Consider the following 72,089-nt stretch of genomic DNA (forward strand, 5'->3'; position numbering starts at 1 on the left):
TGTAGAGGGAACTTTACATCCAAACCATGTGTAAATGACCTGGGAACATTTGAAATAATATTTCATGTGAACAGTGACATTCTACATCACATGAAAATCAACAACTTACATTTGTATAATGATCAAAACAAACCAAAAAGCTTTACAAATAGGAAGAACGGACACCAAGATATGAGACAGATGTTAAGAGAGATGAATGCTAGGTTGAAAAAATAGGTTTTGAGAGGTATTTAAAAGGAAGACAGAAAACCAGAGAGGCAGAATGATTTAGGAAGGGAGTTCCAGACAGTAGGACTGAGGTGACCGATGACTCTGTCAACAATGGGTTTTGAAGAGGAGGAGGGATACACAGGTCAGAATCAGAGGAACGAAGAATGTGTAAAGGATAGAAGGTTGGAGGAGATTACAGAGATAGGAACAGTGTAATACAAATGTTTAAAGATGAGGACAAAGATCTTAAATTGGGACAGGGAGCCAGGGCAAGTCAACAATGACAGGGGTGAAGGGCACGTGTCACCTAGTGCAGAACAGGATGCAAGCAGCTGCATTTTGGATAAGTTGTATTATATCGAGGGTGGACAATGGAAGGCCAGCAAGAGCATTAGAGTAAATGAGTCTGGAGTCTGTGACAAAAGTATGGATAAGGGTTTCAATGGCAGAAGGGTGAGGCATTCAATATTGTGGAAATGGAAATAAGCAGTCTTGCTGATGGAGGGGTTGTGAAATTGGAAGCTCAATTCAGAGCTGACCATGTGCTAAGTTTGCCCATTGTTTTGTTCAATCTAAACGAGTGGCCAGGGTTGTCCTTGAAGTTGTAGACGTTTTGTCTGGAGAAACTCTGAAGAAACAGCATAAAGCCTGGAAAACAGCGGTAAGGTGAAGAGGCTGAGGAGACTGAGGCATTGTAAATTTGACATGGTCAAGCCAAATCTGACAATTGGCGACTTGACCAGTTGTGCCCCAGCTCCACTAGTGTTTGCACTTCTCTGACCTAAGGGAGCGAAGATAACAGCTTTACCAGGTGGAGTTAAAGAAGTGGGAGACGGTAATCAATTTACTGGGAACAAGGGTATTGGAGGTGGAAACGAGGGACCGGTTTAGTAGCTTAACAGTAGCAAAGGTGCCGTAATGGAGGGCCAGAGCAGAGAGTGTTGAAAATTAGAGGAAAATCGAAGGAGCTAAGGGAGATTTTTTTCCACAAATGATGAGGGTGGTGGAATTATGGGAGGGGAGGGAATATGGATGGTATGGGAGATGAGGAAGTGGTTAGAGGCGGCCTTATCAGCGATCGAGACTTTGGATGCAGAGACTCCACATGAGATAGCAAGGTCAAGGGGGTAGCCATGGATATGGGTGGGGGAGTTTATGTTAAGAGTGAGATAGAATGGCAGAGAAATTCTTTGGCTGGTGCTCAATAACTGATTCAGTTATCAGTCCCATCATGGTATCCCCCTGACCAGTTGTGTCAATCTTTCCTCTGCTCTAGAATGGCTGTGATTTAGCTTGGAGTGGCAGAGAAAACAAAGATTCATGAAGGAAATTATAGAAGAGAAAAAATTGTTCAGATATGACAAAACCCTAATAATTACATAATTTTATTTATAATCAATTACAGAAAAAAATCATTGTATAATAAGTCAGAAACTACCGTATCGGGAAGATTACATTTTTGTTTTAAAAACAGTAAAATACCCACTTTGTACTTTTACAAAGTATTTTTAAATCAACAGCATCAGGCTATATAATTACAGAATCTTTGTACATCAGTATTAATGGGTGCCCGCAGCAGATGCCAGCACTGACAAGGCAGCCCCGTCGCATTTACCGTGAAATTCCGTTACAGCAAGACAAACTCTTCATTACTCAACCTTTCTGCTTTCCTCCTTTGAGTCTCTGAGATCTGTACAGCTGATTCGGTTTTTGGCATGCAAAGTTTATCAATATCATAATCCCTAGCATGTCCCCTTGAAAAAGTAAAGAGTGGATATTTCTCCTTGGAAGACGGTGAATTCAGAACCTAAAGTTTAAATAGAAATAATAGTTTATGTTAAAAACATCTTTCAGAATTTGTTTTTACATTTGCAAATCGCTTCATTTTTTAAAAAAAACACTATATTTCACTTTTGACTTCGACATTCAGTTCCACCCCCCTCCCACCCCAGGTGGGCTGTGCTCTGCTACCTCTACCAAGAATGTCGTCATTCATGCATGACCCTAGCTAGGGAGTATCAGCAGGTTACAGCACAGCCAAACCTGAACCTTTTCACACCCAATGTCTACATACATGCACTTTTCCACAAAATTCACAGATTATAATTGAGAGCAGGAACCTTGGCTAATATTTCCTTTTCTGCATGAGGTCAATTGGAACACCCTACCACTGGCCCAGCTGAAATTAGTCAATTTAGCATAGACCAACGACCAAACCTGGGATCTTCCTGGTTTGTATAGCTCAGTATCATACCAGGCAGTATTATTACCAACTGGGCCTCTAGGGGAGCCAGTGATTACATTTTACCAATGTTGCAAGCAGACAGTTGGGTTGCACCCACTCACCTCACTGTTGAATGGCGGAAGATAGAACTTCATAAATGTGGACTCATATATACAGTGTTGCTCACTGACCTCTGACAAAACTTCAAATGATTGAAGAGAGCTGATGGCAGGCTCACTCCTTTCTGACATTATATATTTAAAGGCTGCCTGAGTTGTTTTTAAATTTCAATATCAACAATTGGTCTGTGCACAGTGATGCACTGCACTAACTGTGTAAGAGCGCCCTTTTCAGGCTATCTCCCTATTGACAGCAAACTGTAAATTTTAGTGAAATTTTCAGTGTTATATTGCACATTTGGTATTGGTGCATTGCAAAATATCACGATGCGTGACACCAAATCCGGAGCAAAAAACTGTGGACCATGAAAATTTAGCAAATCGGTGCTAAATTATGAAAAGGAACTCCAAATCCTGCCAAGTACTAGCAGTATCTGACACTAAAAAAAATTGTGTTCTCAAGTTAACCCTCTGAGCACCACAGACATGTTTACTGACTGGCGGCAGCACTTCCTGGTTTTGGCACGATTTCCATTTTAAAAATTGACGTTGCCACCATGTTAATCTCTGCAATCTAGGCTTTTCATTGGCAGGAAAACCACGTCAAATGCTGCAGAAAGGTCAAGGAGTACAAGGAGGGATAATGTATTACAGTTACATAGGATGTCATTTATGACTTTGGCCAGGGCATCTCAGTGCTGAGAAGCACAGGAGCTAGACTGAAGGAATTAGAACAAGGGGTTTTGTGAGAGAGGGACAGAAATTAGGAAGACAATGTCGCATTCAAGGACCTTAGAGACAAAAGGGAAGTTAAAGATGATGGAGTGGATGAATGAGCCAAGGTTTGCTTTTTAAGGATGGCGTGATGACCAGTTTTGAAAGAGAGAGACCATGGCCTGGATATTAACTCGGAGCCGGGGGGAGGGAGGATTTTCTGATGGGAAACCCGGAAGTCGGGGTTTCCAGCACGTTGTGACAATTTTGACTGTAGGTCGTCTTTCAAATTTGTTCAACAGGTTTCGCGCCCGACAGGCAACCAACCCTGTCAACCTGGCTGGCTGTCGGGCGCAAAACTTATTGAAAAAATTTGAAGAAGAGATCGAGACCAGGTTCTTCTGGGTATGGATGGGGGGATGGGGTTGGGGAGAGATCGGGTCTTTGGGGTTTGGGGGGGGGGGGGGGGGGGGAAAAGAGATTGGAGTCTTCGAGGTTTGGATGGGAGGAGGTGATTGCAGGGGCAGGTGGGGGAAGTCGGACATCGTGGCGGAGAGGGGGGCGATCGCAGGGTGTTTAATAGGTAAGCTTGGTGAGCCGTGGGGAAGCACTCCTGCTACTCCTGGCCACAAGCAGTGCAATAAAGGCACTTACCTCATGGAACCGGCCCTTCTCGCCTCCTTTTACCTGCTGGGATACCCACGGCCCAGGAAACCCAGGTTTAATTAGACATTAAATTCTAATACCTGTTGAATTAAATTTAAAATCGGTTATTTACATCTACTAATCACCTAAATTGGTCTGATAATTATCGACCCCCCCTGTACTAAGATCAGCCCACCTCCGGCGAATAGGTTACTCGCACGCAGCTAAACATGCCTCCTTTAAATCCGGAAGTGGGCGCGTTGGAGCCGGGTTGCGGACATGCTCCAAATTTTTATTATTTTAACTTGCCACCCGCCCTCCTCCAACCCACCCGTTCTTGGTGGTTAAAATTCCCCCCATTGTGTCTGAGGAAAGGGAGCCATTAACAATGTCATCGAGGTGGGGGCTAAGAAGGGAAGTTGAGTGGTCAGAAGGTGAATGGGAAAGGGATCAAGGAAAAGGAGGTGGATCTCATGGAGGAGATAGGATGGAAGAGCATGGGGGTGAAATGCTGTGCGCTTATACCTATTGGTAACTGAGTTGAGAAATGCTCCAAATTCATTTCACACAGAACCATTACAACCAAAAGAGAGGAGATATTTATCCCTTCAATCTGGGCTGCATTTGAACTCAAGTAACAGAGGTGAAAGTACAGCATCTAGCTTACTGCATCACCCACTCCCCAACAATGATTACTTAAGGTACATGAAGCTATTTTTCATATTAAAAGTTTGTGACTGATTCTTACAATATGATCATTTAGAAAAAAACAAAGGCAGAAAAGGAATTAAAAGAATTACGTACAGTACATTACAAAAAGCAACAGTTTGCTAATTATCTGACTAGATTTGAACCAAGGATAGGTTTACATCTGTTAAATCAATAGTTTTTACATTTAAAATTGCTAATTCTAATTTTTATGCAGAATAGAATCTTCAAGACAAATTAAATTTCCATACAGTAAAGCACATTTTCACACCCATTAATAGAATCATTTTTTCCAATTCAAACTTACTTTAATTGGTGGCACAAATGAAATAATCTATCAGAACTTCACAGTGTAAAGCTTCATTTAAGTCACAGCACTAATGTAGGTGATTTGCTAAGCTTCAATTTATTTTACTTTCAATATTGCCACCTGCTGGTGACAATATCAGACAGCTATTTGGAAAATGCTGCAAGGCCAAATGAACAAATTGGCTAAAAAAGAATTGGTTATTTCAACCCTGGATCACTCATTTGACAGGGCTGCGTTTTGGAATATTGCATGTAGTTTTTAACACACTGCCTCGAAAAGAGCATTGATGTGTTGGAGAGAAGAGCAACAATAATGACCACAGGACCCAAAAATAATTGAACTCGAGAGGAGGTGAGCTAACTGAAGTTTAAGATTATGAAGGGAATTGGCAAAGTTGACCCAGGCAAATTGTTCATTGTGCTTAAGGATTCAAATACCAGGGGACACAAGTTAAGAACAGATAGGTTATGAAAAAAGGAAATGAGGCAGAACTTTTTCACCGAAAAGGCAATAGAGATGTAGAATAAATCATCAGAGAAGTCTCTTGAAGCGAATAATATAAATGCCTTCAAGAAGCAATTATATGAGTTTCTGGAGAGGGAAGGATTAAGGGGCACGGTGAAAAGGTGGAGAGGTCAATCAAAAAGGGACAGGCTTGATGGCCTCTTGGTTTCTTCTATTCCTAAGAATTTCTATGTTCTTATGAAATTGAAACATGATCATGAGGTTATCTCAACTCATCATTTTTTGCCTCCAGCTTCTGACTGAGAGGGTAACTTGTCAATGTCTTCTCAATACACTGTTAGTGCTACTCTGCAAGTAACAAATGAGATGCACTTGACGACTATATTCCTATGAATTGCCCAGCTCCCCCCCACCACCCTATAAAGTGTGAACAGCAGTTGTCCAACCAACCATATTTTAGTTTGTGTGTATAGTTAGCTCGACTTTGGTTTCTGGAATTTGTTAATTTTGATTAAAGCATACGAACACTATGACACAAATGTGTTAACAATGAAGTAGTGGGTAGCACAATGGCTGTTCACCTGTAGGACCTAAGTTTGAATCTACACTAGACGGATGGGATGAAGCTTTCCTCGGCCTGGTGGCGATAAAAATCCTAAGTAAAATGTGTTTGAGCAATTTTAAGCTGATGGGTGCAGGCCCACAAAACAAAACTGGCACTCAATTGGCAGCATCACTCAGAGAGGCCAAAGATTGGTTAGTGAAAGAAACAAACAGTCACCCTGCTGCAGTAGTGGCTTATGGTAAATGTAAGATTCATAATATAGTAGAGAACCAAGTTGAATACAGCAAGTACAAAGGATATTTAAAAAAGGAAATAAGAGGGACAAAGAGAGGTATGAGAATAGATTAGCAGCTAACATAAAAGGGAACCCAAAAGTCTTGTATAAATATATAAATAGTAAAAAGGTAGTCAAAGGAAGGGTGGGGCCGATTAGGGACAAAAAAGGAGATCTTCTTGTGGAGTTAGAGGGTATGGCTGAGGTACTAAATTAATACTTTGCATCTGTCTTCACTAGAGAAGAGGATGCTGCCAATGTAACAATTGAGGAGGTAGTAGAGATATTGGAGAGGAGAAAAATAGATAAAGAGGAGGTACTTAAAAGACTGGCAGTACTCAAAGTAGAAAAGTCACCCGGTCCAGATGAAATGCATCTTAGGTTACTGAAGGAAGTAAGAGTAGAAATTGCGGATGCTCTGGCCACAATCTTCCAATCCTCCTTAGATATGGGCGTGGTGCCAGAGGACTGGAGGATTGCAAATGTTACACCCCTGTTCAAAAAAGGGGAGGGGGATAAATCTGGCAATTACAGGCCAGTCAGCCTAACATCAGTGGTGGGGAAACTTTTAGAAACAATAATCCAGGACAAAATTAATTAGCACTTGGAAAAGTAAGGGCTAATAAATGAAAGTCAACACAGATTTTTAAAAGGAAATCGTGTTTGACTAACTTGATTGAGTTCTTTGATGAAATAACAGAGAGGGTTGATGAGGGTAGTGCGGTTGATATTGTGTATATGGACTTTCAAAAGACATTTGATTAATAATAGACTTGTTAGCAAAATTAAAGCCATGGGATTAAAGGGACAGTAGCAGCATGGATACAAAATTGGCTAAGGGACAGAAAGCAGAGAGTAGTGGTGAAGGGTTGTTTTTCAGACTGAAGGGAAGTATATGGTGGTGTTCCCCAGGGATCAATATTAGGACCATTGCTCTTTTTGATATATATTAATGACCTGGACTTGGGTATAATTTCAAAGTTTGCAGATGACACAAAACTTGGAAATGTAGTAAACAATGTTGAGAATAGTAAAAGACTTCAGGAGGACATAGACAGACTGGTGAAATGGGCAGACGCAGAAAAGTGTGAAGTGATACATTTTGGTAGGAAGAATGAGGAGAGGCAATATAAACTAAATCTGATCCTTTCTCCACAGATACTTCCTGATTTGCTGAGTATTTCCAGCATTTCTGTTTTTATTTCAGGTTTCTAGCATCCGCAGTATTTTGCATTTGATAAACAAAATGGTACAATTTTAATGGGAGCGCAGGAACATAGAGACCTGGGGGTGTATGTACACAAATCTTTGAAGGTGGCAGGACAAGTTGAGAAGGCTGTTAAAAAAGCAGATGGGATCCTGGGCTTTATTAATAGAGGAAAAGAGTACAAAAGCAAGGAAGTTATGCTGAACCTTTATAAAACACTGGTTAGGCCTCAGCTGGAGTATTGTGTTCAATTCTGGGCACCACACTTTAGGAAGGATGTCAAGGCCTTAGAGAGGGTGCAGAAGAGATTTACTAGAATGGTACCAGAAATGAAGGACTTCAGCTATGTGGAGTGACTGGAGCAGCTGGGGTTGTCCTCCTTAGAGCAGAGACTGTCTCGAGGCGATTTGATAGAGGTATTCAAAATCATGAACAATTTTGATAGAGTAAATAAGGAGAAACTGTTTCCAGTGGCAGAAGGGTCGGTAACCAGAGGACACAGATTTAAGGTAATTGGCAAAAACACCAGCGGCGACATGAGAAAACATTTTTTTACGCAGCAAGTTGTTATGATCTGGAATGCATGCAAGGGTGGCGGAAACAGATTCAATTGTAACTTTCAAAAGGGAATTGGATAAATACTTGAAGGGAAAAAATTTACAGGGCTATGGGGAAAGAGCAGGGGAGTGGGCTAATTGGATAGCTCTTTCAAAGACCTGGCACAGGCACGATTGGTCAATTGGGTTCCTTCTGTGCTGTACCTACTACGATAGTCTATATTCTTCAAGATTGGGGCTGCAGTACATTGTTGGGGCAGAGTACAGCAAGCTTTAGTCTGCATCTAACCATGTTATACTTGACCTAGAGCTGCTTGATGTTGGCACTAAATGCCTGAAATGGAAAATGTACTATTCTCCAGCATCAGGACATGGGAATCTTGGATGATTTTTCTACTCCCTAGCACAAATACTCCAAAGTTCACTGTAAATGACCCTCACTACTGTCCCCGGCTGACAGCAACTAAGTCCCATTGAATCTGGGACCTTGCTGGTCTGTATGGCTCAATACCACACCAAGTTTGCATTTTCCCATTGACCGAGGGTAATGACAGTTTTTATATATTTCCAGAGAAGTAGTGGAGGAACACTTAGCTCAGCAGTCTTTCCCAACTTATTCCATCACCAATTCTTACCACTCACCTTTGTTACCTCCTCAATTATTTTTTCAAAATCATATTCGCTGCGTGAGTAAAACCCTATTGTGCAGCTGGGATCCATTTTACCAAATGACATTTTTTTCGGAGAAGGACAGTGATATGACTGAAAGTACAAAGTAGCAGAATTAGTCCATCAGCAAAAGCTCTGCCAGCTCCATATGATTCACTGACATATATTAGTCCAATACAGTTGTATGTAACATCAGCTTTCTTTCCTTAACATGCATTTTTCTAGGGGGTTTTAATCTGCATCTAACTTCTGCTATACCACACTTGAAAGTGCCTGAAATTGAAATATATTCCATTCCTCCATCATGAGCATCCCTCACCAAGTTTACAAAAAAATAAATTAATGGAAAAAGCAAAAGCTCAAAAATTACTCCAACTTCCTACATTACTGACAAGTAATTTTGACTAAGATGGAATTGTGTTTATATTAGGAATAAAGCATTCTTTAGCACAAAACTAAGCCATTTTAATTCACAAAGAGGAAAATAAATTCAGCATTTTACACCAAATACAAAACTTCACCTCAAGTGGGAAATCCTTTATGCTGACATCCACGGATGATTGGCAGTAATGAGGGTCCATGTAAATCAAACTGTCATCTTGAAGAACAAAACAGAAGATAAGAAATTCAAAAACACCTAATCAGACATCTTCTTCCAATCTCATCTTTACAGTATGTATAATGAGTAAAATAATGCCCAACACATCAGCTTGCCAACACACTGTTTGTTGTTTGAAGCCTCTGTTTTCAGACCAGATTGCATTCTGAACTGTCAAACTGCGCTGTCCAAGCAAAATTTTTACATAGCAATTTCAATCTTATTTAAAATTTTGCAAAAATTGCTTTAAAAAAATCGGTAAAGGAACCGTGTCTAGCTGAGCCCATGTTTGACCTCCAGTCTGTGCTACAATTGGCCTTAATGCTCTCTATGCTACAGAAAAGAAAAAAAAATCAGCCACTATCCAATGACTTATGGTGAAACGATCGCATGCAGGGATGTCAAGAGAGAACTGGATCTGCCATAGCTGGCTAATGTGTAGCATGGCTACCTGCACAAGGCACTGGAGGCAAGAGTCAGCACGTTACAAGTTTAGGATCTTGCTTTACAGTGGTGCTAGTCACTCTTGTAAGCAGTCCAAGTGTCTTAGTTTAGGGGTGCGCCTGTACTAGTGTCCAACTTTGCAGGTGATACTAAAATAGAAGGCACAGTAAATAATTCTGAGAATGAAAGAAAGCTCCAAGTATAAGATGGTTGAATGGGCAAAAAAGTGGCATATGGAACTCAATGCCAGTAAATGTAAATTGGTACATTTTGGTTAAAGAAATGAAATAATTATACTTTGAATGGGAAAGAGAAAAGGATTTCGAGGGTGGGGGGTGGGTGTCAGGCTCACAAGACATTGAAAGCAGCACCTTAAGTGGAGCAGGTTATAAAAAAGCTAATGGAATACTGGATTTTATAGTAAGAGGTATAGAATATAAAAGTTGAGACGTAATGGTGAATCTATATAAAACCTTAAGACCACAGATGCAGTTGCGCAGTTGTAGTTTTAGGCTCCATGCTATAGGAAGGATGCTGAGGCAATAGAGAGGGTACAATGCAGATTCATTAGGTTGCTTGCTGCCTGATATAAGAAAACAAAAATACAAAGAAACACACTGAAAAATTGGGACTGTTTTCATTAGAACAGAGGAGGTTACAGGGTGATTTGATAGAGGTATTTAAAATTATGAAAGGATGGGATAGAATAGATAGAAACAGATTGTTTCTAGTGATTGAGGGGTCTAGACTGAGGGGACATAGATATAAGATTAAATGCAAGAGATTTAGGATGAAGAGCAGAAGAAACTTCTTTTTACACAGAGCAAAGTAAGGCTGTGGAACGCACTACCAGAGTAAGTGATTGAAGCAGAGACCATGTCAACAGTTAAGAATAGATTAGATAGGTGGTTGAATGAAAGGGGGATGAATGGATATTGGAACAGGACAGGCATATGGGATTCATGTGAAGGATAAATACCAACACAGGCTGATTGGGCCAAATGGCCTGTTTGCGTGTTGTAATTTTAATATAATTCAATGTCCAATATCTAACTATTCGATAGTGTAACCCAAGGGTGTAACAACAGTATTCCTTTGTAAACGGAGCTGGATATTCATATCTTTCAAATTACAATCTCGTTTAATATATTGATAGATCATATTACAACATTACTTAAATATCAAATATATTACTATGCAAGGCTGCATTTTTTGGCCCATCTCTGACTGTCCTGAAAAGGTGGTGATGGGTCTTCTCCTTCAACCACCAAAGTCCTTGTGCTGATGGTGTTAAGCAAGAAATTCCAGGATTTTGACTCAGCAACAATGAAGGAACAGCGATATCTGTCCAAGTCAGGGTGCTATTTGACTTTGAGTGGAACGCAGAGAGGATGGCGTTCGCATGATATTCATGTTCTTGTCCTTCTTGGTGATACAGGTCGCAGGACTGGGAGGTACATTTGGAATCCACAAACTGATACAGCCCCTGATACACCCTTCCACAGTCCTGACTGAACCAGGGTTGGTCGCCCGGCTTGATGATGAAGGAGTGAGGGATGTGTTGGGCCATGAGGTTACAGATTGTGGTGTTATACAATTCTGCTGCTGCTCATTGATCACCTTGCCTCATGGATGTCTAGTTTTGGACTGCTAAACATGTCCTTAGTCTGCCCCACTTAGCACAGCAGAAATGTCTCACTACAGAATGGATAGTGTCTTCACTGAAGATGAGACTTTGTCTTAACAAGAATTGTGTGGTGGTCAGCCTGACAATGTTATTGTGGACAGATTGGTGAGGATGAGGTGAAGTAGGTTATTCCCTTGAGTTTCTTCACCACCTGGTCATTGAATTATATTAAAATTACAACATGCAAAACATGCCATTTGGCCCAATCAGTCTGTGTTGGTGTTTATCCTCCACATGAGCAGTGGTCTTAATCCCATGTGCCTATCCTGTTCCAATATCCATTTATCCCCCTTTCCTTCAACCATCTATCTAACCTATTCTTAGATCAGTACTCGACATGTAGAAGCACTGAATTGTCAGTTTTTTTTTGGGGGGGGGGAAGGCAATCGGCAGTAATTATCTGATGTGTTTGATGGCTATGTTTGACCAGAATCAATGTTGAGGGCTCTTAGGAACAAGCCTACCCAACTGTATACCATTGTGCCCCCATCTCTGGTGGATGTATCCTGCTTGATGGAATAGGACATACCCGGGGATGGTGATGGTGGAGTCAGGGATGTTGGCTGCTAGATAGGACCCTGAGTATGATTAGTCAGTCAATTTCCTGACTAGACAGCTCTCCCAACTTGTGCACCATGTGTTAATGAAGAGGGCTTTATAAAGTTGACTGAGCTGGGATTGCTGGAGTCTTGTCCTGATCTGATGCCTAGGTCATTGCCAATAGGTGGTTTCAGTATTTCTCTTACGATTGTGTTCTGTCGTGATTGTTTAAGACTGAGTGTCTTGCTAGGCAACTTCAGAAGGCATTAAGAATCAACCACACATTGTGAGCCTGGAATCAATTGTAGGACAGACCGGATCGGACCAGCAGGTTTCCTTCCCTGAAAGACATTAGTGAACCAGTTGGGTTTTTACAATCAGCAGTTTTGATGGCCATTTTTCCTGGTGCAAGCCCACAAATCACCACATTTGTTAAATTCAATTTCACAATTTGCCATGCTGGGTTTGAACTCACAACCTCTGGGTTGCTAGTTCAGTGTCATAACGGCTACACTTTTTCTTTTAGATTGCTGGCAAGAAATCTATATCTCCCTAAGCCATTTGGTTCCTTAAATTTTCAGCTCCTGCGTTACAACACTGAATCAAACACTAATATTACAGTAATAAAGCTTCTTAAATGCCAAAAGTAGCTTTATTGCTGTTATTTTTAATCTTTATTCTACAATTTTCTCTTATTCTCTCCTGAAGTCCTTGACTCCTTGCTGGTGCCCTCTAGTGCCTCACCCAAATAGGCATTATTCATGTATAAGCCCTGACAATGACAGGGTATTTGATCACAGGCAAGCTCGATCCTCCCCTCAGACAATGTCTAGATACTCTTATTTCCAGCAGGGGTTCCCGCTTTGTGATCAGTGGCTTGGATGACTTTCTCTCCCTTAATCCAGGAGCAGCGAGGTCAATTTTAGTATCACTGCTCTAGCTAATATCAGGTAATTTAATACAGCCCAGGGATCAGACCAGGAATCTTCCTGGTCTGTATGGCTCAGATAATGGCTGGATAAACTTGTTAAGCCATTGGGGGAGCCATCAGAGCACAAATGTCCAAGCTCTTTGTCCTTGTGGACCACTTAGGTTCATACCATGAAGCCACATTAATTTTAAATCTATGTTTCCATTAATCTGCGCATACCTTAAGCTGCTGTTACTAACAAATCTTGATGTTCCAATTTAGATTTATCCATCAATGAGGCAACAGCACTAGGAACAACTCTTTCCAAACCCATAACGTTCAAACAGGACAAACCAGGGAATAAGAAATATGAAGACAAATACAAGCGAGTTGCTTGAGCTTCATGGGCTGGAATGCCAGTGCTCACACGTGGCTGTAGTTTGGACTCATCTACTTGAGAATATTAATGCTAAACTGTACTAAAATTAACTCTTAAAAAGATTTAAGATAAAAAAAACTTAAATTATACCCATTACCTATATGAATCCCATAAAACTTTTTCCGTACTATTTTTTAAAAAAACTTTAATTTCACTCTGTTCCCAGCTAATATACTCTAATTATATAATGATACAGCACAGAAGGAGGTCATTCAGCCCAACGTGCCTGTGCCAGCTCTTTGAAAGAACTACCCAATTAGAGAGGGGGCGGTACTGGACCTAATTCTAGGGAATGTGGCCGGCCAAGTGGAAGAAGTGCTAGTAGGTGAGCACTTTGGTGACAGTGACCATAATTCGGTGAGATTTAAGGTGGTCATGGAAAAGGACAGGGAGGGGCCGGAAATAAAGGTTCTAAATTGGGGGAAGGCCGATTTTAATAGGATAAGGCAGGATCTGGCCAAAATGGACTGGGATCAGCTGCTTGTAGGAAAATCCGCATCGGAGCAATGGGAGTCTTTCAGAAGGGAGATTGAGACCATACAATGGCAACATGTTCCCGTAAAGGTCAAGGGTGGTTCCAAGAACTCCAGGGAACCTTGGATGTCAGGGGATATACGAGAATGGATTAGGAAAAAAAGGAGGGCTTTTGGCAGATACAAAAGGCTAAAGACGGAGGAAGCCCTAGAGGAGTACAAAAAGTGCAGGGGGATACTTAAAAAAGAAATTAGGAGATCAAGGCGGGGCCATGAAATAACACTGGCGAGCAAAATAAAGGAAAATCCTAAGATGTTTTATAAGTATATTAGGGGTAAGAGGATGACTAGGGAAAAAATAGGGCCCATTAGGAACAAAAATGGCAATGTGTGTGTGGAGCCAGCAGATGTAGGAGGGGTTCTAAATGAATTTTTTGCATCTGTTTTCACTATGGAGAAGGACAATGTAGACATAGAAATACGGCAGGGGGACTGTGATATACTCGAACATATTAACATCGAGCGGGAGGAGGTATTGGCGGTTTTAGCGGTTTTAGCAGGCCTAAAAATGGATAAATCCCCAGGCCCGGACGAAATGTATCCCAGGCTACTGTGTGAGGCAAAGGAGGAGATTGCGGGGGCTCGAACACATATATTCAGAACCTCTCTGGCCACAGGGGATGTGCCAGAGGACTGGAGAACCGCTAATGTAGCACCATTATTCAAGAAGGGGAGTAGGGAAAAACCGGGGAACTACAGGCCAGTGAGCCTAACATCAGTGGTAGGAAAATTATTGGAAAAAATTCTGAAGGACAAAATTAGTCTCCACTTGGAGAAGCAAGGATTAATCAGGGATAGTCAACATGGCTTTGTCAAGGGAAGATCATGTCTGACTAATTTGATTGAATTTTTTGAGGGGGTGACTAGGCGTGTGGATGAGGGTAACGCAGTGGATGTGGTATACATGGATTTCAGTAAGGCCTTCGATAAAGTCCCGCACAGGAGACTGGTCAAGAAGGTACGAGCCCATGGAATCCAGGGTGCCTTGGCACTTTGGATACAAAACTGGCTTAGTGGCAGAAGGCAGAGGGTGATGGTCGAAGGTTGTTTTTGTGACTGGAAGCCTGTGGCCAGTGGGGTACCACAGGGATCGGTGCTGGGTCCCTTGCTGTTTGTGGTCTACATTAACGACTTGGATATGAATGTCAAAGGTATGATCAGTAAGTTCGCTGATGATACAAAAATTGGTAGGGTGGTAAATAGCGAGGAGGATAGCCTCAGTCTGCAGGACGATATAGATGGGTTGGTCAGATGGGCGGAACAGTGGCAAATGGAATTTAACCAGGAAAAGTGCGAGGTGATGCACTTTGGAGGGACTAACAAGGCAAGGGAATACACAATGAATGGGAGGACCCTAGGCAAGACAGAGGGTCAGAGGGATCTTGGTGTGCAAGTTCACAGATCCCTGAAGGCGGCGGAACAGGTAGATAAGGTGGTAAAGAAGGCATATGGGATACTTGCCTTTATTAGCCGAGGCATAGAATATAAGAGCAAGGAGGTTATGATGGAGCTGTATAAAACACTGGTTTGGCCACAGCTGGAGTACTGTGTGCAGTTCTGGTCGCCACACTACAGGAAGGATGTGATCGCTTTGGAGAGGGTGCAGAGGAGATTCACCAGGATGTTACCAGGGCTGGAGCGCTTCAGCTTTTTTTTTATTCGTTCACGGGATGTGGGCGTCACTGGCAAGGCCGGCATTTATTGCCCATCCCTAATTGCCCTCGAGAAGGTGGTGGTGAGCCGCCTTCTTCAACCGCTGCAGTCCGTGTGGTGACGGTTCTCCCACAGTGCTGTTAAGAAGGGAGTTCCAGGATTTTGACCCAGCGACAATGAAGGAACGGCGATATATTTCCAAGTCGGGATGGTGTGTGATTTGGAGGGGAACGTGCAGGTGGTGTTGTTCCCATGTGCCTGCTGCCCTTGTCCTTCTAGGTGGTAGAGGTCGCGGGTTTGGGAGGTGCTGTCGAAGAAGCCTTGGCGAGTTGCTGCAGTGCATCCTGTGGATGGTACACACTGCAGCCACAGTGCGCCGGTGGTGAAGGGAGTGAATGTTTAGGGTGGTGGATGGGGTGCCAATCAAGCGGGCTGCTTTATCTTGGATGGTGTCGAGCTTCTTGAGTGTTGTTGGAGCTGCACTCATCCAGGCAAGTGGAGAGTATTCCATCACACTCCTGACTTGTGCCTTGTAGATGGTGGAAAGGCTTTGGGGAGTCAGGAGGTGAGTCACTCGCCGCAGAATACCCAGCCTCTGACCTGCTCTCGTAGCCACGGTATTTATATGGCTGGTCCAGTTAAGTTTCTGGTCAATGGTGACCCCCAGGATGTTGATGGTGGGGGATTCGGCGATGGTAATGCCGTTGAATGTCAAGGGGAGGTGGTTAGACTCTCTCTTGTTGGAGATGGTCATTGCCTGGCACTTATCTGGCGCGAATGTTACTTGCCACTTATGAGCCCAAGTCTGCATGTTGTCCAGGTCTTGCTGCATGCAGGCTCGGACTGCTTCATTATCTGAGGGGTTGCGAATGGAACTGAACACTGTGCAGTCATCAGCAAACATCCCCATTTCTGACCTTATGATGGAGGGAAGGTCATTGATGAAGCAGCTGAAGATGGTTGGGCCTAGGACACAGCTATGATGAGAGACTGGGAAGATTGGGTTTGTTTTCCTTGGAGCAGAGGAGGCTGAGGGGGGACATGATTGAGGTGTACAAAATTATGAGGGGCACAGATAGGATGGATACTAAGGAGCTTTTTCCCTTCGTTGAGGGTTCTATAACAAGGGGGCATAGATTCAAGGTAAAAGGCGGGAGGTTTAGAGGGGATTTGAGAAAGAACTTTTTCACCCAGAGGGTGGTTGGAGTCTGGAACTCACTGCCTGAAAGGGTTGTAGAGGCAGGAACCCTCACAACATTCAAGAAGCATTTGGATGAGCACTTGAAATGCCATAGCATACAAGGCTACGGACCAAATGCTGGAATATGGGATTAGATTAGACAGGGCTTGATGGCCGGCGCGGACACGATGGGCCGAAGGGCCTCTATCCGTGCTGTATAACTCTATGACTCTAGTCCCACTCCCCTGCCCTTTCCCCATAGCTCTGCAAATTTTTCCACTTCAAGTATTTATTCAATTCCCTTTTGAAAGTTATTATTGAATCTGCTTCCACCACCTTTTCAGGCAGTGCATTCCAGAATATAACAACTCGCTGCATAAAAAAATGTTTCCTCATGTCTATATTTTTTGCCAATTACCTTAAAGCTGTGTTTTCTGGTTACTGACCCTTCTGCCACTGGAAACAGTTTCTCCTTATTTACTCTATCAAAACCGTTCATGATTTTGAATACCTCGATCAAATCTCCCCTTAACCTTCTCTGCTCTAAAGAAGAGCAATCCCAGATTCTCTAGCCTCTCCACGTAACCGAAGTCTTCCATCCCTGGTACCTTTCTAGTAAATCTCCTCTGCACCCTCTTTTAAGGCCTTGACAGTGCCACCTCCTAAAGTGTGGTGCCCAGAATTGGCCGCAATATTCCAGCTGGGGCCTAACCAGTGTTTTATAAAGGTTTTGCAAAACTTCCTTGCTTTTGTACTCTATGCCTCTATTTATAAACCCAAGGATCCCATGTGTCAACCTTCTCAACTCGTCCTGCCACCTTCAAAGATTTGTGAATGTGCAACCCCAGGTCTTTCTGTTCCTCCACCCCCTTTAAAATTGTACCATTTAGTTTATATTACCTCTCCTCATTCTTCCTACCAAAATGAATCACCTCACACTTCTCTGCATTAAATTTCATCTGCAATGTCCCTGCCCATTTCACCAGCCTGTCTATGTCCTCCTGAAGTCTGTTACTATCCTCCACATTGTTTACTACATTTCTGAGTTTCGTGTCATCTGCAAACTTTGAAATTATGCCCTGTATACCCAAGTCCAGGTCATTAATATATATCACAGAGAGCAGTGGTCCCAACACTGACCCCTGGGGGACACCACTGCACACTTCCCTCCAGTCTGAAAAACAACCATTCAGCACTACTCTCTGCTTTCTGTCCCGTATCCACACGGCAACTGCCCCTTTAATGCCATGGGTTTCAATGTTGCTAACAAGTCTATTATGTTGTACTTTATCAAACGCCTTTTGAAAATCCATATACACGATATCAACTGCACTACCCTCATCAACCCTCTCCGTTACTTCATCAAAGAACTCAATCAAGTAAATCAAACAAATCCGTGCTGGTTTTCATTTAGTAACCCATATTTTCCAAGTGCCATTAATTTTGTCCCAGATTAATGTCTCTAAAAGTTTCCCCACCACTGACGTTTAGGTTGACTGGCCTGTAGTTGCCAGGTTTATCCATCTCCCCTCTTTTGAACAGAGGTGTAACATTTGCAACCCTCCAGTCCTCTGGCACCACTCACATATCAAAGGAGGATTGGAAGATTGTGGCCAGAGCCTCCACAATTTCCACCCTTCCCTCAGCAACCTAGGATGCATTCCATCCAGACCGTTTGACTTTTCTACTTTGAGCGCTGCCAATCTTTTTAGTACCTCCTCTTTATCTATTTTTATCCTATCCAATTTCTCTAGTACCTCTTCCTTTTAATTTTTTTAAACATTTAAAATAATTTATTTCTTCTTTTTCTGCCTCCCATATTCCCACCATACATTTTGGAGGTGCGATCAACTTGGAAAAATATTGGCAATTGATTCAAAAGCCAGTTTTCAAATAATTCATAGCAAAAATCTCAGGATTAACATGGCTGTGGACAAGACCAATTATTAACACTTTTCTCAATCTTAAACAGGAAGAGACTGCAAATGGTCAAGTACACTTGTCAGTGGGCTCCAAAGGAAGAACATGCTGATGAATAAACTCATTTACAGCCTATTAGGAATTAACATTGGTCTTTTTTTGGTTGCCTTACATCTGTAAAAGTTATTTTCTCAATAGTCTTGATGCTTTACTGTGATTTTGTACATTAAACTTAACTTTATATAATAAACTTCTTAAAGAGGCACTGTGCATATTTATTGAAGGGCATTTGGCTAAATCTTTATCTGTGTGAAAATATAGTATAATAAAAATACAATTCACATCAAAACATATTACAAAAAGTTGCCATTTTGCATGACATCACTATGTCGGAAATGACATTCGGACATTCTACCTATTCTTCCTTCGAGACAAAAGCTAGCACCTCTTTAGTTCAAAGTACTAAGCGCGAGAGGCCCACACATAAAGCGGGAGCGGAGAGCAGCAGGAGCGGACCGAGTGTGAGAGGCAACCGGCCCACATAAAGCGGGAGCGGAGAGCAGCAGGAGCGGATCTGGGTGTGAGAGGCGAGCAACCCACACAAAGCGGGAGCGGAGAGCAGCAGGAGCGGATCTGGGTGTGAGAGGCGAGCAGCCCACACAAAGCAGAAGCGGAGAGCAGCAGGAGCGGATCTGGGTGTGAGAGGCGAGCAGCCCACACAAAGCGGGAGCGGAGAGCAGCAGGAGCGGATCTGGGTGTGAGAGGCGAGCAGCCCACACAAAGCGGGAGCGGAGAGCAGCAGGAGCGGATCTGGGTGTGAGAGGCGAGCAGCCCACACAAAGCGGGAGCGGAGAGCAGCAGGAGCGGATCTGGGTGTGAGAGGCGAGCAGCCCACACAAAGCAGAAGCGGAGAGCAGCAGGAGCGGACCGAGTGTGAGAGGCAACCGGCCCACACACAAAGCGGGAGCGGAGAGCAGCAGGAGCGGACCCGAGTGTGAGAGGCAACCGGCCCACACAAAACGGGAGCGGAGAGCAGCAGGAGCGGATCTGGGTGTGAGAGGCGAGCAGCCCACACAAAGCGGAAGCGGAGAGCAGCAGGAGCGGATCTGGGTGTGAGAGGCGAGCAGCCCACACAAAGCGGGAGCGGAGAGCAGCAGGAGCGGATCTGGGTGTGAGAGGCGAGCAGCCCACACAAAGCGGGAGCGGAGAGCAGCAGGAGCGGATCTGGGTGTGAGAGGCGAGCGGCCCACACAAAGCGGGAGCGGAGAGCAGCAGGAGCGGATCTGGGTGTGAGAGGCAAGCGGCCCACACAAAGCGGGAGTGGAAAGCGGCAGGAGCGGACCCGAGTGTGAGAGGCAACCGGCCCACACAAAACGGGAGCGGAGAGCAGCAGGAGCGGATCTGGGTGTGAGAGGCGAGCAGCCCACACAAAGCGGGAGCGGAGAGCAGCAGGAGCGGATCTGGGTGTGAGAGGCGAGCAGCCCACACAAAGCGGGAGCGGAGAGCAGCAGGAGCGGATCTGGGTGTGAGAGGCGAGCAGCCCACACAAAGCGGAAGCGGAGAGCAGCAGGAGCGGATCTGGGTGTGAGAGGCGAGCAGCCCACACAAAGCGGAAGCGGAGAGCAGCAGGAGCGGATCTGGGTGTGAGAGGCGAGCGGCCCACACAAAGCGGGAGCGGAGAGCAGCAGGAGCGGATCTGGGTGTGAGAGGCGAGCAGCCCACACAAAGCGGGAGCGGAGAGCAGCAGGAACGGATCTGGGTGTGAGAGGCGAGCGGCCCACACAAAGCGGGAGCGGAGAGCAGCAGGAACGGATCTGGGTGTGAGAGGCGAGCAGCCCACACAAAGCGGGAGCGGAGAGCAGCAGGAGCGGATCTGGGTGTGAGAGGCGAGCAGCCCACACAAAGCAGAAGCGGAGAGCAGCAGGAGCGGACCGAGTGTGAGAGGCAACCGGCCCACACACAAAGCGGGAGCGGAGAGCAGCAGGAGCGGATCTGGGTGTGAGAGGCGAGCAGCCCACACAAAGCAGAAGCGGAGAGCAGCAGGAGCGGATCTGGGTGTGAGAGGCGAGCAGCCCACACAAAGCAGAAGCGGAGAGCAGCAGGAGCGGATCTGGGTGTGAGAGGCGAGCAGCCCACACAAAGCAGAAGCGGAGAGCAGCAGGAGCGGATCTGGGTGTGAGAGGCGAGCAGCCCACACAAAGCGGGAGCGGAGAGCAGCAGGAACGGACCGAGTGTGAGAGGCAACCGGCCCACACACAAAGCGGGAGCGGAGAGCAGCAGGAGCGGATCTGGGTGTGAGAGGCGAGCAGCCCACACAAAGCGGAAGCGGAGAGCAGCAGGAGCGGATCTGGGTGTGAGAGGCGAGCGGCCCACACAAAGCGGGAGCGGAGAGCAGCAGGAGCGGATCTGGGTGTGAGAGGCGAGCAGCCCACACAAAGCGGGAGCGGCGAGCAGCAGGAGCGGATCTGGGTGTGAGAGGCGAGCGGCCCACACAAAGCGGGAGCGGAGAGCAGCAGGAGCGGATCTGGGTGTGAGAGGCGAGCAGCCCACACAAAGCGGGAGCGGAGAGCAGCAGGAGCGGATCTGGGTGTGAGAGGCGAGCAGCCCACACAAAGCGGAAGCGGAGAGCAGCAGGAACGGATCTGGGTGTGAGAGGCGAGCAGCCCACACAAAGCGGGAGCGGAGAGCAGCAGGAGCGGATCTGGGTGTGAGAGGCGAGCAGCCCACACAAAGCGGGAGCGGAGAGCAGCAGGAGCGGATCTGGGTGTGAGAGGCAAGCAGCCCACACAAAGCGGGAGCGGAGAGCAGCAGGAGCGGATCTGGGTGTGAGAGGCGAGCGGCCCACACAAAGCGGGAGCGGAGAGCAGCAGGAGCGGATCTGGGTGTGAGAGGCAAGCGGCCCACACAAAGCGGGAGTGGAAAGCGGCAGGAGCGGACCCGAGTGTGAGAGGCAACCGGCCCACACAAAACGGGAGCGGAGAGCAGCAGGAGCGGATCTGGGTGTGAGAGGCGAGCAGCCCACACAAAGCGGAAGCGGAGAGCAGCAGGAACGGACCTGGGTGTGAGAGGCGAGCAGCCCACACAAAGCGGAAGCGGAGAGCAGCAGGAACGGATCTGGGTGTGAGAGGCGAGCAGCCCACACAAAGCGGGAGCGGAGAGCAGCAGGAACGGACCTGGGTGTGAGAGGCGAGCAGCCCACACAAAGCGGGAGCGGAGAGCAGCAGGAACGGATCTGGGTGTGAGAGGCGAGCGGCCCACACAAAGCGGGAGCGGAGAGCAGCAGGAACGGATCTGGGTGTGAGAGGCAAGCGGCCCACACAAAGCGGGAGCGGAGAGCAGCAGGAACGGATCTGGGTGTGAGAGGCGAGCAGCCCACACAAAGCGGGAGCGGAGAGCAGCAGGAACGGATCTGGGTGTGAGAGGCGAGCGGCCCACACAAAGCGGGAGCGGAAAGCGGCAGGAGCGGACCAGAGTGCGAGAGGCAAGCGGCCCACACAAAGCGGGAGCGGAAAGCGGCAGGAGCGGACCTGAGTGCGAGAGGCAAGCAGCCCACACAAAGCAGGAGCGGAGTGTGGCAGGAGCGGACCTGATAATAAACGATGTCATAAACACAGTAGTGAGAAAGAATCCTGACTTGAAAGATCAGGAAGTAGAATCAGTATAGGTGGACATAAGAAATAACAATGGGCAGGAAACATGGTGGGAGTAGTTTATAGGCCCCTGACAGCAGTTATACTGCTGGACAGAGTATTAACCAAGAAATAAGAGGAGCTTGTAACAAAGGAAATGCAATAATCATGGGGGACTTTAATCTTCATATAGACTGGACAAATCAAATTGGCAAAAGTAGTCTGCAAGATGAGGTCATGGAATGCATTCGAGACAGTTTCCTAGAACAATACATCGTGGAACCAACCAGGGAACAGGCTATTTTAGATCTTGTCTTGTGTAATGAGACAGGGTTAATTAGTAATTTCATAACAAAGGAACCTCTGGGTAAGAGTGATCATAATATGACGCAGTTCACATTGAGTTCAAGAGTGACGTAATTAAGTCTGAAACTAGAGAGTTAAACTTAAACAAAGCCAATTACATAGGTATGAGGGGCAAGTTGGCTAAGGTTGATTGAATGATATGATGGTACATAAGCAATGGCAAACACTTAAAGAAATATTTAATAATTCGCAACAAATATACATTCCAGTGAGGAATAAAAACTCCACGGGAAAAGTGATCCTTCCATGGCTAACTAAAGAAGTTAAGGATAGTATTACATTAAAAGACAAGGCTTATAATGTTGCCAACAAGAGTAGTAAGCCTGAGGATTGGGAGAGTTTTAGAAACCAGCAAAGGATGACCAAAAAAGGGAGAAAATAGAATGAGAATAAACTAGCAAGAAATATAAAAACAGATTGTAAGAGCTTCTACAATAAGCAAAAAGGTAAACGTGGGTCCCTTACAGGCTGAGACAGGAGACATTATAATGAGGAATAAGGAAATGGCAGAGGCGTTAAACAAACATTTTGCATCTGTCTTCATAGTAGAAGACACAAAACATACCAAAAATAGTGGGGAACCAAGGGGCTAATGAGAGTGAGGAACTTAAAGTAATTAATATTAGTAAAGAAAAAGTACTGGAGAAATTAATGGAACTAAAAGCCGACAAATCCCCTGGACCTAACGGCTTACATCCCTAGGGCTCTAAAAGAGGTGGCTGTAGAGATAGTGGATGCATTGGTTGTGATGTTCCAAAATTCCCTAGATTCTAGAACGGTCCCAGTGGATTAGAAGGTAGCAAATGTAACACCGCTATTCAAGAAAGGGTGGGGGGGAGAAAAAAAAGAGAGAAAACAGGGAACTTCAGGCCGCTTAGCCTGACATCAGTCGTTGGGAAAATGCTGGAATCCATTATTAAGGATGTGGTAACAAGGCACTTAGAAAATCATAATATGATTAGACAGAGTCAACATGGTTTTATGAAAAGGAAATCGTGTTTGACAAATTTATTACAGTTTTTTGAGAATGTAACTAGCAGGGTAGATAAAGGTGAACCAGTGGATGTAGTATATTTGGATTTTCAAAAGGCATTCGATAAGGTGCTACACAAAAGGTTATTACACAAGATAAGGGCTCATGGGGGTAATATATTAGCATGGATACAGGATTGGTTAACGGACAGAAAACAGAGAGTAGGAATAAACAGGTCATTTTCAGGTTGGCAGACTGTAACTAGTGGGGTGCCGCAAGGATCAGTGCTTGGGCCTCAGCTACTTACAATCTACATTAATGACTTAGACGAAGGGACTGAGTGTGATGTATCCAAGTTTACTGACGATACAAAGCTAGGTGGGAAAGTAAGCTGTGACGAGGACACAAAGAGTCTGCAAAGGGATATAGACAGTTAAGTGAATGGGCAAGAAGGTGGCAGATGGAGTATAATGTGGGGAAATGTGAGGTTATTCACTTTGGTAGGAAGAATAGAAAAACAGAATATTTTTTAAATGGTGAGAAAATATAAAATGTCGCTGTTCAGAGGGATTTGGGTGTCCTTGTACACTAAAGACAGAATGTTAACATGCAGGTAAAGCAAGTAATTAGAAAGGCAAATGGCATGTTGGCCTTTATTGCAAGGGGGTTGGAGTACAAGAGTAAGGAGGTCTTACTGCAATTGTACAGGGCTTTGGTGAGACCAAAGGGCTTAGGTGAGACTACACCTGGAGTACTGTGTACAGTTTTGGTCTCCTTACCTAAGGAAGGATATACTTGCCTTAGAGGAGATGCAACAAAGGTTCGCTAGATTGATTCCTGGGATGAGAGGGTTGTCCTATGAGGAGAGATTGAGTAGAATGGGCCTATACTCTCTGGAGTTTAGAAGAATGAGAGGTGATCTCATTGAAGCACATATGATTTGGAGAGGGCTTGATAGGGTAGGCGCTGTGAGGCTGTTTCCCCTAGCTGGAGAGTCTAGAACCGGGGGCACAGTCGCAGGATAAGGGCTTGGCCATTTAGTACTGAGATGAGGAGAAATTTCTTCACTCAGAGGGTTGTAAATCTTTGGAATTCTCTACCCCAGAGATGCTTAGTCGTTGAGTATATTCAAGGCTGAGATAGATAGATTTTTGGACTTTAAGGGAATCAAGGGACATAGGGATCGGGCAGGAAAGTAGAGTTGAGGTTGAAGATCAGCCATGACCTTATTGAATGGCAGTGCAGGCTTGAGGGGCCGTATGGCCTACTCCTGCTCCTCTTTGTTATGTTCTTAACAAACTAATGAGGTTAATTTTTGCTATGTTAAGAGGTAAATAGTCTCAATGTTGTCACTATGATTATTTAATGTATTTGTACTCAAGCTGTTGGTAAAATAGTATATAAGCAAATACATTTTAATGTTAAAATGTCAGAATTTTTGTTCTATATTCTCATCTAAAAAACTCCCACCACCAACTCTACACATCATCCTAATGTTATACAGCTCAAAATACTGTCTCAAGACACAACCAAAGATTGGAAGGGCAAAATCTATAATTACATTGCTGAGTATTTAGAGAAACATTCCACATTAAAATGCACAAACCTTGAAATCCCACAAAGTAGAAGGACTGTTTTGGCTTCCCACCAACAATTCCGACGCAGAACTCAAGACTCAAGATCCCCTATTCAAAGAAAAGTGGAAGTATGAGGATAAGTTCAGCTTCTTCCAAGTCATTCCAAATATACCAAACACAGCTTTTCTAAATCAGGAAAAAGGTGAAAGACAGTGTTCTCCCCCAACCCCTCTCGCTCCCACCCCCCCAACAATCTGTGGCACCATCTAACTGGAAAAAAAAGTTATCTTTCAGCTGGTGAGGTAGAACACAGATATCAGGGATACTCTGCGTTAGCGGAAAACAAGTGATAGCGAATCGGCAGCCCATTTCGCATCTCTCCCGATTTTTATTTCCATTGACTTCAATGGAAATAAAATTCAGGAGAGATGTAAAATGCCGATTTGCTATCACCTGTTTTACATTATTGTACAAAGTTGAAATTACCACCATCACCGTTGAAGACTATCTCAGTCAAATAGTCACAGAAGGAGCCAACAGGCCAGATGCTTCCCCACAGGAAGGGGATCATCATCAGCAGAGTCGCAGTTTCGATCCTGTGCTGAGTTAGCTGATCTCAATTGGGGTACCTGGACACAATACTCCTCAGTGTCCTGCTTCTGATTGCTGCTGGTAAAAGTGATTCCTGTAATAAAGCGTGGGCTGCTCTCATGCACTTCCAACCAGTGGTGCTGGTGGATACCTGGGAATAGGTCAAATGTCCACCCCCTCGCCCAATGTTGGCATATTGCCTGAGACGACAATGGGTTGCAAAATAATTAGGACGTAGTAAAACCAATTCCCCCCTGCCAATTTTCTCTGCTACTCTACTGAAGATGCTGAAGTATAGTTCCACGAGCCCTGGATGTCATCCAGTACCAACCCAAACAAATATTTGTTATGCCTGTTCCTGGACAGTTGGTAGTTTATGGAGGGCACCGCAGCCAAGCCTGATTCCATCCTCATCCGATGTCCAGGCATACACACTTTTCAGCGAGAGTCAATGGACAGTGATCAGGAGCAGGAACCCTGACTAATCAAACTTAGAGGATAAAACCCCTGGTCTGGATAGATTGCATCTGCACATATTAAAACAAGTTAGGGTAGAGATAGCAGAGGCACTATTACAGTTAGCTTTACGTCAGTGGTAGGAAAGATAATGGAATAGTTACTCAAAAAGATGTAATAGAAAAACATCTAGAAAACAAACATATAATAAAAAGAGTAGTCAGCACGGATTTCAAAAGGAAAAGTCATGCTTGACCAACCTTATTGCATTCTTTGTAGAAATAACAAAGAATAGACAAGGGTAATGCAGTAAAAGTAATATATTTGGATTTTCAAAAGGCCTTCGATAAGGTACCGCATTGTAGACTCATGACTAAGGTCAGAGCATGTGGAGTCAGGGGACAGGAAACAGAATGGATAGATAGCAAGCTGGCTACAAAACAGAAAACAGAGAGTAGGGATTAAGGGTAGCTACTCAGATTGGCAAAAGGTGGGAAGTGGTGTTCCACAGGGATCGGTGTTGGGGCCACTGTTGTTTACAATTTACATTAACGATTTGGACTTGGGAATCTGAAGTACAATTTAAAAATTTGCAGATAACTCGAAATTGGGGGGTGTAGTTAATACAAAGGAAGAATGCATCAAAACACAAGAAGACATTAATAAACTTGCAGAATGGGCATGTAATTGGCAAATGAATTTCAATATAGATAAGTGTGGGGTGGTGCATTTTGGTAGGAAGAATAAGAAGGCCACATACTGTTTGGATAATAAGAGTCTAAATGGGGTAGAGGAGCAAAGATACACAAATCACTAAAAGTAGCGACGCAGGTTAATAAGGCCATAAATAAGGCAAACCAAGCACTGGGGTTCATTTCTAGAGGGACAGAATTGAAACGCAGAGAAGTTATATTAAACTTGTATAGAACCTTGGTTAGTCCACACTTGAAGTACTGTGCAAAGTTCTGGACGTAGAGAACATGTTTCTACTTGTGGGGGAGTCTAAAACTAGAGGTCATAAATATAAGATAGTTAGTAATAAATCCAATAGGGAATTCAGGAGAAACTTCTTTACCCAAAGAGTAGTAAGAATGTGGAATGAGCTACCACAAGTAGTAGTTGAGGCAAATAACACAGATGCATTTAAGGGGATGCTAGATAAGCACACAAGGGGGCAAAGGACAAGAAGGATATGGTGATAGGGTTAGATGAAGTAGGGTGGGGGGAGGCTCGTGTAGACCAGTTGGGCCGAATGGCCTGTTTCTGTGCTGTAGACTTGATGTAACTTTTTCCCTCTCTCAACTAGGGACCAATACCACCACTGTTGACTGTTATCAACTAATTCAGGAAATACCAGGAACTGAACGTGGACCCTCCTGATCTTTATGTCTCAGTAACACATTGGGAAGTTCAGTTACCTATTGAGCCATCAGGGAGCTTCAATTTATTTTTTTAATAGCATTGAATTTTCACACTTTAAGATGTTTATAAATATTCAAACTGCAAATTTTTACTGATCACAAGAACACAAATGTTTATCAGCTGTTAGCCTTGGCTTTCATTTATAGACAAGGCTCTATAATGAGCATAAAAAGTGTACTTTTTTAATGACCAAGCAGCCTTGACCCTGGAAATATTCAAGGTATTTATTACCTGCCCAGCTAAGCATGCTTAGTTAGCACACTTTTCATATGTTAAGTGAAGTGCAATAAAAGCTTACCATGTGGATAAATTCAAGGCCATAGGAATGGGTAATTTATTGTGTGGTTCAGGAGGCTTTTAACACAGCCACAAGACAACACTATTATAGGACCATTCAATGATGCTTTAATGGTTTCGAAATTGCTGCAACTAATTTCAGTGAAAATACAAAATAAACTCACTCCTCAAATGGCTCAGCTGGGTAAATAATTAGCTGGGCCAAACAGAACAAGGTCACAGGTTCAATCCCTGTCTGTGCTGAGTTGGCTAAACTCAGCTGGAACGGCAAGGGTGCATTATAAATTGCCTCAGATCCCCGAGTTAGGGACGTGAGGAGTTTTCCCTTCTGAATTCCATCCAGGAATCCCTGTTGGAAATATGTCTGCATCGACACTGACTGAGAACAGAATTGGCTGTGATTCACCTTGCAGTCAAACTGCAGGCAGACATAAATAACAGCCACTTGGCTACAGTGCTGGAGTCACCTTGTGCTATGGAACTGTAGCCCACCAAGGAGTCAATAGCCTAGAAATAGGTTGTGGACTGAGGCCAGCTGGAAAGTGGGCTACGGGCCTCGTTTACATTTTTTGGACGAACAGCCGGCGCCTGTCACGCCTCCACAGGCAGCTTGCACATTTTACATTGTTGTATGTCAGGCCACTTGCCTCGCCGGCAGCAGCCCTAAGGTAAAGTCCTGGGGGGACAGAATGGAGCTTCAACAAGGGAGAACGTTTGCAAGTACTGTAAAGTCAGTGGGTGGGGGGGGGGGGGGGGGGAGCACTCTTGCTCCTCCTGGCTCCACAGCAATGTTTTTTGTTTTTAAAAAAAACTTATCTTTTGGCGGAAGTCAGAACTTAGGCCGCAGCAAACGCTTAAGAATCCAGAGCAGAGTAGGCCCGGCTCCATGATATTCAATTTAGCAGGGGCATAAAACAGGCATTTGGCCCTTCAACTATGTATTAAAGGGGCCCAATACATGTTTTAGGCGGCCACTAGGGTCACATGAAAAATGATACAACCCAATATCAGGTCAGATGTCTTTCAGGCATCCTTGGCCCCAGGATGATGGTCCCTGAAATTGGCACCCAGTTTGCCCATTTTATGCCCACAAAACAGATGCAACGAGGTTCAATTTCTACCCCAACGTGTTCAGGACAGCAATATGGGACGGGAGAAAACTGGTAGAAAAAAAAGAGGGGAGGAAAAGAAAATACACCGTTATGTATTGCTTAATAGACTGAAATAAATTCTTCCTTCCTTAATAGACTGCAATGCACAACATACTGTAGAACACCTTTAACCATCAGACAGCTGGCAGCTCTGAAACTCCCATCAGGAATGGCTTTATTGCATTATTAAACCTGAACTGCCAAATTAAACACTTAAAATACAATATTACTTTAAAATTTTAAAGTAATAAACACTTCACACCTTTTACTTCTGCTTTACTTCCTGCTCCCATCATCTATTTTGGACGTGGGTGTACTTTTTAAAAAAATGTTTTCATTGCCTTCAATGACTGGTTTTACAGCCAGTGGAAAACCCACATTCTGTAGATTAACAGGTCAATCGTTGATGTGAAAATTAAATCAAATACATTCAGGTGAGAGACTATAACCTTTTCGACCATCTCTTGGTCTGGATACAGATGCTGCCATAACATGACGTGATGCCATGTTGTACGATGACTAGCCTAAAGGCCTTTCAACTGACTGGAGTTCAAGTGGTGCAAAAATTGGAGCTCAAGGTGGTACACTTAGATTTATTGGACTTCCAACTCCTTGACTCCCACCAAGCTGTATACCTCTAAACAGCAATATTCCAGTGGTCTAGTAGCCATCAAACAAAAGGAAAATCCATTCGGACTCTTTTGCCCAGATGAACTTTAAATTATCCATTACCTCGTTCTTGGCCAAGTACCTGTGTAGAGGCTGACTCCGAGTATCCTTAGCAATGATTGTACAATAGGTCTGGCCGATATCTATCATGAGTTTGATGGCAAACAAGTTATGCATTAAGAATACCATCCAAAATTTTGAAGAAGCATCAGCACATAGAAAAATGCTTGAAACCAAACAACATTTCGAAATAACCTGACAAACAGCAGGGAAGAGTCAATTTGCAGTGGGGAGCAAAGGGGGACTTTAGCCATGCCAGAACATCTTGGACATGTTCTCATCATTCCTCCCAGTAGTTGCACCCATATTTATTCGTGCCCTCCATTTTCTCCCCATCTCTCCTGGAGAGGTTGATGCATTCTCAGTTCAGTTCCAAGTGTGCCAACCATCCTCCAGTCCCGTACCAAAATGGGAATACATTACATGAGAGCTATGACACTCTCAACAGGCTATGTAGCTGTGGAGACCGTCATGGCCAAGATGAATCCTGTCCTCATCAGATGGATACACACATATACTTTGCTGCAAAAGTTACTAGAGAATAATCAGCAGCAGGACGTTGGCTGACTTTTCTGCCCCTTCTTTGAACAAGGAAACTGAGGTTGATTGCAGTGTCCCAACCACCACAAACCAAAAATCAAACAGCACAGAAAGCATTTTAAGTGAATCAGCCCTTGTAATTTCTCCCCATTGGTGATCTGGTATGACTCCTGGTTGGTAGATGGAAGAATTTGAAACTCCGATGAGAAAAGGATTTATAACAAAACACCACAGAGTGACTTAGATCATAAAGAAGTTCCATCACCACTACCTTTACAATCTCTTTGTATTCAGGGTTGACCTTCTCCCCTCCAAGTCTCACTGGTATTAGGATAACAACAGCTCTCCTGTCCGATGACTTTGGTATTCCAGATCCAACAGCTTGCAAATGTTTTTCTATTACATCAGCAATGTAAACTGAAAAAGATAGTGAGTTACAGTTTAATAATAGTTTTGTTCTTCCAAAACTCCAAATAACCTTTTCTACATGCTCTTTCTCTTCCCTGCAATCTACACTGTGTTGAATCCAAAACTTATTGCATCATCCTCCAATTCCAACTTATTCTCTCCCAGAACTTTGAAACTGTGTCATCTCCTTCAGTCTTTGCTTTCTCCGACAATCTTCAGGCTTTAGAAACCTAAAGTTAGTGCCCTGATTTATTTCATAATCTCTTTCACTCTTTTCAACCTTGATGATGTCCTTCCCTATGGCTCTCAGCCTTTCATCTAGGTTTCTCATTAATATAAAAAAATATAATTCACTTAGTTACAGACTCCAGATACAGCTTTGGCTTTCACAACTAAAAATGGTACGGTCAGATTTCTGTGAATGTGAAAACATTTTATTTCCTTTTTTAAAATAATTGGTAGAATACAAATATAAACAGTACATTCTACACAATTAAGTTCAAAGTAAAGCTTCTGCTACTCTACCCCTATGCACTTCAGCCCTTCTTCAGAAGAGCACCACCAATTAAATTTGTGTGACATTTTACTATTTGTTGCACCAACCATCTTGTAGCCTCTGAGCGACCAGTGTTAAATTAAAGCTAGTTTTGTGCTCTGGCCCCAGGTTGAGACTTCCCCAAACTCAATTCATGTAGGATGTTTACAGCCAGCAGAGACAGACTTTCATCCCTTCTGGGATGAATTTGAGCCTGGGTTCGAATGATTAAGGGACAGTGTGTTAACACCATCTATAATATATTTAGACAATTTATAATGTGAAAAACATCACAGATGCCACATTTACCTTTCAAATATATTACAGAATTAACATATATTCAAAAATATTAAATAGCTTCATACAATATACATAGTGACCTATTACAGTCCATCCCTAATCATTCTGTACAATACTAATAAGCAATAGACACACCAATAAATAAAAATGCATTTTTTAACATTTATGAAAAGGCTAAGCCAATTGCAATCAAACAGCAAGTTGGGAGTTGGGATGTCTTGTTGAAGTTGTACAAGACATTAGTAAGGCCACACTTGGAATACTGTGTACAGTTCTGGTCACCCTATTATAGAAAGGATATTATTAAACTAGAAAGAGTGCAGAAAAGATTTACTAGGATGCTACCGGGACCTGATGGTTTGACTTATAGGGAGAGGTTGGATAGACTGAGACTTTTTTCCCTGGAGAGTAGGAGGTTTAGGGGTGATCTTATAGAAGTCTATAAAATAATGAGGGGCATAGATAAGGTAGATAGTCAAAATCTTTTCCCAAAGGTAGGGGAGTCTATAACGAGGGGGCATAGATTTAAGGTGAGAGGGGAAAGATACAAAAGGGTCCAGAGGGGCAATTTTTTCACTCAAAGGGTGGTGAGTGTCTGGAACGAGCTGCCAGAGGCAGTAGTAGAGGCGGGTACAATTTTGTCTTTTAAAAAGCATTTGGACAGTTACATGGGTAAGATGGGTATAGAGGGATATGGGCCAAGTGCAGGCAATTGGGACTAGCTTAGTGGTATAAGCTGGGCGACATGGACATGTTGGGCCGAAGGGCCTGTTTCCATGTTGTAAACTTCTAGGATTCTATGAAAATAGATGAAAAGATCATATATGATGGAAATATGAAATAAAAACATAATACGCTCACCTTTTAGCCCCGATTTTAACCTAACCTGCTCGGCAAGAAAGGGTGGGTTCGGGTCGGACGCGCAATTCACACTGCGCTCAACTTCATGCTCCATTGATTTCACTGGAGCCAAAAATCGGGCTGGGTGTAAATCGGGCATCCGACCCAAACCCACCCTATTCTCGCCAGGTAGGTTAAGTTAAAATCAGGGCTTTGTCTTTCTTATGTCATTTACATGCCTGACTGAGTTGTCATTTGTAAGTATACAGCCCTTTGCATCATTTTCCTGAGGTGTAAATACTGTATATGAATTTATAAATCTACAAGTAATTATACCCAACAGCTGGCTCTTTGTGAAATATGTTACCACATCTTGACCTCTTGTTCTCCCCTCTTTGTTTTAATCAATCATAAAGGGGATCTCCAGTCCCATGGTCTCATCTAAAATGTTAACCAATCCTTCTCTTCCTGATTGACCTGCTGTATACTTCAAGCATTTACTGTTTTTATACTAAGCGAAAATGGGTGTCATAGTTTACTAAAGCTATGACATTGTTTATACAGGAGTAAATATGCAGCCACGACCCCCTTGATCTTCATTCTGAACCTAAAGCATTAAAAAAAGAATTAAAATTACCCTCAAGTAGAACACAGAAGCATTGACTCTTCACACATCAGACCTGAGTTATGTTCAATAATGTTAAACGCTGCCTGGCATCATCAATTTCAGATGACTGGCAGAACTGGGCAAGATGCCCAGTCAGCTTTTCTCATTACCATACCGTGTCACTCACCCGTACAGTCCTGAGCAACGTAAACTGTTATTCCTCGCAGCTCGGGCTCCACTGCATCTTCCACTGCTCTCCTAAGCAATGGATTTAAATAGGTTTAGACAGTCACCTTGGAATCAATGCTAATCGAATTAGACTGATTTTATTTTTTAAAAACTCTAAAACAACTGAATTTTTACTATAAAAGGAAAAGATTTGAGGTCAGGGTACAATATATCAATATTGTGCAGCAATTCAGCACCATTTTGAGCAACATTTTTTTTAAAAAGTACTTTTTTTTGTACTCATCAAAGTGAGGGGTATCAGTGTTGGGAAATGAAATGCTTGCCCATTTCAGGAATCCTGTCAGCATCAAGCACTCCTTATCGCATGGTTAGGTGCAAGTAAAAAGCTCTCTGCTTTGCCCCAAAAATGCGCCTCAGTCCTAATGTCAAAGAAGCATCCCCTACTGGACCAATATATTTTTTCCTCTTTTCCTCATCCTTATGACCTTTGAATGAGCTTATCAATTTAATACTGAATTGGAAACTGTAATGAGACCACCCCAAAACAACTTCTCTCACGATCTTTACATTCCCTCATGTTGAGATTGGTTTTAAAACCCAAGCAGTAAATCAAATGGTGATAATCCATGGCACCACTCAGACCCCCCCCAGCCCCACTCAATCACTAATTATCAAGCAGTTCCCACAGAAGGGCTTTTTCAATTCTTATCACTATGATAGGTGTTAAAATGGAAGGAAAGTGTGGCAGATTTACTTTCTGTGTCGCCTAGGGTCGATGTAAACAAAATCAAAAAAATCCTGCTTGAAAATTCATCAATCTTGCCCAAATGGAGACACATCTTCCCTCCAGTCCATGCCAATGTCACTGACAGAAAGAAACCACCTGCCTCCCAGAGAGTCTCTATTCACTTCAATGGGGGCCAGAACCTCAGACCAATCCAGACCATGGAAAATGTCAGACAGTAGAGCCTGTGGAGCCCAAACTGTGCATTGCATTTATATCACACAGGGAAGTGTGTTTAGATCACGCTTGGGTAGTGCATTTAGATCACGTTGGAGGAGTTACGTTGGGGGTTAGAGAGGAAAGTACTGTGTGGGTTGCCCCAGTGCTTGGTATTGGGACCACAATTTACGAACTCTGTGAACTCTGTTCTGTTTTTGAACTCTGGAGCTGGCCGAATGAACCAAAATGGTCTTCGTGATACCAATGAACTTATTCGAGGAGGAGGAAGAGAAAGCCCCAAGGAAGAGAAGAGATAGAGAAAGAGAGAGAAAGAGAAAACGAGAGAGGGAAACAAAAGAGCAGAGACCGACCCCATTGAGCGAGAGGAGGGAAAGAAAGGATGAAACAAATCTTAATGTGGGGGACTATGAGATTGAAAAGGACTCTGTCAGGTGAGGAGGCAAGAGAATAGCTCTGTTGGAGTGAGAGTAGACAATGTCCAGGTGGAAGAGAGAGATCCTGACACTGGGTGCCTTAAGTATGAAAGAGTTCCACTCCCAAGAAAGTCGATCATTCACTCATCTTGACAATTAATCACGATTACTATGGCTCATTTTCATAGCAAAGGCTGTGAACTCTGACAACATCCTGGCTGTAGTGCTGAAGACCTGCACATCAAAACTGGCTGCCCCTTCCAAGCTGTTCCAGTACAGCTATGACTCTGGCATACAGCCAACAATCTGGAAAGTTGCCCAGGTATGTCCTAGCCACAAAAGAATAACAGGATAAATCTAATGACCAATTATCAGCCTCCTCCCATTCATCAAAGTGATGAAAGGAGTCAGTAGTGCCATTAAGCAACACCTAATCACCAGTAACCTGCTCTCCAATGTTCACTTCAGGTTCAGGCTGAACCACTTATTCCAGAACTCAGCAAAGGTTTATTCCAGAACTCAGCAAAGGTTTATTCCAGAACTCAGCAAAGGTTTATTCCAGAACTCAGCAAAGGTTTATTCCAGATATAGATGCAAGTGCTGGATGCCAGAGAAGTGAGAATAGCTGCGCTCGAGATCATGGCTGCATTCAACCAAGCCCTAGTAAAAATGAAATCAATGGGGGTCGAAGGGAAAACTCTCTAGCGGCTGGAGTCATACATGTCACAAAAGAGGAACATCGTGGTTGTCAGAGGACAATCATTGCAGCCCCAGAATATTACTGTAGGAATTCCTCAGGGAATCATCCTTGGCTCATCTTCAACTGCTTCATTAATGACCTTCCCGTCATTGTAAAAACAGGAGTGGGGTTGTTCCACAGTGCTCAGCTCCATTCACAATTCCTTGGATAATGAAACAGCCCATGCCAGACGACAGCAGGACTTGGACAACATCCAGGCTTGAGCTGACAAGTGGCACATTCGTGTCACATAAGTACCAGGTAATGACCACCTCAAACAAGAAAATTCCGAGCCATCTCTCCTGACCTTCAAAGGCACCACCTCTTGAGTCCCCCATCAACATCATCAAGGGAGTCAACAGTGATCAGAAGCTTAACTAGATCAGCCATATCAACAACGTGCTTACGAGAGCAGGGCAGAGGCTAGGCACTCTGCCATGAGCGGCTCCACCTCTTGGACCCTCAAAGTGCTCTGTGCCATCAACAAGGCTCAATTTAGGAGTGTGATGGAATACTCACCACTTTCCTGGATGGATGCAGCTGCAACAACACTCCAGAAACTCAACACTATCCAGGACAGAGCAATCCACTTGATCAGCACACCTGACATTAGGCTCAATATCCATCCGCTCGATCACCATTGCACTGTAGCTGCAGCATGTACTATTTAAAGAATTCACTGCAGCAACGCACCAAGATTACTTTGACAGTTCCTCCCTCCCTTGTGACCTCTATCATCGAGCACAACAAGAGCCGCAGTGTTGTGGGAGTACCATTACCTCCAAGTCGCACATGATCCTGATCTGAAAATATATCGCTGATCCTTCATCGCCATTGAGTCAATATGCTGGAATTCTCCACTGTAGGAACACAAAGACTGCAGCAGTTCAAGGAGAAGGCCCACCACCACCACCTCAAGGTATCTAGCATGGGCAATAAATGCAGCCTTACCAGCATCAACCACATCCCAAGAGCAAATTACAACAAAACTTTAACAATTATTACTTAAATTTTCTCATCTGCTAGATCAACACAAAAAAGTTCAAAGGAATAAAAAAGCTACACGTAAATTGAACTGGGAGCAGAGTCACAGAACAGGAACAAATATAGATTTGAGCCCTACTCCATTCAGCGACTGAAGGAGGATAATTCAGAAGGAAGAGACACAACTTGGCACCGTCTAGCATGGCATATACCAGCTCTCTTGGCTGCAGTTGTCTGGCTAGGTGAACAAAGCAGGAGAGAAAACTTACCCAAAATACTGAACATAAAGGAAAGGTTGGTCAAAATTTGGTCCTTCTTTCGTCTCCTTTCTGATCTCTATCTGTTTTGTTAATACAATAGTCCTTCCAAACTTTTTTTCTTGTTGCTTCTGAGCTGCAAATGTGCCATCCCAGGCTCCCTTCTTCCTCTCTACATCCTCACTGTGCCATAATCAAGATTCATTGCACAATCCCACCGGCAGGACAGACCCATCAGGGGTGGCAATACAGTGGTATATTGTCAGGAGGGAGTAGCCCTGGGAGTTCTCAACATTGACTCCGGACCCCATGAAATCTCATGGCATCAGGTCAAACAAGGGCAAGGAAACCTCCTGCTGATTACCATCTACTGCCCTCCCTCAGCTGATAAATCAGTACTCCTCCATGTTGAGCACCATTTGGAGGAAGCACTGAGGGTAGCAAGGGCACAGGTGGGGGACTTCAATGTCCATCACCAAGAGTGGCTCGGTAGCACCGCTACTGACTGAGCTGGCCAAGTCCTGAAGGACACAGCTGCCAGACTGGGCCTGCAACAGGTGGTGAGAGAACCAACACGAGGGAAAAACTTAATTGACCTCATCCTCACCAATCTACCTGTCGCAGATGCATCTGTCCATGACAGTATTGGTAGGAGTGACCACCGCATAGTCCTTGTGGAGATGAAGTCCCGTCTTCACACTGAGGACACTGTCCAACGTGTTGTGTGGCACTACCACCGTAATAAATGGGATAGATTCAGAATAGATCCGATCAAAATTGGGCTCTATGAGGCACTGTGGGTCAGCAGCAGCAGAATTGTATTCCACCACAATCTGTAACCTCAGAGCCCGGCATATTCCTCACTCTACCATTACCAACAAGCCAGGGGATCAACCCTGGTTCAATGAGGAGTGTAGAAGAGCATGCCAGGAGCAGCACCTAAAAATGAGGTGCCAACCTGGTGAAGCTACAACACAGGACTACATGCATGCCAAACAGCGGAAGCAGCATGCTATAGATAGAGCTAAGTGATCCCACAACCAACGGATCAGATCAAAGCTCTGCAATCCTGCCACATCCAGTCATGAACGGTGGTGGACAATTAAACAATTAACGGGAGGAGGAGGCTCCGTGAATATCCCCATCCTCAATGATGGCAGAGCCCAGCTCGTGAGTGCAAAAGACAAGGCTGAAGCGTTTGCAACCATCTTCAGTCAGAAGAGCCGAGTGGATGATCCATCTCGGCCTCCTCCTGATATCCCCACCATCACAGAAGCCATGATGTGGAGATGCCGGTGATGGACTGAGGTTAACAATTGTAAACAATTTTACAACACCAAGTTATAGTCCAACGATTTTATTTTTAATCCCACAAGCTTTCGGGGGCTTTCCCCTTCCTCAGGCGGTGTGAGGAAGGGGAAAGCCCCCGAAAGCTTGTGGGATTAAAAATAAAATCGTTGGACTATAACTTGGTGTTGTAAAATTGTTTACAATCACAGAAGCCAGTCTTCAGCCAATTCGATTCACTCCACGTGATATCAAGAAACGGCTGAGTGCACTGGATACAGCAAAGGCTATGGGCCCCGACAACATCCGGCTGTAGTGCTGAAGACTTGTGCTCCAGAACTAACCGCACCTCTAGCCAAACTGTTCCAGTACAGCTACAACACTAGCATCTACCCGACAATGTGGAAAATTGCCCAGGTACGTCCTGTCGACAAGAAGCAGGGCAAATCCAATCCGGCCAATTACTGCCCCATCAGTCTACTCTCAATCATCAGCAAAGTGATAGCATTGTCGACGACACCTTCCATCAAGCAGCACTTACTCACCAATAACCTGCTAACCGATGATCAGTTTGGGTTCCGCCAGGACCACTCGGCTCCAGACCTCATTACAGCCTTGGTCCAAACATGGACAAAAGAGCTAAATTCCAGAAGTGAGGTGAGAGTGACTGCCCTTCACATCAAAGCAGCAATTGACCGAGTGTGGCATCACAGGGCCCTAGTAAAATTGAAGTCAATGGGAATCAGGGGGAAAACTCTCCAGTGGCTGGAGTCATACCTAGCACAAAGGAAGATGGTAGTGGTTGTTGGAGGCCAATCATCTCAGCCCCAGGACAATGCTGCAGGAGTTCCTCAGGGCAGTGTCCCAGGCCCAACTATCTTCAGCTGCTTCATCAATGACCTTCCCTCAATCATAAGATCAGAAGTGGGGATGTTCGCTGCTGAATGCACAGTGTTGAGTTCCATTCGCAACCCCGAAACAGTCCGTGCCCACATGCAGCAAGACCTGGACAACATCCAGGCTTGGGCTGATAAGTGGCAAGTAACATTTGCGCCAGACAAGTGCCAGGCAATGACCATCTCCAAAAAGACAGTGTCTAACCACCTCCCCATGACATTCAACGGCATTACCATCACCAAATCCCCCACCATCAACATCCTGGGGGTCACCATTGACCAGAAACTTAACTGGACCAGCTACAAGAGCAGGTCAGAGGCTGGGTATTTTGTAGTGAGTGACTCACCTCCTGACTCCCCAAAGCCTTTCCACCATCGACAAGGCACAAGTCAGGAGCGTGATGGAATACTCTCCCCTTGCCTGGATGAGTGCAGCTCAAGAAGCTCGACACCATCCAGGACAAAGCAGCCTGTTTGATTGGCACCCCATCCACCACTCTAAACATTCACTCCCTCCACTATCGGCGCACTGTGGCTGCAGTGTGTACCATCTACAAGATGCACTGCAGTAACTTGCCAAGGCTTCTTTGACTGCACCTCCCAAATCCATGATCTCTAACACCTAGAAAGACACGGGCAGCAGGCGCATGGGAACAACACCACCTCCATGTTCCCCTCCAATTCACACAACATCCTGATTTGAAAATAAAACGCCGTTCCTTCATCGTCAATGGGTCAAAATCCTGGAACCCCCTTCCTAACAGCACTGTGGGAGAACCTTCACCACACGGACTGCAGCGGTTCAAGAAGGCGGCTCACCACCACCTTCTCAAGGGCAATTAGGGATGGGCAATAAATGCTGGCCTTGCCAGCGACGCCCACATCCCATGAACTAATAAAAAAAATCTGCTGCTTGAATTTCCAACACCCAAAATCTGTGGAACTCCCTACCGCCATCTGTTCTTCCCTTTCTCATACTTGATTTTTCTTGTCTTCTCATCTACATTTTTAAACCTTGGTAGTGTCCTGCACGAAGTTGGTCAATAAAAAGCCTGTAATGTTCACTCACCTTAAAATGTGGGCAACAACAGCTGGCCCATACCAATCCCCAGCTCGCTTGCCAGAGTTTTCTCCCAGCTCTATTAGTTTGTGCATTCCAAATGTAGCTGCTGGATTGTCTGCTAACCAAGAGATTATTTTCCTATGCAACTTCTCATCCTCACTTGTGCTGACAGGATTTAACTTTAGAGTTTGTGTCCTGTTTCTTGATGAGTCCAGCTGTTCACTGATGTCCTGTGGTGGTCTTTCTAAAGGTGGCAGGAAGGTAAAACCTGCATTACTATCAGACACCGTTGATGGCTTGGATTTGAATAGCTCAGATTGCAAGGTAACCATTTGTAGTGCATCCGCCCAGACCCAGTCTGCAAAGGAATACAACCCATCAATTAGACTTTGGAAAAAGAACATTCACAGAGATTTTCCTAATGGCACAGCAGACAGACACTTTACTGATGTAGCAGTGAGCCATACAGACTACAAGTGCCCCATGGCCACCATGTTCTGAGTTGGTTAATCTTATCCAGGGCTGCATTAGAGGCATCTCAATTAGTCTGTGTCCCTGGACTAGGGAGGGAAAAGTCAGCCAGGATTCCCCAGTCCTCACCACTATCCGATGACTCCTGCTAAGCACAAGAGTGGGATTAGCATTGGGAGAGGTAGTGGACTAAGTCATCTGCCTGACCTCTCAGCCAGGAAATAGAATGGTGCCAGTGGAGAGCTACAAAAAGGAGAAAATATTAAAGATTATGCATACTCACTTACAATATATTTTACTGCAGCTATTGTTTAAAGGCTAAATCAGTACTCAAAGGGTTAAGGCTCTTTGTTGCAGAAATATATCAATGGTACCCGACTTCCCTGCCTCTTCCATTGAATTTTCTCTCCGGTCCCCTCCACTTACTTCTCCTGTCCTGAAAGCTTTTTTTCTTCCTGGGACATGGTTCCACAAATGCCTGGTTCCTTCTGGTACATCACCCATGCAGCCATTCTTCACAGCAGAGCCCCATCCTGTCTTTACCTGGTGTCGTATACACATGCACTTCCAGTAGGGGTCACCCGGTAGTGATTAGCAATTGATTTTTCCTCTCCATAGTCAATTGTTGTAACCCCATCACTACTCCAGCTCAGATCAGCTAACGCAGCACAGAGCAGCGATCAAACCAGGGATCTTTCTGATGTGTAGGGATCATTGAATTCAGCCACTCAGCATTTTAACACATTATTAAATTAGCATTGTAAAATCTGCTACAGGTTTGCATCAAAGCAAAACAAACTCACCTCGACCAAGAAAATGGAGCAGAAGGCTTTGGGCTAACAACATTTGACCGGACCTCAGTGTGCAGCCCCAGCCACAGTCTGTCGTAAGTGTGCACCCTTTTAATTGTGGGAACTCACGGCGGTACGTTAGCCAGATCCTAGTGATGAAGTCCTTACGGAATTGATTCACATTAGATGAAACAATTTCCGTGCTCGCAGCTGCATCTGTGCATCCTGATGCACTCTCATCCATTCCTGGAAAAAGCAAACAGCAAAACATTTTTTAACAATTCAGTCCCTGAAGCGTTAAGTTATAAACTGACAGCCACAGAAAAGGCAGTTTTGTTCTGTCTGTGAAAGAGAGCAGGCAAGGGTTGAATTGGGGACAATGAGGATAGATGAACATTTTGGAGATTTGCTTAATTATCTTTGGGGATCAGGAAGTATTTATGCAAAACTTTCCCTCAATTGGCCAAATGGGTCAGGGAGAGTCTATGATAGGCCATATTGTTCATGGTCTGTGAAAGGAGTGAGGTTGATGAGCTGAACTACATGTTCTCATTCCATGATGATTGAACTACAATTGACTGAAAACTACTTGATCAGCAAAACATGAAAAGAAAATCTCTGAACATAGATGTAGCATATTACATATAACACAACGATAAAATCTGGAACACCCTACTTCCCTGCCTCTTCCATCACATTTTCTCTCCAGTTCCTTCCTCTTACATCTCCTGTCCTGAAGGCTTTGATTTATCCCACATATGGCGCTCCCTGTAGTACATCGCCCAAGCCGCTCCAGTAACACCATTGATGTGCAGGAGCCACCAGCATCCTGGAGCAGCTACATTCTTCAGTCAGAAGCCACAACTTCAGATTTTCCCAGGAGTCGATCGGCAGCCACCCAACTCCAGGAAAACCCCCTATGCTGGACTCTGTGGCATATTCTCCTGTTGTCGGGAGGCTCTGGAATAAGTCTGAAGATGCAGCCGCCGTTGCAATTAATGGACCTGCCACAGGACACAGATGACTGCTGTCTATCACTGGCACCACTGAAGCAACTTGAATGCGAGCAAGTTTTTCCCTCTTGTTTAGGCAGAAATGTGACTTTTTAAAAAAAATTAGAAAATAATATTATATATTTTTCATAGGCAAACATTGGGGGCATACTTCAAACAAAAAAGTGCTCCTTGAGACTTTCCTTCCCCTTTAACAACAGAAAGTACTTGCATTTATTCAGCACCTTCCGTGTGCTCAGGACATCGCAAAGTGCTTTACAACCAAAGAATTACTTTTGAAGAGTGGTCACTGCTGTAATTTAGGGAAACATGGCAGCCAATTTGTGCACAACAAGGTCTCAAACAGCATTGAGATAAATGACTAGTTCATTTGTTTTTGGCAGATGGGGCTTCAGCTTAATGTCTCATCTGAAATGTGGCACCTCCAATAATGCACCATTCCTTCAGTACTGCACTCAATCTTTCAATGGGGTGGTGGAACAGAGAGATTAAATCTGTATTAATATTGGGGCCTTCTTTAATCTGCTCTTCATAAAAAATGTTTTTTAATTGAAGAACAAGACATTAATTGGAAGCAGGAATCATTTTGGTGCTAATGGAAGATGAAACTTAGAACTGAAACAACATAATATCAAATTCTATGTATAGACATTAATCTGACCATTAAACTCCTTGTTCACAACTCTGAAATGTCCTCATCTAGATTGGAGACATGCTGAGGAATTATATTTAATGCAAGTTTCTTTTCTTTTATAAAGTTAAATGCATGAGAAATTAATTCCTTAATATTTTAATTATTGATAACTAATATATTACAAAAAAGAATAAATTAATCAGTCATTTAAAAAAATTAGTCTTAACATTATCTCAGTGACGCTGATCTGTGGATCTCCTGATCATCTTGTTGTTTTGAGTCTTGTGACTCCCTGTGAATAACTCCTGCCTTCTATTATTGTTAATGATCTGGATGTAGGCATTGGGGGAATGGTCCAAAAGCTTGAGGATGACACAAAGATATGTGCTGGAGTTAATACCTTACATGAGAAAATAACCTGCAGGCGAATTTAGACACGTTGGGGGAATGGGCCCTTTTCACATATTTTTCAAAACAGACAGGTTCAAGGGCATTTATTAATCAGGACAGGCTTGGTGAACTAGGGCTTTTTATCCTGGAAAAGTGTAGGCTTCAAGAAGTTATGATTATGGTCTTTAAAATAATGAAAGGGATTAGATTCTGACCAAGTGGATAGGTTACTTGAACTAGATAAACAGGGCACCACTAGGGTGCATCAGTAAAAGTTGCAACGACAGAATCAGGATAGGTATTAAGAAATACTTATTTTCATAGAGAGTCGCCACCTCTGGAATTGGGTGCCAGTGCATGCGGTGAGTGCGGATTTGCTGCAGGCCTTCAAAAGGGAGCTGGACAAGCAAACTGAAGACATTTTGAGTTATGGAAGGTAGGTGGGTTAAAAGGACTGGTATCAGTCACTGTGGTCTCCTGAAGCTTGTTTGATTGCATTCGGAGGTCAAGGAGAAATTTTCCATTTTTTTTCTAAATTGACCGAAGATTTTTTGTCTGTCCTAGGAGACTGTGTGATTGCAGGGGCAGGATGATTTATGGAACATGTAGGTTGTGCCATGTTGGGATGGAACAGGCTTGGTGGACCAGTTTGTCTTATCCTGTCCTTTTTTTATTTGTTTGTATTGTTGAGGGGTAATTTTATCACAGCATTTGCCAGGCTGTTGTGTTATACAGATCAGCCATGATCTAATTGAATGACAGAACAGGCTCAAGGGGCTGAATGACCTACTTCTGTTCCTATGTTCCTAAGTTACTCCTCTTCTGAAGATGCTGATTTATGCTGTGGCACACTTCCAAAGACCAACTGATCAATCCAAGTGGCCATGTTTCTTGCGCAAGCCCACAGTGTTAGCTGGTTATTTTATCTTGGGAGGAATCAATGAAATTGAGACAGTCTCTACTCCACGGCACAAAAATGTCCACAATTTAAAACAAAATGGCAATTACATTCCAATCACCTTAAATCAATAACTTAAACTACATAAATTAGTCAATAAAACTAAGAATAGCGAGAGATTAAAAACACTAATAAAGTCAATAAATAAATTCCGGTTCAATGAGTGATGGCAGGTCAGGTGGTGTGTCGTAACTGCAGCATATGGGAGTTGGTGGAGATCAGCGAGATCCCGGGCGACCACATCTGTAGTAAGTGTCTGCATCTGAGGAACTTCAGCTCAGAGCTGCTTAGCTGGAGTCCGAGCTGCAGACGTTACGATGCATCTGGGAGGAGGAGACTTACCCGGACACTTTGATCCAGGAGGCAGTCACACCCCTTAGATTAGGTAATAGTTTAGATTTGTTCAGTGGTCAGGGACGGAAGGGTGTGACTGCGAGTCAGGTAGGTACGGGGACCCAGGATCTAGTGATGGAGGAGCCTCAGCCCTTGACCTTGTCCAACAGGTATGAGGTACTTGCTACCGATATGGATGAGAGCAAAGACTGCAGGGAAGATGGGCAAACTGACCACGACACTGTGGTGCAGGGGGGAGTAAAAAGGAATGTGGTAGTGGTAGGGGATAGTATAGTCAGGAGAATAGACACTGTTCTCTGCAGCCGCGACCAAGAGTCCCGACATCTCCTCTCAGCTGGAAAAGAACTTGTAGCATGAGGGGGAGGATCCAGTTGTTGTGGTCCACATAGGAACCAATGGCATAGATAGAACGAAGAATGGGGTTCTGCTGAGACGGTTTGAGGAGCTAGGGTCTAAATTAATAAGCAGAACCTCAAAGGCAATAATCTCTGAATTACTACCCGAGCTACGTGTAAATTAGCATAGGGACAAACAGATCAGAGAGCTAAATACATGGCTCAAAGAGTGGTGTGGGAGACAGGGGTTTCGATTCATGGGGCACTGGCACCAATACTGAGGAAAGAGGGAGCTGTTCCATTGGGACAGGCTCCACTTAAGCCAGGCTGGGACCAGCATCCTGGTGAATTGATTAACTAGGGCTGTAGATAGGGCTTTAAACTAAATAAAGTGGGGGGGGAAGGGGTCAGGTGAGGGGAAATTTAGAAACCTAATGAGAAAAGTTAAGGCAACAGAGCAGTGTAGTGATTTGGGTAAAGATAAGCAAAGTGTGGCAGGAAGGGACAGAGAGTTTACTAGCAATAGAGCATCAACAAGTAAGGTAAAAAAAAATGGTAAAAAGTCAAAGTTAAAGACTCTTTATCTGGATGCATGGAGCATTCGTAACAAGATAGATGAATTAGTTGCACAAATAGAGATAAATGGGTTTGATCTAATAGCCATTACAGAGACATGGTTGTAAAGTGACCAAGGTTGGGAACTAAATATTCCAGGGCACACGATGTTTAGAAAAGACAGGCAGAATGCAAAAGGAGGGGATGTAGCTCTAATAATAAAGGGTAACATAAGGACAGTGGTGAGAAAGGATCGTGGCTCGGAAGATCAAGAGTAGAATCAGTATGGGTAGAAACAAGAAATAACAAGGGGCAGAAAACATTGGTGGGAGTAGTTTATAGGCCCCCTAATAGTAGCTATACCATTGGAGAGAGTATTAATCATGAAATAATATGAGCTTGTAACAAAGGTAATGCAGTAATCATGGGGGACTTTGATCTTCATATAGACTGGGCAAATGAAATTAGCAAAGGTAGTTTGGAGCACAAGTTCATGGAATGCATTCTAACGGTTTCCTAGAGCTATGTCAACATCATGGAACCAACCAGGGAACAGGCTATTTTAGATCTTGTATTGTGTAATGAGACAGGGTTAATTAGTAATCTCACAGTAAAGGATCCTCTGGGAAGAGTGATCATAATATGATAGAATTTCACATTCAGTTTGAAAGTGATGTACTTAAGTCCGAAACTAGAGTCTTAAACTTAAATAAAGCCAATTATATAGGTATGAGGGGCGAGTTAGCAAAGTTAGATTGGGAAAATAAATTAAAGGGTATGATGGTTGAAAAGCAATGGTAAACATTTAAAGAAATATTTCAATATTCTCAACAAATATATGTTCCATTGAGAAATAAAAACTCCACAGGAAAAGTGATCAACCCGCGGCTAACTAAAGAAGTTAAGGATAGTAATAGATTAAAAGAAGAGGCCTATAGTGTTGGCAAGAAGAGTAGTCAGCCTGAGGATTGGGAGAATTTCAGAAACCAGCAAAGGACAACCAAAAAATTGATAAAAAGGGAGAAAATTGAACATGAAAGTAAACTAGCAAGAAATATAAAAAGATTGTAAGGGCTTCTACAAGAATGTAAAAAGGAAGTGAGTGGCAAAAGTAAATTTTGGTCTCCTAGGAGACTGAAACAGAAGAAATTATAATGGGGAAATCAGGAAATGGCAGATGCGTTAAACAAATATTTTGAATCTGTCTTCACGGTGGAAGACACAAAAAGCATACCAGAAATAGTGGGGAACCAAGGGGCTAATAAGTGTGAGGAACTTAAAGTAATTATCAGTAGAGAAAAAGTACTTGAGAAACTAATGGGACTAAAATCCGATAAATCCCCTGGACCTGATGGCCTGTATCCTAGGGTTCTAAAAGAGGTGGCTGCAGAGATCGTGGATGCATTGGTAATGATCTTCCAAAATTCCCGAGATCCCAGCGGACTGGAAGATAGCAAATGTAACCCCGCTATTCAAGAAAGGAGGGAGAGAGAAAACAGGGAACTACAGGCCAGTTAGCCTATCAGTTGCCGGGAAAATGCTGGAATCCATTATTAAGGAAGTGGTAACATGGCACTTAGAAAATCATAATATGATTTGGCAGAGTCAACACAGTTTTATGAAAGGGAAATCACATTTGACAAATTTATTAGAGTTTTTTTGAGGATGTAGCTAGCAGCATAGATAAAGGGGAACCAGTGGATGTCGTATATTTGGATTTTCAAAAGGCATTCAATAAGGTGCCACATAAAAGGCTGTTACACAAGATAAGGGCTCATGGGGTTGGAGGTAACATATTAGCAAGGATAGAGGATTGGTTAAAGGACAGAAAATAGAGAGTAGGGATAAACAGGTCATTTTCAGGTTGGCAGGCTGTAACTAGTGAGGTACCGCAAGGATCAGTGCTTGGGCCTCAGCTATTTACAATCTATATTAATGACTTGAATGGGCCTATACTCTCTGGAGTTTAGAAGAATGAAAGGGAATCTCATTGAAACATATAAGATTCTGAGGGGCCTTGACAGGGGAGAGGCCGAGAGGTTGTTTCCCCTGGCTGGAGAGTCTAGAACTAGAGGACATAGTCGCAGCATATGGGGTCGGCCATTTAAGACTGAGATGAGGAGACATTTCTTCACTCAGAGGGTTGTGAATCTTTGGAATTCTCTACACCAGAGGGCTGTGGATGCTGAGTCGTTGAGTATATTCACGGCTGAGATAGATAGATTTTTGGACTCTAGGGGAATCAAGAGATATGGGGATCGGGCAGGAAAGTGGAGTTGAGGTTGAAGATCAACCATGATCTAATTGAATGGCGGAGCACATTCGAGGGACCGTATGGCCTACTCCTGCTCCTATTTCTTATGTTCTTAAAAAGACACAAGGATGGCTAGTATTGGAAATAGTGCTTTTTTCAAATGGGGGTTAAGCTACATTTTTGGTGCATCTAACCTGTGCTGTACCTGACTTGGGAATACTTAATGTAACAACATCAAGGGAATTTTAATCTATATTAAATCCATGCTTTTATTTAACCTGGGAATGCTTGATGTTGATTCTGAGTGCGACTCCGTGTGACTCGTGTAAACTAGACTAAAACTCTGCCATGTGCCTGGGCTAAGGGGGAGGGGTGCTGGGCTCGACGGTGATGTCCCCAACAGTTGAACAGCCTGCCAACACTCACTCTCTAGGCTGATAATGAAGAATGTTCATTTGAGTAAGTTATGGAGGGCTGTTTGCAACGGTGGAACGGTATCTTAACATAAGTCAGTGTTTCCAGGAAAGTGGAGGGGAAGAAAAGCAGGGGGGAGAAAAATTGCTGGTCTAAATAACTACAAAAATCCCTCAGATTTTCTGAATCACTGACTTTTGTCCCTCTCATTTTACTGGCTGAGATTGTCCTGTTTTCCTAACCTCTCTAGGTTTTTTCAGCATTTAGCAAACCATCTTTTTGTTTCTAAAACACCCAATTTTTTTAAACTCCTCTACACCCACAAAAAGTCTCCATTTTTTTGTAAATTATTGATGCGAACAATGCCTTATTTTTGTTATAGTGGATATAAAATGTCATAATGTGATATTGAGTACCAGCCACTGGGTAGTGCTGTGAAGAACTGCTGCACACAGCTGCTTGATTTCCTGCAACGCCACTCAGTGGCTAGAATTGGGTACTACAACAATATAACATTTCAATCTAAACGTTTGGTGCAGTGACATCAAGTGATAAGAATAAGACACTGCACTATTAAAAAAAATGCCATCTCTGGCTTTGAATGAGAAATTTCTGATGGTCTGTACCACGAGCAGTAACTCCCAGACCAATGGAATTTTTCACCCCTAAATCTGCTACAGTAAACGTTGAAACCCTTTTACCACAGCAACGTTATAGTAACATATTTCAGGCGTGAAAAGAACATATACTTTTCCCATCCAATTATCCCCTTTCTTTCCTATGAGATATCTCCATGTATCATTTATAAAAATGTAACGCCCATAACCATATCACTACATCAGAAGTTACAGTAAAAAGAGTCAAAGTGAAATTTCTGATAAGAGTCCTCATTCCAAAAACAGCCTTTAATTCTTTACATCTTCACATTGTGAATCAGATCAAAGTGTTTCATTTATATGTTTTGGCAAAATGAACAGATACTCTTCAAATACTTTCATCCAGCTGAGCTAAAATAATGATTTTCTGAAGAAGAGATACAAAGCCAAACAGTACTTGGAATCAGTGATTACAGTGGATCAACATCCTCTGGGCTACACAATACAAATTCAGTACGCAATACTTTCACAAGTGGGTAACAATTTCACAAAGCACTGTAAGCAATTTGAGATGTTGCAATTTGTTTTTCAAATTTCTTTTGGAGTAGAATCAAACAAAGTCAAATTTGAGTGTTCTATGTACTCCTAGGCTTTCCCCAGGCAGAAGTTTCAAAGCACAAAACAGGACCGACCAAGAGACATCAATAATTGCCCTGATGTTTCCCTGTATAACATTTGGAAGTTTTGAACTGAACCACTGGCTCATACCCCTCTCCTCCTGCCTTTGATATAATTCACTTCATGTCAGCTTGGCTCAGTGGATGACACACTCACCTCTGAATCAAAAGGTTGTGGGGTCAAGCCCCACTCCTGGAACTAAGCACATAATTTTTGTTGACACTCCAGTGCAGTACTAAGATAATGCTATATTGTTGGAGGTGCTATCCTTCAGATGAGAACTTGAACCTGTTCTAGTAGACATTAAAGATTCCAATGGCACTATTCAAAGAAGAGCAAGGAATTTTTCCAGTTCCAGGCCAACATTTCTAACCTCAACCAATACCATAAAAAACAGATTAACTGATCATTTACTTTATCTTGCTTTGCCTACATAGCAATAGTCATTGCAATACAAAGTAATTCATTGTATAGTCAAGTGCTTTGAGGTGTCTCGGAGAGATGTGATAAGTTATATAAATAAAAGTTTTTTTTAAATGTATTACTGCCTGGTCTCCTGTGGCGTTGCTCAGGGCAAATCAAATGTTACACTGTTGTATAAGCTGTTGTATAAGCACAGAAGTACTGTACCGTTCAACACACAATGTGTTAGTCTACTGTTAAAGTGCAACTCTGTTTAACCAGACCTCCCTCTTTAAGGCCACAACGTCTAATTACTATATCATCCTAGGCACAATTAGAGGTCAGAAGAAACCAGCAAATGAGCAACTTTCTTTTTAAAATGTGACTCCTGAAGTCAATTGGAGGGTATTTTCTTCTGTTGAGGAAGTTTCTTTGTACTTTATGACCCAGCTATTACTACCAAGAGTGCATTAAATAAGCCCTCGTTATAGCATGGAAGACTGCAGTGGTACTCCAACATGCTGCACCACCTTTGTACATATTATATGGAATCACCTTCACCAGAGAGGAAGAATAATCAGAATGACCAGCCGTATTACCTTCATCAGTCAAACATCATGACAACTTTCCTGCATCTCTGTGACATGATCCAACTTGAAATGCCTCATCCATTTGTTCAACAAAAATGAAAGAATCAAGATAAAGCTCCTGTTACTCTGTCCTACCAATGTCCCTCAAACTCAACTGTACAATTGTGACATTTTTCCATTTCCCCAGCATCTCTGAGGGAGACGGCCAGTTTAGAGTCAACTGGTGCTGAACAGTGGGCAATTTTGTTCTACAGACCTGCATGGATTGCTGACACCCAAACTCATTTCACATACAACCTTAACAGCCAGAAGAGAGATTGGTCATTCATCCCATCAGTGGTAAAAAAAGAAAAAATATGAATACTTTAAATATAAATAAAAACAGAAAATGCTCAGGAATTCAGTCAACACCGAAAAGAAAAAGACAGATCAATATTTCAGGTGGGGCGTAGTTCTCAGGAAGGTCTCTGCCGATAATGCCATCTTTCTCTTTTAGAGGCTGATCAACCTGCTATGCATTTCCAGTATTGTCTGTTTTTATTTCAGCCCATCATATTCAAATCTAGTCCCAGAAGTGAAAGAACAGTGTGTAACCCACTGCAACGTTAAGCACACCCCCCACCCCCGCACCAATCATGAATTATAAACTAAAACAGTAAAGCATTTAAGAAAATCAAAAGCAAGTATTTGTACTTACCCTCTGACTTGAAATGATAGCATTTTCCCAGCAAAAAGACGGGCGAGTTTCTGCTAAAATTTGTTTTGGTTCTCACAACCCAGCCTGAAAGGATAGAAGACAGAGGAGAGTATTATTAGCTAGCAACACTACAAAGCACTTCATGGGACATTTCTCATTATTTCCAGAGTGACCCAGAAAGCTTCACTGACAAACAAAATACAGAAGCCCATTGTTTTAACTTTCTTTTTAAAAAAAAACTGCCATTGGCAAAAAGCTGCATAGTTGGCATCTAAAGAAACTAGATTTCATTAAAGTACTCAATGGGGGAGGGAGAACTGACTTTGCCGCTGAGATGGGAGAAGATATATAGGTCATTTATCGTGTTGGCACTGCCAACATTTTCACGATGTGATTAAAGTGAATTTTAGTTGTAGGACAGCGCACTGATCTGAATTGCACACTGAAAACAGTGCATTTGCCAAGCAAATAAAAAAGTATTTGCCCATTAACTCTGATGGCTCAGTTAATAATTGCACTACCTATCATAGAATTGAGTTGCACAAGACCAGGTTCTATCCCTGTTCTGTGTCGAGTTAGTTGATCCAGCCGGGGCGACAGTGGTACTAAATTTGGTCCTAGAATCTGGGTTGGAGAAGTGAAAAAAAAAAATCAGAGTTCCCATCACTGGTGCTGCCCAAGATTGCTGCTGGAAAGCGTGTGTGTGTGGAAGTCAGGTGAGGGTAGGATCAGGCTCAGCTATGAGAACCATCTTGGTTGAATATCCTACTCAGAATGTTTACTGAAACTTTGTTTTATCGAGTGTGCCAGTCAGAAACTTATATACACTCTTTATGATTTAAAAGATTGACATATAGCTCATGTGTAATGACATCTAAAAAAAGTGATAACATTTAAAATCATATTTTTTCAAACCTATTTATTTCACACACAAATCTGAAATACCGCACACTTTATAAAACTCTTATCATGATGAATAAGGTCCTTTGTCAAGAAGGGTTACAGAACAAATTTAGCAGCTATAGCATTTTATTTCATTCCAAAACACTTTTCATAATAATTTGAATTTCAGAGAAAAACAAACTTTACTTTTTTATACCACAGCATCGTGAAGAAAAAGAACTTGCGTTTATATAGCGCTAGGATATCCCGAAGCGATTAGTGTCACTTTGTAGCCAAATATGGCACTGATTTGTGTATAGCAAGATTCCACAAACAGCAACGAAACAAATGACTAGTTAATCTGTTTTGGTGGTGTGGATTGAGGGAAGAATGTTGGCCAGATCACTGAAAGAACGCCTCTGCTTTTTTTCCCCGAATAGTCCCATGGGTTCTCTTTATATCCACTCGAAGAGGCAATCAAAGCCTCCATTTAATGATTGTAAACAATTTTACAACACCAAGTTATAGTCCAACAAATTTATTTTAAATTCCACAAGCTTTCGGAGGCTTCCTCCTTCGTCGGGTGAACGGTGTGGAAATGAGATTTTCGAATCCTTCGCATTTTAAAATCACAGAACAATGCCTGGTGATTACTGCCCGTTGCCAAGGCAATCACAGTGAGCAGACAGAAAGGTGTCACCTAAAAAGGCCACCGAATATACAAACCCCCAAAAAGAGAGAGAAGGAAGACAGTCAATGACCCGTTATATTAAAAACAGATAACATTTGTTCGCTGGTGGGGTTACGTGTAGTGTGACATGAACCCAAGATCCCGGTTGAGGCCGTCCTCATGGGTGCAGAACTTGGCTATCAATTTCTGCTCAACGATTTTGCGTTGTCCATTTAATGACTCATCCAAAAGAGAGCACCTCCAACAATGTAGCACTCCCGCAGTACAGAACTGCAAGAACAGGCTAGATGATGTGCTCATGTGCTGAAGCGGGGCTTAAGCCCATAACTTTCTGCCACAGTCAAGAGTACTACCATTGAGTCGACACTATATGGCAGCGAAATCTGTAACATTAGTTTCCCTTCAGTCACCCACACAGTCTTAAATACTGCTGCCTTTATTTAGTTTTTCCTCACTTCTTTTATCCTTTCTACTCCTGAAGGTGTTGGGTTATGCTGGATCCAGTTCCATTAGTGCCAGTCACCCTCCAGTACCGCTTCCAGTGGCCATTCTTCACCTGGGAGACCAGACTGTGAACGCTGATGGCTTATTCAATCATGGGGAACATCACAGCCAAGCTCAATCATTTCCTCACCTGACATCCACAAACATAATTTCCAACAGCAGTCACTGTAGTTTTTAACATTCATCCGAAATTTAACAGCCTTTTGTTAACCTGATGTGTACACTTACTCTTGTCACTCTAAACATGTACAAACAGCACCTACTGTACTTCACATTGTGCCACGCTGACATAAACTTCGCCTTCAGTTTATCCACTTCATCAGGTTCGCTATCTTCCATTTTCAACCGATAGCAGATATTGCCATCCCAGCTTCCCTTGTTTTGATGCTCTATTCCAGAACAGGGAAGACTTCAAAACACGAGGCAGATAACTCACTGAGAGATGAAAGAGCAAAGTATTAGTTTTGTAATATTTAAACTGATAGGACTCTCCTTCAATTCAAAAAGCAAGTCTTGCTCCAATGGTTCAATGAGTAAATGCGCTGTCCAGTGTGAAACTGCGCTGCTAAGACCAGAATGTCAACCCTCTGCGCACACCCCCACCTCCCCCACACACGCATTTGGAGCAACCCCAGGGACAAACCATTTTGTTAAAAAATTTCCAACTCAAACATCATACCCCTGTAACAAACACTACTGCAGAAATAAAGCTTTCGAAATGCTGAGTTAGATGCTGAGAGATTGTTTCCCCTGGCTAGAGAGTCTAGAACTAGGGGGCATAGTCACAGGATAAAGTGTCGGCTATTTAAGACTGAGATGAGGAGGAATTTCTTCACCCAGAGAGTTGTGAATCTTTGGATGCTGAGTCATTGCATATATTCAAGGCTGAGATGGATATACTTTTGGACTCTAGAGGAATCAAGAGATATGGGGATCGGGCAAGAAAGTGGAGCTGAGGATGAAGATCAGCCATGATCTGATTGAATGGTGGAGCAGGCTCAAGGGGCCGTATGGCCTACTCCTGCTCCTATTTCTTATGTTCTTAAATGTCAGAAATGGCTTTAAGACTACAATATTAACTGTAAACAATTAACTAGACATTTCACAAACTCAATTTTAGATGGAGAAAAAATATTTTGAACACTTTGCTCAGTCTTTTCTTTCCCCATTCCCTCCATTATTTTATCTTTAAATTTACTTTATTTCTAACATTTTAACTATTCTCTAACACTTAAAACAACTATAGTTTTAAAAACGTACCTGTTTTTCTCTGTCATGCTGACATTTTTGTTAGTGGAATAAACACCCAGAAATATGTTTTTTTAATTCATTCCCGGGATGAGGGCATAGCTGGCAAGGCCAGCATTTATTGCCCATCTCTAGGGCCTCTAATTAGCTGAGAAATGGCTCCAAAGGCTGTTTCATTCAGCCTAATCAAGGTCAGAAGTGATCTTAATGATTGTATTCACTTACAAGTGAAATACAGAAAAGTTACCACTGGACGAGTTATTTCATCAGCAGTGCCAGCACCCTGATCACAACCAGGAAAGAAAACTCATCCACCGTGTAAACACGCATTTCATTCTGAAGTTAACCTTAAACAGAAATGTAGAGCGAAGAGGGGACAGACAAGAATTTAAAAGCGTAACAAAAGAATTTGAGCTAAACCAAAAGTAACTAAATGAAATCATACAGTGGGGGTCACACATTAGATCTGTAGGGAGGATCCTTCGGAAGGCAGATTAATTATAAAAATTATTTCAGCAATTGGTTGAGCAATGAGGTGTAGTGAAAGAGTTAAGTCTAGGAGTGTAGTTATATTTAGTTAGTGCGGATAAAATTCCAGCGCAAGATTGAAGGAGGACACCAGACTTATATTTAGGGCTCTGTCATGCTCTTTAATTAGAATTACATCTACTCCTGGTGTCTATATATTTTTCAATTTTTCTCAAATCAATATTTAGATGAATGAGAGTGAAAGAAAATATGAAATACTCTTTTTATATTTCTTTCCCCAATTTTCCTCACCCCCACTTCTGATAGTGCCAGCCTTAGCTCAGTGGTAGCACTCTCACCTCTGAGTCAGAAGGTCATGAGTTCAAGCCCCAGTCCAGAGATTTGAGCACATAATCCAGGCTAACACTCCAGTGCAGTACTGACGGAAAGCTGCACTGTCGAAGGTGCTGTTTTTCAGATAAGACGTTAAACCAGGGCTCTGTAAGGTAACCGTAAAAGATCTCACGGCCTGATTTCAAAGAAGAGCCTGCCATCATCTGGCATCTCACCCAAGTAAGTGTCAGCATGGGATCCGACTATGTGGCATCATAATCAAGCCCAATTCTGTCTTCACTCAGCCGCCTCCACACATGGACACTTTCCATCAGAGTGACAACCCTGGATGATTTTTCCATCCCTTGCGCTGGGAACACGGAGGCCAATTGCAGCACTCCAGCTCACCATTCAACTGAGATTAATTAACACCAGTAACCACTGTTTGAACCGGAGTCTTCCTGGTCTCACCTGTTCCACTGTCTCATGTGGTTCGGTGTCAAATTTTATCTGATAACGCTCATGTGAAGCGCCTTGGGATGTTTTACTATGTTAAAAGCGCTATAAAAATGCAAGTTGTTGTCGTTATCTGTGCGGCTCAGTACCACACTACATGGAAATATTCAACTGATACATCAATCGAGCACTTTAGCTGCGGACTTTATTTGAGGAGTATGTTAACCTGTTGGTTCCAATTCCTTCGCATTTTCTGTCCTACTTGGGTCTTGCCAGGACACATGGGTCTTTTGTTCACCTATTCCCAAGTCTTGGGATTATCACTATAAAGGTGCTTGTCACTCCTAGCTCAGCTATAGCACAGGTTAGATGTAAAGAAAAGCCCTCTCCCTCTATAGGTCCTAAAATTGTAATTACTTCACCTCTGAAGAGTATGCCCAATTGCATATTTTCCATTTCCTAAATCACCCATTCTGTAGCCTTTTTGAGTAAGATTGCCAACTTATAGCTAATTAGTGATAGTTTTGTGGGTTCTTGTCCAACTGGAACTGGGATGACTGCCTAAACTGACTTCAAATCAGACCCTTACAATTAACGACAGAGATATTTTCATCCCACCAACCTGGGCTGGATTGAAACCTAGATCTCAGGTCTGAAAAGACAGTAACTAAGCTTATATACTCTGCCAATCGGTTCTTCTTTACTGCTTACGTATTAAAAGTGAAAATCATGGTCACTTTGAGGTGGGTAAACAGTTAAAAGAGTCATTTTCCTTATGATGACATTGTGTGCAAGCAACAAGATATTTATCATGTGTTTTGATATCAAGGCATGTTTTTTTGGTCAGCTGGTTGTCTGACACAAAAAGAAATCCATCACGTTTAAAAGTTTCCAATCTACTAATCCAGGCTACTGGGATCTAGAATGATCAGCAGTACTCTTTTAACCAGCTAAACCCATGCAGTTTACCAGCACAGATCACTAGTTTCCTACTTCTTGTCCAGCTATTACCACTCTACCTGTTAGAACATTGGCTTACAGGGTTGCCTGGAAACAAATGGAGAGGATCAGGCCCCAGTAACAACTCTTTCAAGGTACCATTATTGAGCTAGACTGATTGATCAATTATCATCAATGGCCTGGAATACTGCAGACCTGCATTGAAATCATGATTCATGGCACCATCTCCCACTCTAACTCACTCTTTCCCAGGATTTCAAAAACATAGAACTTGCCTCCCTCCTACAATCTAGAGGTTTTAAATCACAAGTTTGGCATAATCTAACCTCTACATCTGGATTTATCCTGTCTTCTTTACTACTCATTTCAACCTTGGTGGTGTCCTGCACTTTGGGTTTAGCCCTTCACCTAGGTTTCTCAACGAATAAAATGGAAAAAAATTACCCAACAACTTTACAGGAGCAACACAATGCCTTTTTAAAAACTTGAGCCTTATCCCACAAGTGAACTGAATAATATTAATTTTAAAATGGGAGGAACTATAACTGGCAAAAAAACTGCTGATAATATCAAACAAAAGAACTGGATTTTTTTTTTCTGATGGGATTAGTCAATTGACCCCTGCTCAGCTCCTCCCCAGAAACATTAAGAGTATCTTAATTAAATCAGTGCCATTTATAGTGCTAAATATCAAACATGTTCCTATGTTACTGCGGCTACAAGTTTCTTGATGCTGTATAACTAATGCTGTCTCTAGGATTTCAGGATAGTGTAACGGTGGGCATTTGAATTTTTTCTGCTTATGTCCACTTGAACTGTGGGGGGAAACGTTTACAGCTTTTTGTCCTTACAGACTTGACTTGTGCCCTGAGTAAGCTATATCTCACTAGAGTGAACTACTGGTGCTTTTTTTTTAAAAAAAGATCTGCCATCAGTGGCAGTAGTGACAATTTGAAATGAATTCAAAGTATCACACAAAAAGCAGATTGGCTTAAGCATTACTTTCTGTTTTGCTCTAATGTATTGGTAACACATGTTAAATAAGCTTAATGAGAATATTATTCAAGCTCCTATGTACTGCCAGCTTTATTCCTTTTTTATCTTTATATCTCCTGCACTCATGTCAGGAATACAGTAACAAAAGTCACCACTTTTTCAAATAATATGATTATAAATATTAGTTTTTTTTAAATAACAAAAAACTGGCAGTGACTTTATTTGTTTTTTGATGTTCATGCATGGTCAGAAATACATCATAACCATTTGACAGAATTACTGCCACCTACTTAATCCCTGTCTCATTATTTAGCCATCTTTTTTTTTTCCTGAGAGCAGAGCTTAAAAGGAAAGTGCAGGAAATTATTACTTTCCAACATAAACATCCCTTTTTTGTCTTGGAGTCTTTTTAAAAAAAATCACTTAAGCTCCATGCCAAACGAGCTAAATCACACTAAAAATGCTTCTGATCGACTCATAACCAGCACTCCGACTTTGTGCTTTAGAGTTTTTGTCCAACAAGACTATTTTATCATTTACTTTATTTGAATTGTTAAGACTAATGGAAGTAATAATGTTTCTATTTGAACCTTATGAAATCTGTAAAAAAAAAAACAGATCTTTTGATGAAGCTTTGTTTGGTTTGGCAAGCCCATATCAAAATACTCCCCAAAAGAAATCCTGCCTATGCCACTGCATCTATGTTTTTGGTGATATTTGTTGAGGGTGGATGCCAGAACCCCCTGCTTTTTTTCAAAATCACAACCTTCATAATATTTTTTAATGTAAGAATCACCTCCTTAAGCACAAAGCCCAAGAGCTGGTTACGTGTCATTAGTCTATCAATAACTTTGCTACTAATCACTGCCATATCCCAGTGAATATTTAGAAGTGCAAGTCCAACTAATCAGTTTTCACTGGTTGAATTACAAAACTGATCAGCTCTGGAAGAACATCTGTTGTTTCTGTGTTATTTCACGTGATCTAAGGCATGGGATCTTTTGCCATTCACTGAATAGACAGACGGGGGCTCAGTTTAATGTTTTATCTGAGGTGCAGTACCTCTTATGCTACCTCAGTGCTGCACTGGAATGTTAGCCAGGTTTGTGAGTTCAAGTCCTGCTGCAAGGCTGCAACCTTCTGATCTAGAGGCAAGAGTGCTAAAATCAAGCTTATATTTATAACTTTTTATTACAGAAACCAAGATTAACAATAAGGGAACATTTATTTGGGAAAATGCTTATTTCCTACAGCTGCCACTTTTTGTCTGCTCCAAGCCCAGATGGGCTGCAGAAATGTGGTCAGAACAGTTTTTAAAATGCAACAACTGAAAAATGGACTTTTGCTGCCCAGTTTTCAATTATGAAAATTGCCCAGTGGCCACCCCTTGAATATTGGAAATTATTCACAACGGGACATGCGGGTATCTACTTCAAAAGAGCACAATCTCCAAAAACCCATATGCAAAAGGAATTGATATACAATGCGATGTCGACAAACTGACAGTTGCCATTTTATGCCAAGTCTAAAACCAGACTTTAGCAAAATTCCCAGTTACATTCTCTATTTTAATGGAGGCAGCTGGAGATAGGGTAAACACCCATCTGCTTTGGACTGGTTAGTGAGGTTTTTGAGTGGGTTATTTGTAGATTTCTAAAATGTAAACCGGACATCAAAAGCAGAAGTTCATTTTCCACTTACTTCAGTGCCTTGCAATACAGATGATGTGGAGATGCCGGTGATGGACTGGGGTTGACAATTGTAAACAATTTTACAACACCAAGTTATAGTCTAGCAATTTTATTTTAAATTCACAAGCTTTCGGAGATTTTCTCCTTCCTCAGGCAAATGTTTCAAGATCTCGAAACATTTGCCTGAGGAAGGAGAAAATCTCCGAAAGCTTGTGAATTTAAAATAAAATTGCTGGACTATAACTTGGTGTTGTAAAATTGTTTACAATTGCAATACAGAGGCATTCATTATCAATTGTTTTCAATTAATTTGCATCATCAAACATCAGAACTCAAATTGTGATCCCATCACATTCCTTACCCTGACCCCAAACAGTTTTGGACGTGGCAAAGGGACCCAACCACAGTTGGGGATAACATAAAATGCAGCATGGATCACACATGTCTTCTCTGCATCATTCAATGAAAACGCGACTGCAGATCAACAGGAGCTGTTATCTCACCGATGACAAGGCTCTAAAATGGCACCAAGGCTACAAGTAGAAAATAACAGTTTAAAAAAAACTTTTTGGTGTCTAGTTTACCTTTTAGCCAATGTTACCCGGTTTTGTTTGTATGCTAATAAAGCTGAATCAGATCATTTACAAAAATTGCAATAGGGGTGTGAAATAATGCGATGTTAGGGTGACCTGTAATCCTCTGGCTTTGAGTAAATACCTGGCGTAGTTGTGATTTTTGCTTCACTTGTCAATCATACAGAGATACCTGGGACGGAAACAGCTGGCCCGCAGCACACACCTGGATGAACAAAAATAACCGATAAACTGAACACAAGTCACGCGTGCAGACAGCAAACACCACCTGGCGAAACAGACCGGCACACACTTTCCCTGTGCGATTTCCACTTTGTTACATGGCACGCTATATTTGATTAATTTCGAAGTTTGTACGGTATTTACGAGGAACACAGTAGCAACGTCGCTTCCGGGTTCACGCTCCTGCCCTAAGATGGCGCCGCCGAATATCCAGCGGAGGTCCCGGGATATCGCGAGGGCAGGCTGAAGCGCGACGCATGCGCAGCATGGAAACCGCCGATTGCGTCACATGATGCAACAAACCGCGCTTGAAACTTGAGAACGGGGAGGGAGATTGTGCACAGTGTAAATGTGTCATATACTGCATAACAGTGATTGGCAATATAATATAGATTGTGCACAGTGTAAATGTGTCATATACTGCATAACAGTGATTGGCAATATAATATAGATTGTGCACAGTGTAAATGTGTCATATACTGCATAACAGTGATTGGCAATATAATATAGATTGTACACAGTGTAAATGTGTCATATACTGCATAACAGTGATTGGCAATATAATATAGATTGTGCACAGTGTAAATGTGTCATATACTGCATAACAGTGATTGGCAATATAATATAGATTGTACACAGTGTAAATGTGTCATATACTGCATAACAGTGATTGGCAATATAATATAGATTGTGCACAGTGTAAATGTGTCATATACTGCATAACAGTGATTGGCAATATAATATAGATTGTACACAGTGTAAATGTGTCATATACTGCATAACAGTGATTGGCAATATAATATAGATTGTGCACAGTGTAAATGTGTCATATACTGCATAACAGTGATTGGCAATATAATATAGATTGTACACAGTGTAAATGTGTCATATACTGCATAACAGTGATTGGCAATATAATATAGATTGTGCACAGTGTAAATGTGTCATATACTGCATAACAGTGATTTACACTATAATATAGATTGTACACAGTGTAAATGTGTCATATACTGCATAACAGTGATTGGCAATATAATATAGATTGTACACAGTGTAAATGTGTCATATACTGCATAACAGTGATTTACACTATAATATAGATTGTGCACAGTGTAAATGTGTCATATACTGCATAACAGTGATTGGCAATATAATATAGATTGTACACAGTGTAAATGTGTTATATACTGCATAACAGTGATTGGCAATATAATATAGATTGTGCACAGTGTAAATGTGTCATATACTGCATAACAGTGATTGGCAATATAATATAGATTGTACACAGTGTAAATGTGTCATATACTGCATAACAGTGATTGGCAATATAATATAGATTGTGCACAGTGTAAATGTATCATATACTGCATAACAGTGATTGGCAATATAATATAGATTGTACACAGTGTAAATGTGTCATATACTACATAACAGTGATTGGCAATATAATATAGATTGTGCATAGTGTAAATGTGTCACATACTGCATAACAGTGATTTACACTATAATATAGATTGTACACAGTGTAAATGTATCATATACTGCATAACAGTGATTGGCAATATAATATAGATTGTACACAGTGTAAATGTGTCATATACTGCATAACAGTGATTGGCAATATAATATAGATTGTACACAGTGTAAATGTGTCATATACTGCATAACAGTGATTGGCAATATAATATAGATTGTACACAGTGTAAATGTGTCATATACTGCATAACAGTGATTGGCAATATAATATAGATTGTACACAGTGTAAATGTGTCATATACTGCATAACAGTGATTGGCAATATAATATAGATTGTGCACAGTGTAAATGTGTCATATACTGCATAACAGTGATTGGCAATATAATATAGATTGTACACAGTGTAAATGTGTCATATACTGCATAACAGTGATTTACACTATAATATAGATTGTACACAGTGTAAATGTATCATATACTGCATAACAGTGATTGGCAATATAATATAGATTGTACACAGTGTAAATGTGTCATATACTGCATAACAGTGATTGGCAATATAATATAGATTGTGCACAGTGTAAATGTGTCACATACTGCATAACAGTGATTTACACTATAATATAGATTGTACACAGTGTAAATGTATCATATACTGCATAACAGTGATTTACACTATAATATAGATTGTACATAGTGTAAATGTGTTATATACTGCATAACAGTGATTGGCAATATAATATAGATTGTGCACAGTGTAAATGTGTCATATACTGCATAACAGTGATTGGCAATATAATATAGATTGTGCACAGTGTAAATGTGTCACATACTGCATAACAGTGATTTACACTATAATATAGATTGTACACAGTGTAAATGTATCATATACTGCATAACAGTGATTGGCAATATAATATAGATTGTACACAGTGTAAATGTGTCATATACTGCATAACAGTGATTGGCAATATAATATAGATTGTACACAGTGTAAATGTGTCACATACTGCATAACAGTGATTGGCAATATAATATAGATTGTACACAGTGTAAATGTGTCATATACTGCATAACAGTGATTTACACTATAATATAGATTGTACACAGTGTAAATGTATCATATACTGCATAACAGTGATTGGCAATATAATATAGATTGTACACAGTGTAAATGTGTCATATACTGCATAACAGTGATTGGCAATATAATATAGATTGTGCACAGTGTAAATGTGTCACATACTGCATAACAGTGATTTACACTATAATATAGATTGTACACAGTGTAAATGTATCATATACTGCATAACAGTGATTTACACTATAATATAGATTGTACACAGTGTAAATGTGTCATATACTGCATAACAGTGATTGGCAATATAATATAGATTGTACACAGTGTAAATGTGTCATATACTGCATAACAGTGATTGGCAATATAATATAGATTGTGCACAGTGTAAATGTGTCACATACTGCATAACAGTGATTTACACTATAATATAGATTGTACACAGTGTAAATGTATCATATACTGCATAACAGTGATTGGCAATATAATATAGATTGTACACAGTGTAAATGTGTCATATACTGCATAACAGTGATTGGCAATATAATATAGATTGTACACAGTGTAAATGTGTCACATTATGCATAACAGTGATTGGCAATATAATATAGATTGTACACAGTGTAAATGTGTCATATACTGCATAACAGTGATTTACACTATAATATAGATTGTACACAGTGTAAATGTGTCATATACTGCATAACAGTGATTTACACTATAATATAGATTGTACACAGTGTAAATGTATCATATACTGCATAACAGTGATTGGCAATAGAATATAGATTGTACACAGTGTAGTTGTATCATATACTGCATAACAGTGATTGGCAATATAATATAGATTGTACACAGTGTAAATGTGTCATATACTGCATAACAGTGATTTACACTATAATATAGATTGTACACAGTGTAAATGTGTCATATACTGCATAACAGTGATTTACACTATAATATAGATTGTACACAGTGTAAATGTATCATATACTGCATAACAGTGATTGGCAATATAATATAGATTGTACACAGTGTAGTTGTATCATATACTGCATAACAGTGATTGGCAATATAATATAGATTGTACACAGTGTAATTGTATCGCATACTGCATAACAGGGATTGGCAATAAAATATAGATTGTACACAGTGTAGTTGTATCATATACTGCATAACTGATTGGCACTATAATATAGATTGTACACGCTGTAAATGTATCATACTGCATAACTGGCAATATAATATAGATTGTACATACTGTAGATGTATCATCTACTGCCTAACAATGATTGGCAATATAATATAGATTGTACACACTGTAAATGTCATATACTGCATAACTGGGATACACGTAGATTGTATCACATAGATTGTACATACAGCATAACAGTCATTAGAAATATAATATAAATTGTATATACTGTAAATGTATCATACTGCATAACAGATCATCAATATAAATTGTATATACTGTAATATAGATTGTATATACTGCAAATATATCAAGCTGCATAACAGGGATCAGCAATATAATATAGATTGTGCACACTGCAATATAGATTGTATATACTGTAAATGTATTATATACTGCTTAATGGGGATTAGCAATATATAGATTATACATACTGTGTAACAGGGATCAGCAATATAATGTAGATTATACACACTGTGTAACAGGGATCACCCATATAATATGGATACTGCATAACTGGGATAAGTGGTATAATATAAATTGTATATACTGTAAGTGCATCATATACTGCATAACAGGGCTTAGCAATATAATATAGATTATACATCTACAGTGCACAGAGGACTGAGAGGGACAAGTAGCACTAGAGTAAAGGATAGCTCAGAAATAGGAGGGATCAGACAGGGGGCAAATACGATGCAATCTAAGATGAGTGTAAATGCATGTAGCGTGCAAGGTTGGTGAACTGTAGGCTTAAGTCGCCAAATGGGCCATAGTGGCAATAACAGAGACCTGGCTCAAAGAAGGGGTGGATTGGGTACTTAATATTCCTGGCTACAAGGTATTCAGGAAAGGTAGGGAAGGAAAGAAAGAAGAGGGGTTAGCAGTATTGATCAAAGAAACTATTATAGCACTAGAAAAGGATGATGTAGTTGAGGGGTCAAAGTCAGAATCCATTTGGTTAGAATTAAGGAACAATAGAGGAGCTATTACTCTGCTGGGTGTGTAGTATAGACCACCAAATAGTGGGAAGGAGATAGAAGAGAAAATTTGCAGGCAAATTACAGAAAGATGCAAGAACTATAGAGTAATGATAATGGGGGACTTCAATTATCCCAATATAGACTGGGACAGTAACAGTGTAAAGGGCAAAGAGGGGGAGGAATTCCTGAAATGTGTTGAAGATAACTTTCTGGAACAGGGTGTTTCCAGCCCAACCAGGAAGGAAAACAGTGTTGGATCTAGTTCTGGGGAATGAAGTGGGTGGGGGGGGGGGGGGGGGAGGTGGTGAAGCATGTTTCAGTGGGGGTGCATTTGGGGAACAGTGATCATAGTATCATTAGGTTTAGAATAGTTATGGAAAGGACAAGGAAGAATCAAATGTGAAAATGCTTAACTGGAGGAGGGCAAATTTCATTGAGTTAAAAAGGGATCTTGCCCAGATGCCCAGGGATCGTGCCCAGGAGGTGGTCACCCTGCTGCCACAGAGAGTTCAGCAAGTGAGTGGCCACCCGAAAGGGTAACAAAAGGCAGGCAGTGCAGGAACCTTCTGGGTGTGTAGCACTCTCAAACTGGTATTCAGCATTTAATTTGCACCATGGGACAAAGTACTGCACGGGGGGCACAGTGAAGCATAGAAATGCAGTAGTCCTGGGGAATTGATAGTCAGGGGGACAGACAGGCAGTTTATGTAACCACCAACATGAATACCACATGGTGTTTAGCCTCCCTGGTGCCAGGGTAAAAGACATCACAGAGAGGGTGCAGAACATTCTGCGGGGGGAAGGGGAACAGCCAGAAGTTGTGGTCCATGTGGGTACCAACGACATAGGAAAGAAAAGGGATGAGGTCCTGCAGTCAGAGTTTCAGGAGCTGGGGAGGAAGTTAAAAAGCAGGACCTCAAAGGTAGTAATCTATGGATTACTCCCAGTGCCACGCACTAGTGAGTACAGCAAAAGGAAGATAAGGCAATTTAATACGTTGCTAGAGACATGGTGGAAGAGGGGGGGGGCTTCGGATTCTTGGGGCATTGGGAGCAGTTCTGGGGCAGGAGGGACCTGTCCAAGATGGAGGGGTTGCACCTCAACAGAGCTGGGACCAATGTACTCACGGGGAGGTTCATTAGTGCTGTGGGGGAGGGTTTAAACTAATTTGGTAGGGGGATGAGCACCAGGATGTAGCATGAGAAAGGTGAAACAAGGTGCACAAAGGATTGGGAGAGACAAATAGCATTAGAGTGAGAAATAGTACAGTATTAGGTGTGATCAGACTAAGAGAGAATACGAGAAGATCTAAGATAGGTTTAGAGTGCATATGTGTAAACGCGCGAAGCGTAAATAAGGTTGATGAGCTGCAGGCACTAGTAGCCACAAGGGAATATGATGTAGTGGTGATAACGGAGACCTGGCTCAAAAAAGGGCAGGATTGGGTACTGACTATGCCTGGATACAAGGTGTTCAGGAAAGATAGGGAAGGAAAAAAAGGAGGTGGGGGGGGGTGGGTAGGCAGTATTGATTCAGGAAAATATTGCAGTGCTGGAGAGAGAGAGGATGTCCCTGAGGGGTCAAAGCCAGAATCCATTTGGTTAGAGTTAAGAAACAATAGAGGTGCCATTACATTACAGGGTGTATTCTATAGGCCACCAACTAGTGGGAAGGATATAGAGGAGCAAATTTGCAGGAAAATTATAGGGAGGTGCAAGAACTATAGAGTCATGATAATGGGAGACTTCGACTATCCTAATATAGACTGGGATAGTGTAAAGGGCAAAAAAGGGGAGGAATTTCTGAAATGTGTTCAGAACTTTCTTGATCAGTATGTTTCCGGCCCAATGAGGAAGGAGGCATTGCTGGATCTAGTTCTGGGTAATGAAGTGTTAGTGGGGAAACATTTAGGGAACAGTGATCATAGTATCATAAGGTTTAGATTAGTTATGGAAAAGGACAGGGAGCAATCTGGAGTGAAAATACTTAATTGGAGGAGGGCCAATTTCAGTGAGTTGAGAATGGATCTGGTCCGGGTAAATTGGAATCAAAGATTGGCAGGCAAAACTGTAATCGAACAATGGGCGGCCTTTAAAGAGGAGATGGGTCGGGTACTGTCGAGGTACATTCCAACGAGGGGGAAAGGTAAGGTAACCAAAGCCAGAGCTCCCTGGATGACGAAAGAGATTAAGATGAAACAGAAAAATGGGGCGTATGACAGATGTTAAGTGAGAACCAGGCTGAATATAGAAAGTACAGAGGAAAAGTGAAAAAGGAAATAAGAAGGGCAAAGAGAGAGTATGAGAATAGATTGGCGGCTAATATAAAAGGGAATCTAAAAGTCTTCTATAGGCATATAAATATTAAACGGGTAGTAAGAGGAGGGGTGGAGCCGATTAGAGACCAAAAAGGAGATCTACGCATGGAGGCAGACGGCATGGCTGAGGTACTAAATGAGTACTTTGCATCTGTCTATACCAAGGAAGAAGATGCTGCCAAAGTCACTGTAAAAGAAGAGGTAGTTGAGATGCTGGATGGGATAAAAAATGATAAAGAGGTGGTATTAGAAAGGCTGACTGCACTTCAAGTAGATAAGTCACCCAGTCCAGATGGGATGTATCCTAGGTTGCTGAGGGACATAAGGATGGAAATTGCAGAGGTGCTGGCCATAAACTTCAAATCCTCAAATATGGGGGTGGTGCCAGAGGACTGGAAAATTGCAAATGTTAAATCCTTGCTCAAAAAAGGGTGTAAGGATAAACCCAGCAACTACAGGCCAGTCAGTTTAACCTCAGTGGTGGGGAAGCTTTTAGAAACAATAATCCGGGACAAAATTAATAGTCCCTTGGACAAGTGTGGATTAATAAAGGAAAGCCAGTATTAATTTGTTAAAGGCAAATCATGCTTAACTAACTTGATTGAGTTTTTTGACAAGGTAACAGAGAGGGTTGATAAGGGTAACGTGATTGATGTGTAGGTGGACTTTCAAAATGTGTTTGATAAAGTGCCACATAATAGGCTTGTCATACGAACATATGTACATACGACTTAAGAGCAGGAGTAGGCCGTTCGGCCCCTCAAGTCTGCTCTGCCATTTGATAAGTTCATGGCTACTTTCCCGTCTACTACTATAACCTTTGACTCCCTTGTTAATCAGGAATCTATCTAACTCAGCCTTAAAAATATTCAATGACCCTGCCTCCACCGCTCTCTGGGGAAGGGAGTTCCACAAACTCACAACCTTCTGAGAGAAAAAAATTCTCCTCCTCTCCGTCTTAAATGGGAGACCCCTTATTTTTAAACTGTAGCCCCTAGTTCTAGTCTCTCCCACAAGGGGAAACATCCTCTCAGCATCTACCCCTTCTAGTCCCCTCAGGATCTTATATGTTTCAATAAGATCACCTCTCATTCTTCTAAACTCCAGTGTATACAGGCCCAACTTGTCCAACGTTTCCTCATAAGATAGCCCCATCATCCCAGGAATCATTCGAACCTTCTCTGAACCGCCTCCAAAGCAATTATGTCCTTTCTTAAATAAGGAGACCAAAACTGCACACAGTATTCTAGATGTGGTCTCACCAATGCCCTGTACAACTGTAGCAAAACATCTCTACTTTTATATTCCATTTCCCTTGCAATAAATGACAACATTCCATTTGCCTTCCTAATCACTTGCTGTACCCACATACTAACTTTTTTTGATTCATGTAATAGGACACCCAGATCCCTCTGTGCCTCAGAGTTCTGCAATCGCTCTCCATTTAAATAATATACTGCTCCTCCTGCCAAAGTGGACAACTTCACATTTTCCCACATTATACTCTAAATGCCAAATTTTTGCCCACTCACTTAACCTATCTATATCCCTTTGCAGACTCCTCTTGTCCTCTTCACGGCTTACTTTCCTACCTACCTTGTGTCATCAGCAAATTTAGCAACCATACATTCGGTCCCTTCATCCAAGTCATTGATATGGATTGTAAATAGTTGAGGCCCAAGCACTGATCCCTGTGGCACTCCACTCGTTACATCTTGCCAAACTGAAAATGACCCATTTATGCCGACTCTGTTTCCTGTTAATAGTTTACCCCCTACATCATGAGCTCTTATTTTGTGTAGTAGCCTTTGATGTGGCACCTTGTCAAAAGCCTTCTGGAAATTCAAGTACACCACATTCACAGGATCCCCTTTATCCACGTTGCTTGTTACTTCCTCAAAGAACTCTAATAAATTATTCAAACACGATTTCCCTTTCACAAAACCGTGTTGACTCTGCCTGATTCCATTGACATTTTCTAAGTGCTCTGCGATAACCTCCTTAATAATAGATTCTAGCATTTTCCCTATGACAGATGTTAAGCTAACTGGCCTGTAGTTTCCTGATTTCTGTCTCCCTCCTTTCTTGAATAGAGGAGTTACATTCGCTATTTTCCAATCTGATGGGACCCTTCCAGAATCTAGGGAATTTTGGAAAATTGAAGCCCATGGAATAAAAGGGGCAGTGGCAGCATGGATCCAAAATAGCTAAGTGACAGGAAACAGAGAGTAATGGTGAATAGTTGTTTTTCGGACTGGAGGAAGGTATACAGTGGTGTTCCCCAGGGGTCGGTACTAGGACCACTGCTTTTTATGATATATACTAATGAATTGGACTTGGGTGTACAGGGCACAATTTCAAAATCTGCAGATGTCACAAAACTTGGAAGTGTAGTAAACAGTGAGGAGGATATTAATAGACTTCAAGAGGACATAGGCTGGTGGAATGGGTGGACACATGGCAGATGAAATTTAATGCAGAGAAGTGCAAAGTAATACATTTTGGCAGGAGGAATGAGGAGAGGGAGGCAATATTAACTAAATGATACAATTCTAAAGGGGGTGCAGGAACAGAGAGATCTGGGAGTATATATGTACAGATCTTTGATGGTGGCTGGACAGGTTGAGAAAGCAGTTAAAAAAGCATACGGGATCCTGTGCATTATAAATAGAGGCATAGAGTACAAAAGCAAGGAAGTTATGTTGAACCTTTATAAAACACTGGTTTGGCCACAGCTGGAGTATTGTGTCTAATTCTGGCTACCGCAATTTAGGAAGGATGTGAAGACCTTAGAGAGGGTGCAGAAAAGATTTACTAGAATGGTTCCAGGAATGAGGGACTTCAGTTATGTAGATAGACTGGAGAAGCTGGGGTTGTTCTCCTTAGAGCAGAGAAGGTTAAGAGGAGATTTGATAGAAGTGTTCAAAATCATGAAGGGTTTAGATAACGTAATTAAAGAGAAACTGTTCCCATTGGCGGAAGGGTCGAGAACCAGAGGACTCAGATTTAAGATGATTGGCAAAAGAAACAAAGGCGACGGAGGAAAAACTTTTTTACGCAGCGAGTAGTTATGATCTGGAATGAGCTGCCTGAAAGGGTGGTGGAAGCAGATTCAATCATGGCTTTCAAAAAGGAATTGGATAAATACTTGAAGGGAAAAAAATTGCAGGGCTACGGGGAAAGGGCGGGGGAGTGGGGTCTAACTGGATTGCTCTTACAAAGAGCCGGCATGGACTCAATGGGCCGAATGGCCTCCTTCTGTGCTGTAACCATTCTATGATTCTATTTTTCTATGATTCTAGGTGGACTGGAATCAAAAATTGGAAGGCAAAACATTAATTGAACAATGGGAGGCCTTCAAGGACGAGTTGGTTCGGGTACAGAATAGAAAGAACGCTGCAAGGGGGAAAGGAAGGGCATTCAAAGCTAGAGATCCCTGGATGACTAAAGTAATAGAGATTAAAATGAAACAAAAAAAGGAGGCTTATGACAAATGTAAGGTTCAGAATACAGTAGAGAACCAGACTGAATACAGAAAGTACAGAGAAGATCTAAGAAAGGGAATAAGAGGGACGAAGAGAGAGTATGAGAATAGATCAGCGACTAACCTAAAAGGAAACCCAAAAATCATTTATAAACATATAAATAGTAAAAAGGTAGTCAAAGGAAGGGTGGGACCGATTAGGGACAAAAAAGAAGATCTGCTTGTGGAGGCAGAGGCCATGGCTGAGATACTATATGAATACTTGGCATTCTTCACTTGAGAAGAGGATGCAGCCATTGTAGCAGTAAAGGAGGAGGGAGTCGCGATATTGGATATGATAAAAATAGATAAAGAGGAGATACTTAAAAGATTGGCAGCACTCAAAGTAGAAAAGTCACCCAGTCCTGATGGGAGGCATCTAGATTACTGAGGGAAGTAAGTGTGGAAATTGCAGAGGCTCTGACCACAATCTTTCAATCCTCCTTAGAAATGGGGATGGTGCTGGAGGATTGGGGGATTGCAAATGTTACATTCCTGTTCAAAAAAGGGAAGAGGGATAAACCCAGCAATTACAGGCCAGTCAGCCTTACATTGGTGGTAGGGAAACTTTTAGAGGCTATAATCCGGGACAAAATTAATTGGCACTTGGAAAAGTATGGGCTAATAAATGAAAGTCAGCATGGATTTGTTAAAGGAAAATTGTGTTTGTTTAATGTGATTGAGTTCTTTGATGAAGTAACGGAGAGTTGATGTGCATACAGACTTTCAAAAAGCGTTTAATAAAGTACCACATAATAGACTTGTTAGCAAAATTAAAGCCCATGGGATAAAAGGGACAGTGGCAGCGTGGAAACAGAATTGGCTCGGGGACAGAAAACAGAAATTTGTGGCAAATGGTTGTTTTTCATACTGGAGGTAAGTATAAAGTGGTGTTCCACAGGGGTCAGTATTAGGACCACTGCTCTTTTTGATATATATTAATTACTTTGATTTGGGTATAGAGAGTATAATTGGCACGAAACTCGGAAATATAGTAAAGAATATGGGGCCTTGACGGCTCTAGTAAATCGCTTCTGCACCCTCTCTGAGGCCTTGACATCCTTCCTAAAGTGGGGTGCCCAGAATCGGCCACAATTATCCAGGTGAGGCCTAATAAAAGTTTAGCATAACTTCTTTGCTTTTGTACTCTATGCCTCTATTAATAAAGCTCAGAATCCTATATGCTTTTTTAACTACCTTCTCGACTCGTCCTGCCACCTTCAAAGATTTGTGTATTTGCACTCTGAGGTCTCTCTATTCCTATATCCCCTTTAAAATTGTACCATTTAGTTTATATTGCCTCTCCTCATTCTTCTTATAAAAATGTATCACTTCACACTTCTCTGCATTAAATTTCATCTGCCATGTGTTTGCCCATTTCACCATCTTTCTATGTCCTGCTGAAGTCTATTGCTATCTTCCATATTGTTTACTACATTGCCAAGTTTCGTGTCATTTGCAAACTTTGAAATTATACCCTCTATGCCCAAGTCCAGGTCATTAACATATATCAAAAAGAGCAGTGCTCCTAATACTGACCTCTGGGGAACACCACTA

The 72,089-nt window shown here is 42.2% G+C and overlaps 1 protein-coding gene across 7 annotated transcripts; it reads right to left on the reverse strand.

Annotated features, from left to right (window-relative positions):
* Positions 1 to 1,579: 1,579 nt before the first annotated feature.
* Positions 1,580 to 60,164, reverse strand: atg4c (autophagy related 4C, cysteine peptidase). 7 transcript variants are annotated; one of them, XM_067990410.1, is made up of 13 exons: positions 60,105 to 60,164; positions 59,863 to 59,943; positions 53,257 to 53,428; positions 50,917 to 51,000; positions 41,059 to 41,292; positions 39,791 to 40,142; positions 36,077 to 36,220; positions 33,180 to 33,250; positions 30,574 to 30,719; positions 25,146 to 25,224; positions 9,189 to 9,265; positions 8,641 to 8,760; positions 1,580 to 2,017 (listed from the first exon to the last, which is right to left on the reverse strand). In XM_067990410.1, exons 3-13 carry the CDS (start codon positions 53,330 to 53,332, stop codon positions 1,838 to 1,840), a joined length of 1,563 nt encoding a protein of 520 aa, XP_067846511.1. In that variant the 5' UTR covers positions 53,333 to 53,428; positions 59,863 to 59,943; positions 60,105 to 60,164; the 3' UTR covers positions 1,580 to 1,837. The 7 variants fall into 7 exon arrangements, 6 of the variants coding, with proteins under 6 accessions (XP_067846511.1, XP_067846512.1, XP_067846513.1 ...); XR_010963871.1 differs by adding an exon at positions 3,922 to 4,013 and having other exon boundaries at positions 1,933 to 2,017; positions 59,863 to 60,159; XM_067990411.1 differs by lacking the exon at positions 59,863 to 59,943 and having other exon boundaries at positions 59,944 to 60,158.
* Positions 60,165 to 72,089: the final 11,925 nt, after the last annotated feature.

The sequence above is a fragment of the Heptranchias perlo genome, chromosome 9 (assembly GCF_035084215.1).
Source record: "Heptranchias perlo isolate sHepPer1 chromosome 9, sHepPer1.hap1, whole genome shotgun sequence".
Taxonomy (NCBI): Eukaryota; Metazoa; Chordata; class Chondrichthyes; order Hexanchiformes; family Hexanchidae; genus Heptranchias; species Heptranchias perlo.

What these genes read in the sequence shown, in the direction of transcription:
- atg4c (XM_067990410.1), bottom strand. Translation starts at nt 53,332, where the DNA reads ATGGAAGATAGCGAACCTGATGAAGTGGATAAACTGAAGGCGAAGTTT. An exon ending in GTGGCACAATGTGAAGTACA is followed by an intron (nt 51,001 to 53,256) that starts GTAGGTGCTGTT and finishes CTATCCTTTCAG; the next exon opens with GCTGGGTTGTGAGAACCAAA. An exon ending in GTTGTTGCCCACATTTTAAG is followed by an intron (nt 36,221 to 39,790) that starts GTGAGTGAACAT and finishes TGCCCATGCTAG; the next exon opens with ATACCTTGAGGTGGTGGTGG.